At 29.7% G+C, this 72,089-nt stretch overlaps 3 protein-coding genes and 4 pseudogenes across 6 annotated transcripts; 4 read left to right on the forward strand and 3 right to left on the reverse strand.

Moving 5' to 3' along the window:
• Nucleotides 1–4,809: 4,809 nt before the first annotated feature.
• On the reverse strand, nt 4,810–11,239 carry LOC111288237 (homeobox-leucine zipper protein ANTHOCYANINLESS 2-like). Of its 2 annotated transcripts, XM_089746409.1 has the most exons (9): nt 10,837–11,239; nt 9,492–9,706; nt 9,250–9,367; nt 8,485–9,147; nt 8,034–8,135; nt 7,751–7,963; nt 6,254–6,428; nt 5,805–6,172; nt 4,810–5,660 (listed from the first exon to the last, which is right to left on the reverse strand). In XM_089746409.1, the coding sequence occupies exons 2-9, from the start codon at nt 9,698–9,700 to the stop codon at nt 5,265–5,267; spliced, it is 2,244 nt and encodes a 747-aa protein (XP_089602535.1). In that variant the 5' UTR covers nt 9,701–9,706; nt 10,837–11,239; the 3' UTR covers nt 4,810–5,264. The 2 variants fall into 2 exon arrangements, with proteins under 2 accessions (XP_089602535.1, XP_022734775.2); XM_022879040.2 differs by lacking the exon at nt 10,837–11,239 and having other exon boundaries at nt 9,492–9,838.
• Nucleotides 11,240–16,906: 5,667 nt separating this feature from the next.
• On the forward strand, nt 16,907–18,002 carry LOC111274404 (large ribosomal subunit protein eL24-like; annotated as a pseudogene).
• Nucleotides 18,003–21,820: 3,818 nt separating this feature from the next.
• Nucleotides 21,821–22,715, forward strand: LOC111274411 (large ribosomal subunit protein eL24-like; annotated as a pseudogene).
• Nucleotides 22,716–34,484: 11,769 nt separating this feature from the next.
• LOC111288244 (RHOMBOID-like protein 3) lies at nt 34,485–38,650 on the forward strand. The gene is made up of 5 exons (XM_022879053.2): nt 34,485–35,319; nt 36,893–37,056; nt 37,239–37,402; nt 37,593–37,843; nt 38,391–38,650. Exons 1-5 carry the CDS (start codon nt 35,009–35,011, stop codon nt 38,503–38,505), a joined length of 1,005 nt encoding a protein of 334 aa, XP_022734788.2. The 5' UTR covers nt 34,485–35,008; the 3' UTR covers nt 38,506–38,650.
• A 6,175-nt stretch (nt 38,651–44,825) lies between these two features.
• Nucleotides 44,826–45,709, forward strand: LOC111288255 (putative non-specific lipid-transfer protein 14; annotated as a pseudogene).
• Nucleotides 45,710–47,514: 1,805 nt separating this feature from the next.
• On the reverse strand, nt 47,515–52,815 carry LOC111281319 (protein IQ-DOMAIN 23-like). Of its 3 annotated transcripts, none has more exons than XM_022869048.2 (4): nt 52,319–52,815; nt 49,618–49,818; nt 48,869–48,946; nt 47,515–48,548 (listed from the first exon to the last, which is right to left on the reverse strand). In XM_022869048.2, exons 1-4 carry the CDS (start codon nt 52,652–52,654, stop codon nt 47,796–47,798), a joined length of 1,368 nt encoding a protein of 455 aa, XP_022724783.2. In that variant the 5' UTR covers nt 52,655–52,815; the 3' UTR covers nt 47,515–47,795. The 3 variants fall into 3 exon arrangements, with proteins under 3 accessions (XP_022724783.2, XP_022724790.2, XP_089602537.1); XM_089746411.1 differs by lacking the exon at nt 52,319–52,815 and adding an exon at nt 50,961–51,376 and having other exon boundaries at nt 47,589–48,548; XM_022869055.2 differs by lacking the exon at nt 48,869–48,946 and having other exon boundaries at nt 52,319–52,810.
• Nucleotides 52,816–57,668: 4,853 nt separating this feature from the next.
• LOC111288263 (protein MEN-8 pseudogene) lies at nt 57,669–58,928 on the reverse strand (annotated as a pseudogene).
• Nucleotides 58,929–72,089: the final 13,161 nt, after the last annotated feature.

Genomic DNA, 72,089 nt, shown 5'->3' on the forward strand with positions numbered 1-72,089 from the left:
GATTCTATATTGACCTGAAAATATGGTGATTCTGATCTGCGGTCATATGCGAATTAAGCAGAAAAGAAAACAAAAAACAAAAATAAAAATAAAAATAAAAGTAAAAATAATAATAATAATAATAATAGTAATAATAATAATAATAATAATAATAATGATGATGATGATGATGATGATAATAATAATAACATAATTTAATTAGACTAAAATGAGCTGTAATGGGCCTAGTCGGGTTTAACCAAAATGGGCCCAGCTAGGTTCAACCTAAGATGGGCCCAATTAGGCCCGGACCAGAATAAGTCCAATTGGGTTGAGATCAGAATAGGTCCAACTAAACTGAACAAGAATGGGTCCAATTGGACCCAAATCAAAACAAGTGTCCTACTAGGCTCAGACCGAAATGGACCCGATTAGGTCTGGACCAAAATGGGCTCAATTGGGTCGAGATCAGAATGGATCCAACTAAACTGAACGAAAATAGGTTCGATTAGACCCAGATCAAAACAGGTGTCCTACTAGGCTTGGATCGAAATGGGTTCGGACTAAAATGAGTGTCTACATATACTTTGAGAAGGCATCGAAGTGCATGAAAAAATGGATAGATAAGGGTCGTAGAGTATAACAATTCAAAGTTAGTGATCTTGTTCTTGTCAGACTAGTGCCTGAACAAACCAAGTTCCTGAGAAATGGTGATCACATATTAGTGCATAAATATGAAAGTCCAGTAAAGTGGGGAATGCCATATACAAAATAGACTTGCCAAAATAAATAAAAGTGCACCCAATGTTTCATGTGAGCAACTTAAAGTCTTTTCATATAGATCCCATAGATACAAGTTACGAGGGGGTCAACCAGGGCTATCATCTCCACGAAACCACTATCAGCAAGTCAAGTTGAAAAAATTTTAGCTGACAGGGTATCCAGGGTATCTCAAAAAATAGTTCATGAATACTTAGTGAAGTGGAAGGGCTTAAGACCAAAAAAAACTAGCTGGGAAAGAGAGCATGACCTCCGAGCATTCAAGTGAAAGATCAAATAATTTTATGCCAACAAGTCGACTAGGACATCAATAGAATAGGTGGAGGAGGATGTCATGAGCCAATCTTGTATAAGGCCATGGCCTAGCATAGGTTGTCATAAGCTATACATGTATAGAGCCATGACAGAGTAGAAATGCTAAAAGGGAGTGTAGATTTTATGTGCTAAGAAAAAAGTATTCTCATGTCAAACATTGTAATGGTTATTGGTAGCATGGCTATAAAATCTCATTTGACTTTTAGAGAAGGTGAGCAGTCAGCGTATTATTGGGTTGTCTCGCTAATTAAGGTATATACTAGACCACCCATCTAGGGCTGTCTTTCTGACCGATAATGGTGGGAAAACTCGATGTACTATTCTTGATATTAATAAAATATTTTTTTTATTTGAAAACCCTAAGTGTCGCATTGATATGCTTCCCCTTTGCCTCGATATGTATATATATAGTTATGTATGCTTGAGATTAATTTGTGACTTATTTGTTGCCTGTTTAGATATTGAGTTATTCTTGGCTGACTTGTGCGGAAGCGTCAATCCAAATACCATTGGTCTATTGCTTCATTGAGAGAAAGCTTAGCCTCGTGACACAAGGCATGTAACGCAAAACAAGTGTTTGAAAGTGGGACCAAAGAACTTGGCATGATAGATTGTATAAAAAAGTTGCGTAGTTTGATCCAATTACGTAAAAGTCGTTACACTTTAAAAAAATTTAGAATTTAATTTTTTATTGTAATTTAAAAATATTTAATTATTTTAGTTTAATTATTGATTTTGTTAATTTTTTGCTAATAAAAATATTGACTTGATCGTTGACTTAATTGAAATATTGTTGACTTGTTGATTTAATATATTAGATAGATGAAATCAATTATTAAATTATATAAATAATCTTTATATTCATAAAAATTTTAAAATTTAATTTTTATATTCGCATATATTTTAAAATTTAGTTTCTGTATTCATATAAAATTTTAAATTTAGTCTTTAATATGAAAAATATTTTAAATATTTTAAATTTTTTTTAATTTTTAAAAAATATTTTAGGCATTCTAATATAAAATTATTTTTTGAAATATATTAGTTTTTATTATATATAATTAATTATTAATAATTTCATATTAATAATATTATTATTATCATTTATATTAATCAATTATATTATTAATAATTGAAATTAATATATCAAAGTTAATATTCTTTTAATTAGTTTAAATATACCATATAACAAAATTTATAATAAACCAAAATATTGAATAGAGTTACATTTTTAATGAATTTGAAATAGATCATGAATGAAATAACCATTCCATCTAACAAAAAAACAAAAAAGAAATGCACCAGAGACAAGCTTTTATTCATTTGAAAGACGGATTTTGAATCCTAACAAAATGAAAGGAGAAAATGATTTATTTGATAAATCGAAACATCAATATCGATATATTCATATCATATATTGACAAATTTGTGATAATTTAAAATAGATTTATGTAAGATTTTTTTCATATGGTTACAATATACTACAATTATAACAGAAAAATGTGATAAAAATAATAACAAATTTATATTTTATAATGAATGTAATAAGAAATAGTGACAGAATTAATAATAGTATTTCATATAGGTGATAAAAAATTATAATAGATTTAGTGACAATATATGAAAATTGTAATAGAATATTGTAATAAATTTTCAATATTATGATAAAATATTATAAGAGAATATTGTAGCATTTTTTAAATTTAATATTTTTAAAAAACTGAAAATTTTCTAATAACTTCAATTTTTTTTTTTTTGTATTAAGGAGTTAAATTTTAAATTTTGTACGGGTATAGAAACTAATTTTCAAATTTTGTATGAGTACAGAAATTAAATTTCAAATTTTATATGAATATAAGAATCATTTATATAATTTAATAATTAATATCATCGAATTTAATTGTTATGTTTGCAAATCAACCTCGTATCAACAAAATAAACGTCATGTTAATAAAGTCAATAATTATGTCAATATTTTTAATGATAAAAAATTATTAAAATTATTGATTTGATTAAAATTATTAAATCAAAATAGTACGAGAATTAAATTTATATAAATTATAATACATAAATTAAATTTTAAATTTTTATAAAATATAAAAACCTCTTGTAGAATTTAACCATATAACTTTTTATATATTTCGTTCATTTAAATTATTTCACATAATTATATTATTTAAAAAATAATTATTTATTATAAAATAGTTAATTTATTAAAATAAATATTTATCATTTAACTCTAATATATAATATATAATATATAATTAATTTTATGATATAATTTAAACGAAAGGAATATATATTGAACAGTCTATTTCATATGTTTTTTTCAGATGCCTATAGCCAACATGCAAATGTAATAATTACATGGCCTCGGCTCGGTCTGGAAAAGGTTTCTTGATTGTGGGCTGGGAAGGGAACTGAGTTAAAGATACTTAACTGTTAGTTAATAAACCCTAGGACTAGGCCTTGGCCTAGTTTATATATGGGTTTATTTCGGATCTGATGCCTGTGGGGAAAGAAAGTTTTTGTTTCCCTTTCCGTCAAGTCCCAGGTGAGAAGTTTCCATCGTATTGCTAAAGCCAGTAACAAATCTGACCCTCGAGTTGATTAAACTTGTTGCTTTCATAATTTCTTTTAAAAAATTCTTAATTACAGTCAAATGGAGATGTTGTTTTTTAGTTTAAAAAAAACCAAGATATGAAAAATATTACAAATGTTGAAACTTAAATTTTAATCTATTAAATATTATTTTTTAAAATATAATTAAATAAATCAATCAAAAAAAAAAATGCAAAAAGTTTTTTATTTTTAATAAAGATAGATGAGATAATAAAAATAATAAAAGAAGGTAATTTATCTTCGTATAAGGTGAGCTTATTCAATAATGAAGCTGTTTCATTACGATGGTATTAATATCATTTGCAATTGATTTTATTATAGCATTTTAATAATTCAATCACAATAAAAAATTTTATAAAATTTATAAGTATAGATTTTATATAATATTTAATCATCTCTAAACAATTCGTAATTTGATGGGATACCCATAATGCAATAATTCTTTATTTCAAGGTGAAGGTGCCTGTGTAATCAGTGTTTCGTTTGATTACTCTAACAGGTTGGTAGGGTTTTAGACTCAATTCTATCATCATTGTACAAACACAAATTGCAATGTCTAATCCAGAGGCCAACCAGCATTATACCTGAATCAATGTGTATAGGCAAAATCATTTCACAGGAGACGTTGTTAGGAGTCTAATCAAACCAAGTAGAATCAATAAACTTTGGTTTAATCTGGAAATTTTGAGATTCCAAACTTTACTCAAATTCTATAAAAACTTAGACTTACAATTTACTTGAACCACATCAGCTAAACTCATAATTTACTAAAACCACTCGTGTTCAATGGATTTGATTAAGTGCAATAAAATTGTAAATTTAAATATTAAATATTATATTTTCTATCATTTACTTATGTTTATTCAAAATATTAAAAAAATTAAAATAAATTTAACAAAGAACCTCTCAAGTTAGGTGGTAAAATATTCAAACTTTACATAACAAGTAATTCGGATTGATTATAAATAAATCTGTCCCTACACCATCCCAGATAGAACTATAAATTAAACGAAGCATAAGATAAAGGGAGATAGAGATTATGCACCACATAAAACAATAGAGAAAAACCAACAATATACGCAGACGTTGGGACTTGGGACATGGAGAGCAAGATTCCAAGGTCAATCCAGATTAATAAGAAAAATTAAAACCAAACTGTAAACAAGTAAAAGACAGCTGGTCCAAGATTTTGATTAAATTCAGAACACAAAAATCAAGACCAGTCTTGCCATGTCTATCCTGTGTTTCTCTATAAATTGACTAATTTATAACAAAACAAGTTTGACCAACTGTGAATGAAGAGCTGAAAATCTCACAGGTCGACCAAGTCAATGACCGAACCACAATCCCCTGCTGCCCAAATCCTAAGTACGAAGCAAGTACCAAGCTGTTAAGATTCACGGCACAACAAAATTATGCGGTTCGTTCTTGACTTGAAACCCTACCATCTCAACCTCCATTTCCTTCACATTCTATATCTCATTATATCCTATACTTTTCACTTTTTTTTTTTGAAATAAAAAAAATTATAAATGAAAATTAACTATGCAACACCTTAGTTGCTCCAGCTATGTTTCTGTAAGGGCAGCTTTGATTTTCTGAATCGTGCAGGAGATGAGACTGTTAACAGTTTCAACCGACTCTTCTGTTAGCTTAGCAGTAGGAATGCTATTCACCAAAATCTGAAATCCAACTGTAAGTATGCATCCACTATTTATACTCCCATCGATGTCAGGTTTCACCGAAGGTTCATTGGAGTTGCTTTGCCCACCATGATAACTAGGTGAAATACCAGGAAAAATTGCAAATCCTGATGGTAAGAGTGCCACATATGCTGAATCACCCCCATTCATCACCACATTCATTGAGGATACATCAACAGGTGCATACACTACTAAAGCACCAGAAGGATCACACCAAGTTTCTTGTAAAATTAGCATGTTGTTCTCATTTGCATTAATGGCCTGCGAGGTAGCATGAAAAGGAACAACACAACTCAAACAAAGAAAACACATGGATAGGATAGAAAATATAAAGAAAAAATTGGATGAGAAAATCTACAAAATCTGCAGTCTAAAGTCTAATAAACCCAGGCGGTGAAAACTTACACTGCCATGAAGGAGAGAGACACAGTTGCCATGTCCCTGGCCCTTCGCAACATTGACCATCTCCTGCATTGGCCCACCATTGGACAAAATGTCCCACTGACTCCGCATCTGTTCATCCCTCAAGAAATCAAACAGCCTTTGCTGAGTTATCGACATCCAAACAGAAGTAGCAGCACTCAAGACAACCCCGTGGGGCTCACCCGGATCATTTATATTCTTCCGGGTCATCACCCTTACATCTTCACCTACGTTACCAACACTAAGCTTGTCCCATTTATGCACGCTTGAAGTACAAACTCCAGCACAGAAGTTATATGTCATGCGCTGTGCAAGCTTTAACATGCTTTTCCTCCCAGCTGGAGTTATTCCTGCCGCACAATAGCATGGATTAGAAGGGGACTCCTCCATATTTGTCAAAGATGAAAGAATGATCTAGCAGCTTAAAAAACCTGTATTATCTGCACCAGGGATGTCAGGGGACATTAGCATTGCCATGCGGTCACATTGCCTTTGGAGAGTGGCAACCCACCTTTGCGCACCAAAGCCAAAACCAGAACTGAGTAGTGGCTGCAAGAGATGGTGGACAGCACTGTCATCACATTCCGAGTGTTCAACCCACGTAACCTGCATTTAACTATTTGTAAGCATGCTCGCTCGCAAAAAACATCAAACCAACTATCATGAGTTCATCTAGAAGGCAGTTAAAATTTATGGAAAAACAAAAAACAAAAGCATAAGATCTGCAGGCTCCATTCATCTCATATTTCAAAATTGCTTAATAAAGGATTTTTTTTCAAGTCCATATATGTCATGATATTATTAGATGAAGCACAGAAAACTTTTATTCTCCTCAACTAGTTTGAAGGGAAATGTTCTCTAAATAACCATTATCAAGTTGGTGATAAAGTGAGATAGAAACCGAGCATGGATTCATGACTCCCAGTACACTCAAAACTAGGTTGGTAAATCACTCCAAAATGTCAAGTGTATTAGAAATTTTTTCTTGGTCTTTCTTTTGCAAGATATTTCTTGTTATTTTGTTAAGAAGAAATACCCATGAAACTTCAAAACACTACTGCATGAAGGAAGGCAAAAACGAGATCAGAGAAGAAGGCAAGAAATCAAGTCAAGTGTCAAGAAGCAGTACTGGTAAAAGGGGGTAGAAAACATTGACATAATTAGAAAATAGAAGCACCAAACTAGAATAGACATTTTCTATCAAATTTCATATTAAGTTAGAGTGCGACATTATTAAAATAAAGCAAACAGAGAACCACATAACACGGGGTTCTAAAGATTTCAAGATAACGACTGGGTTCAGGTCATATGACCTTGCGGACAATTAAAAATATATTAATAGAGAGAGAGAGAAAGATGGGAATAGAAACATCAAAAGATAATTTATAGAACAATGGTTGACAATTCCAAGAATTTGCCTCCATATAAAGATTACGATTGAGGTACTCTCAGGATTATATTAATATCAAACTGTCATTGTAACTTTGATTTGCTCAACTCTGCAGGTAGCAGTGGACTAATTAAGTATGACACAAGACCTTAACTTTGAAACTGAAAATTAAAATGATTTAACCAAGTAAGCATCTTCCTGAGCAAAATAATAATTAAAGCTTCATATTCTTAGGTGAAGTCCTACCATATCTTATTAGCTACCCCATCAAGGAGAAGGAAAATTTGGTAAGCTATAAAAGGACAATTAAATTCAGCAAAGCACAAGGGGGTTGAGACTAAAGTTCAAGGGCATATAATTTCACCTACATGTAGTCTCTACCAAACTCAGAAGTTGTAGTTATAAAAACAACCTCATTACATACCGATAAGAAAAACATATAAATGCAATGCAAGCTCAATGAGCATCAAAATATCAAGTACACATTTCCTTTATAAAAAAAATTGAGAACAAAATAAAAATTCAGATTAGCAATTACCCTGGAGTAGTTATTGGCCATATCTTGGATAACACAGCCAGAAGGAAGCCTCCTGCAATTCGGAAACATCTGTGAATTTGCTGCATCTTGCCTAGCATCAATAGAAACATCAACCACAGCCCACACACCGTCCAAATGCTGCTTGCAATACCGGACAAATCTCACTTGACGGACAGGAACCAGAGGTGAAAGCACTTGAAATTCAGCATCCACCTGCAAAATACGATTTTTATAAGGCCCAGCTAAGCAGGAAACAAAAAGGACAGATGGCAGAAAAAAATACCACTTGCAATGCATTGTCTCTGGTTATACCCATACCGCTGGATAGCACATCAATAGTTGCTGCTCTAGAAATCATGCAGGGAAACATTTCTGCCCAACGATTCTATTCATAAAGTAGAAGAAAAAGAACATGTCAAACAACAATTTTCGAACATTTTTATTTTTTAAGTTGCAATCAATAAAATCAGATATAGACCAGTTGCAGCAACCACAAGCACCATCTCTACCGGAAGTGAAGTTAATTAAACCAGTGCAATGTATATCACATGAAAGGTAAAGGTGGCATTCAGCAGACAAAAACATTACTACTAATTATCTGTAGAAAAATCAATTTTTTTCTCATAGGGTCTGAAAGGGAGGGCATCAAAAGGGCAAATAATCAAAATCCTAACAGCAGATAGAAAGTTCAATAGAACAACAAAAGCACTGCAACAAGTGAACGGGTGGCATACTGCATCCATTAGTGTCTCTACAAGAGCCAAGCCACGAAGGAAAACCAGGCCCGTTTCCCTAGTAGCCTCAGTTGTGTAGCCACTTGGTTTCAAGCCAATGCATGAGGAAAAAGTCCTCCTGTACTCCTCAAGATTCAAGGTTTCCATCCCACCATCCAAGCCTTTGATCCAAAGAGGATTATCCATCTGCGCCATCTTAATTAATTCATCCATAGCGGCCAAAGCAACACCTACAAAGGCTGACTTGGCATATGGCATTTCATTAGCCATAGGTTTCATTAAAGGCATCATAGCCCCATCACCAAAGTCAAATCCCATCGGCAATGTATTGCCAGCATTGTTCAAGCCACCGAATCCATTTCTTCCTATTGCAAGCTCCAAATTGGAGTTTAAACCCTGGGAAGGAATAGAGCTGGCCGAGGACAAGAGAGAACGGCCTAAGTACTTATTTGTTAAAGCACATATCCGGCTTAGTTCATCTTTTAATCGAGCATTCTCAATCCTAAGTTGATGCTGCTCATAAGATATTTCACCAGGCACTGCTGGACCACCACAACTGTTGCATAATGGGCTAGTAATGGCCTGCTTCAACAAATCATTCTCTGCTCGGAGTTTATCATTTTGTTGACTAAGAATTACATTTTCATGGCGTTCCAATCGGGTCTGGTTTAAATGACAAATTTTCATTATTAGCAATCTTGAACTCAAGTTTAGAACTCAATATTCATCAAGATTAAAGAAGAGCAAAAGAGATTATCAACTTGCCTTCATTTGGGTTCTCCTATTTTGAAACCAAAATTTTATTTGCTTGCTCGCTAAGCCTAGCCTCCTGCTAAGTTCTGTTCTTTGTTTTTCATCAGGGTGAGGACACTCCTTGAAGAAACTAGAGAACAGATGCAATAAAGACAAAGAAATCAACTTCAATAAGCAATTCAATAAAAATTTTGATGACTAAACCACAAATAAAAAAAAATTCCTTGAAAGAAAAGAAACATATGCAGCCATACGATTCAAGCTCTTGTATTTGACGTGGAGTGTGCCTGTGGTACTTCTTCTTCTTAGGCGGTCCATCAGCGGCAGCATCTTGATCATCACCGGATGCACCTTCAAAATTATCACTTCCAGACCTACTCTCATATCCATCTTCCTTCATCATCACAACTAAACCCGGATCAAAGTTTTCTCCAATCAGCCCCATCTTACCATGACCATCCATTCTTTTCTGCACCAAAAGTAAGTTCCCCTATTAAATGACCCATCTTAAAAATAATAGCAAACACACAGTCAACATCAAAACAAAAAATAATACAGTAGGTAATAAATTAATTAAAGGACAATGCACGGGAGAGAGAGAGAGAGAGAGAGGCAAAACATAGGAGAGAGAGGGAGAGATGGGGAAGGAGAGCTTTGCATAGATTTGGGAATATGCTGGGTGAGAAGAGGTGGCTCAACAATGGCACCACTTAGAACGTTGCTGTGTACAACAATATCAGCCACAACAAGTCTTGCACCCATACCACCACTGTTGCTGCTGCTACTTCTCTCGATCAAACCCCCCAAAACTCGTTAAATTAGGAAAAACAAAAACAAAAAATTTCTTCTTTATCTCACTTTATTATTTCATTTCTTTAGTTTTTCTAGGTTCTTGGAAATGGTTACCATCATTCTCATAAGGTTATACTTCAATTTCTTTTCACTTTTGTCAATAACTTTGACCTTACAAACAATACCCAGATTGAGCTAAAGTCTAAAAACCATTTTAACAATTCCATCTAAACAAAGACAATGAAAAAAAAAAAGAGCCTCCTTGTCAACGCCCATGCATGAAAGTCAGTTTAAAAAAGGAACAGGACAAGAAAGACCACTTTTTTTTTCTTATAATAATCAAAGAGTTCACACCTTTTATCTCCCTCCTAAGCCCAGCCTGGGAAAAATCCCTGAAAACGCGATAGAAAGACCGACAAATATGACAAACCGTAACTTTCCCAGCAACATGGTTGACCAACTGTTTGTCAGTACAAATTGTAAAGGACCACGAGAAAAGTTAGAACTATATATATATATATATATATAAACACTAAAAGGGAACTCAAAAAGATGGAATATAAAAGAAAAGCAGAAGCCAAAGACCAAAACACAAAAACAAAAAAGGCGAAGCCAATCTCTTTCACAATCAGACTATTCAAATGCTACATGCTGAGTATTAACTGAACCACAATGAAAGCATAAAAAGAGCCAGTTGACCTCTTTCTCTCTCTCTCTTGCAATGCAAGTAACAGGCTGTAAGATATAAATGCACAAAAACAAAACCCAAACCAGTGCGTAGATTAAAAACACAATAAAAGTTAATACCTTTTAAATTTTTTACGGTAAGCAAAGGACAGAGTTTTTGCATAGAAAAGGATAGATACCGTCTATGAGATCCTTCTCTCTTTTCTTTCGTACTGTGCTTTTTAGATTAAAATAACCGCAAAAAAAAAAAAAAGTAATGGGGGTTCGTAGCTGTGAAGTAAGGCTGACTTACAAGGAGAAAAGAAAAGGGAGAGAAAATCAATGTTCAAACAGGTTAATGTTTTATTTAATATATCCAAAGAAGAGAAAAAAACCCTAGTGAAGGCTGCTGGGATCTCTCTTGTTTTTTTCTTTTCAATGGCCTTTTGTCTTCTCCTCCCCGGTTCTCCTTCAATGCACCAATCTGCGCTCTTTTCCTTTGGGGAAAAAAGTGTATATAAATATATAAAATCATCCAAAGGGTGGGAGAGGAAAGAAAATCAAGAACTTAAATCTTAATACAGTGCACCCAAACTGGGTTCGGGATTTCCGCCCCACGTGCTCACCCTGCGGGACTTGTCCTTTCTGTATCGGTTTCAATCCTGTGTGCTTGAAATTTCATAAACCCGCCTACAACGTACAATGTCAATCCATCCCGAACTGACAAGTGTACGTGTAATGATACTGTGGCCATTGCGGAAAAAGTTTAGGGTCAATATGGTACTTTAAAATTGTGGATGTGGATACGGTCTAGATTCCCTTTATCTAATTCAGCCGTGATAGTAGGCCTCTGTTCAAACCCCTAATTCGCACGCCAGCTCTTCTCTCTCTCTTTTTTTATTTACAATATAATAACTGAATTAAGGGCTTGATTTTAAATTCTTTTCAATTCCTTATTTTCACTATAAATATCACTTCATTTCATTGTAATAAAATTTCACAATCCCAAATCTATAATTAATGGCTTCGAATGCGTTTTTAAACCTACCATATTTACTGGTATCAAATAGATTACATAATTCATGACGTGACGTGATTTAATATGATATAAATTATGTTTAATACGATTTGTGATAAAATAATTGGGTTTGTCAAAAATAATATATATGTCATATTTGATAAAAAAAATTTAAATTCATAAATTAATTTGGCATGATCCACTAAAAATTAGTGTTAACAAGTAATACGTGAGTTAGTACAATATGGCACAATACGAGACACAAGTTTAGCCGTGCCATATTGATCATTTGTTGTAAGTTCTAAACCTTTGAATGTATTCATGTTCTTTTTATATTGTAATGAAATTATACTTCTATTGATATTTCGTTAGTAATTTATAAAATAAATTTATATTAAATAAATTTATTTATTAAATATTTAAATTATTGATAAATAAATTATATTTAATTAATAATTAACAAAATAAAATTAATTAATTAAAACTTCAAGTTAAATACAAATGTAATTAATAAAGTAAATAACTAAATGATAAAAGGTATAAAATAAATGCATAAAACAAAACACATTATATAAGTTAATTATGAGATGAAGAGGATGAAAAATAAAATAATAATCTTGTATTTTATAATATCTTTGATATATTTGTGTGTGGTTTTTAAAATATTAGAATTGTAATTTCAATATTTTTATTTAGTGAATTCTATTACCTTTCTTTATAGATGTAAGCATTTTGTTAAACCATGTAAAATATGTGTTCTTTTTATTTCATTTTACTTTTATTTAATTTCTTGTATGTTATTTTTATAATAATACATGAATTTTTTAAAAAATAATTAAAATTTTAAAAAACTATTAATGAATTGTGCTCTAACTATCTAAGCACAATAAATAATGCCGTACTCAGTACGACACAACCCATGAAAGTTACAGGCCATGTATCATGCAAGGTCATACCTTTAGCTTTCATGAGTCGTGCTAACACAACACATTAAAAAATAATGCTAGATCAGTACGATGCATTAGCACATAAATTAATATTTAAATGGATTGTGCGAACCTAACATGACCCATTGACACCTATACATGTCTTCAATTAACATAAATTTTAAAGTTTTTTTTCAAAAATAATTTGTTTAAAAAAAAAAAGACAATTCAAGACCAACTTGCTCTTGAAACCCTTTTTTTGTTATTCTTTTAGCTAAAAGTGAGAAAAAAAGAATAAAATTGAACTTTTTAAGATATCAAAGGAGTTTTGTGATGGTGAATCAATGACTTTAATTGTACTAAAGTATGAAAATGTAAAACTAAAAAGTCATGGAAACAAATAATTCTAATTTGACACACTAATAATTCCATAAAAATCAATAACAACATTTTGATTTGTGAGATTGCTAAAATGGGGTTTGAAAAGTTACCCTATGATGAAAGTTAAGAGATTTGAGAGTTAGGAGCACATCATATCTCTTTTGGAATGATATTGATTGGCATATATAATAAGTATGACATTTATAAAATTAAAAAAAGTTTAATTACTAGATTTTGATTAGATGCAGTTTAATTTTTTTTTTTGAAATTTCTAATTTACCTTTATATAATCTATTTTTATATTTATTTAATTAAAAATGATATTACGCATATAAATTTCTTCGAACTCACAACTTTCAAATATTTACTCTTATTACTTACCAATTGAAACAAATGTTAGTCAATATTACACTTTAAATATTATTGAATCTCGAGTTCAGAATAAATTTAGTAAGTTTAGATAGATAAATGGATAAAGTAATAAAAAAAGTCATTAAATTTTTAATTTTATTTAGATAAGCTCTTATATTTTTATTATATCGAAATAAGCTTTTAACATATAATTTGCACCCAAATAAACCATTAATCATTAATTTATATTCAAATAAACTTTTAATTTTTAATTTGTACTTAAATAAGCCATTAATGAAATCAATCTTTTTGTTTGAAATAAGGGCTTATATAGATAAATCAAAAGATAATGATTTATTTAAGTATAATAAAAGTATAAGGCTTTTTTAAGTAAAGTAAAATAGTTAAGAGGTTTTTTTTAGTATTTTAATCTAGAAAATCTAAAAGCAATAAATAATAGTGTTAAATACAAATTTACCTCATAAACTACATCATTGTTATCACATTAGTATCTAAAGAATAAAATTATGTAATTAAATACCTAAAATTTGCTTCCATAAAATACTTTGTCCCTTTTGACTAATAGCGTTAATTAAATGATTAATGTGGCACAATTGCCCAACAAAATTATGACATGGGGAAAAATGTAATGCCATTTTTATTTTTATTTTTTCTAATTTTGTTTTTAAACTTGAAAAAAAAATCTAAAATCATTGAAACAAAAACAAATAGAATAAAAAAAAAAAAGAGAAAAATAAAGGCTAGAGTTTGGTGTTAACATCAATTTGTTGATGGAGGACATAAAGGTCTAGTTGCTTTGTGGCAAATTGATCTTAATCTACCTCGATCGGTCGATACAGACATTGGCCTTCCACCTCCACTATTTCCCTTCCATTCTCTTTATTCTCTTCATTCATTTTGTCTCCGTGACTTCCTTTTCATTTTTTTTTAAATTTCTTTTTCTTATTTTGACTTTCCCTTTTCAAAATTTTAAACAAATTTCCATTTTTTGAAAATTTCCATCATATGAAAATTTTAAAGAAAATTTTCATATTTTTTAAATTTTATGTTTTTCTTAATTTTGGAATTAAATAAAACCTTCAATTTTTTTTTTTTGTTTTTTGGTTTAAAAACTCATTTTTAATCTTTTTGTATTTTGAAATTTTTAAAAAACTCATTTCTTTTATAATTGGTTTTTCTTTTTTATCTTAATTTTTTTCTACTATGTGACAATAGATCCCACTAGGAGGTGAGGCTTACATGTTTACTTAGTTAGCATTTGCATGACGTATGAGGTTAATTATTGATATAGAAAACCATATCATCATTTTTATTAACATAAAAATGGACAAACATGGGTAAAGTGTTTGATATAATGAAATTTTAAGTATTTAATTCTGATTTTTTATTTTTTAAAATTTTAATGTAATAAGGAAGCATATCACTTATAATTTTTTTTACTATAATACTATAATTGTTCAATCAAAATAAAGATTTATGTAGGGATCCATCACTAATAAATATAAACTTCATATTAAATTTTGGTGTACCCACATAATTTTGAATTGTAATTGATTAATTATAATACAATCATTATAGTCGATGTGCTCTCATGTAATAAACGTGAAATAGTTTAGAAGATAATTGTGTATTCAATCCTAGACAATACATGACACTCTTCAGGAGGATTTTATTCTTTACCAAAACAATATTAATATTTATGAAAAACATGCAAACTAATTTAAATTACAATTCTACCACATGCGTGAAATATGAGTTTCGTTCTATCACTACACCTTTAAAATAATTACAAAAAAAAAAATGCATCATTTAAAAGACATTTGACAATCCATACATATTTGCCAATTCTTTTAGGTAGTGTTTGGTATGAGATAGTCATTTCAAAACCATGGTGATCTAGACATGGTAATTAGATCACTGTGTTTGGAAAGAATTAGCAACCTTACGTGGCAGTAATCTTAAATCATTGAGAGTGATCACATCATTGTCTTAAAAGGTGATTTAATTTCTATCCAAATAGATAAAAAAATTTTATCATTTAGGTGAAGTGATACATAAAATTAACAATAATCAATATTACCCATTTAATATATGAATTCAAATTACTTCTTCTTAAAATCGTACTAATTTTATTATTATAATTTTTTATACATTAAAACTAATATTCATTGCAATAGGTTCAAAAATAGTTTATGTATTTTAAATATTTTATATATAATATAATCTTTTTGTTTTTATTATAAATTTAGTAGATTAGTTTTATTTTTTAATTTAAATATTTTTTTACATAATTTATATTATAAAATTAGTTTACCTATTACTAAATGTATTTATTTATTTAATAATTTAATTATTTTTATATAAAATAAATAAAATATTAACAATGTTTCACAAATTGTTATTTTTAAATAATATTAAAATCATTAACTTATATAGCTATTACAATATGTATGGTTATTTTCATACTTTTAAACAAATTGTTATTTGATTTTTAATAATATCAAGCACAATAATTTTTAATTAATAAGTATTAATGATCGTTAACAAAATAAAGTGATTTCAAATCACGAGTAATAAGATCACCTTAGTAATAAGATCATCTTAGTGATTATATTACCATGATGATCTTACAAAAGATATCAAACAATACTTTAAGGTTAAAAGATATATTATACATTTTATTTGTCATTGGCATTGCAAGGTCTGTTCATATAAAGTTGGTGCCTAGCTTAGTCTAAAAATAATTGTCATTATGGAGTGCTTATGTAAGCTTACTTTAGAACTCACATATCATAATTCACAAGTCATATTAATTACAATGGAACAACATTATACTCCTTAAAAATGAATAAAGTTTAGCATTAAACCATGAAATAAGAGTGAGAATTAGTTTGCTTAGTTGTCATTTGAGTAAAGGCTAATATGTGTTTGAATTTAAAGTTTAATTTAATTGGTTAATACAGTTATATTCAAAAGATGGTTAACATCTAACAAACTTAAAATTCAAATCTCAATACTTACAATTTTTTTATTTATCCCAAGTTATAATCAGATCTCTTTTATAAAAAAAAATAAAAGCTAATACATGTTCTAGTAGAATTTTTTTTAAAAACCAAAATTAAATAAACATAACAAAGATGTCCTTGAGGGCACAATTAGTGGGTATAAACTCAAATTTTCAATTTAGGAGTTTCAAATTCAAATCTCAAAATGAAAAATGTGAAATTTATGAAGTAACAAATATTAATTTAATTGCGTAATTTAAAATCATATGTTGAAAAAATTCAAATACTGAATTTTGAGAGGCTAGTAACTAAGCCTATTAAGGACCAAATAACTTAGGGCCCATCATGTTTATAGGATGCAACTTTCATATTTGGGCTGGACATTCCTAAATTGGGCTGAACTCAATTAGTCAAGCAGCTAACAATAAATGGATCATAAATTTTAAAAGTTAGGGTCTTTCTTTTCTTCCTCGGGTAATAACAACTTTATTAGAGTTGCAGCTACCACCATGGTTCTCAAGTTCATTTCTTCTCTATTTCTTTATTGTTTGTTTCTTTTCTTATTTAAAATTATATTTTTTTAACCATTTTCTCTCACATTATTTTAATCTAATGGCTATTTGAGCATTGGTCTTAAAGCTTTAGGTTTCAGCTTCAATTACATATAATTATGTAATAATATGGGAATTTGTTTGAGTGGTTTATGAAATTGCATGAAGACTGTAGTTTAGCTTGAATGGATATATCTTTTAGAACTTATAGTAAAAGTGATTACTATTGTAATTGGTGAATTTTTGGATTGCAGGACTAAATTATGCCCTTTTAGTGAGGCAAAGATATACCTTAGTAAGGTATCAGATTTGTTCGCTCTAATTCTTAGGTAAGCTTCAATGATGTTAATAACTTGGTTTCATTGAATTGTACTTTCATTTTGGTATTTAGAGTTAATTTTTTTATTCCTTAAATGAAATAGATGAATTGTATTCATGTCATCCTTTTTGCCAACTCCAAATGCAAAAGGTACTTCAATAACCTTTTGAAGCCATCTTAGCTTACCTGGATAGCAATGTACTAAAAGTAGCACAAGAAGGTCTGGATTTATTTTCTTCCCTAACAAATCTTTTTGTTAGGAAATTAGCTCTCTTTTACTTTAGTAGATAAGAAATGACCCTGGGTATTTCTTATTTTCTAATCTTCATTAATTGCAACACCTGCAGGACATTGTCGCAGAAATAGTTAAAAAAAGGTGCCACACCATAAAAATGCCCTACTTAAGGTCCATTGTTGGTGCTACACTACAGGTAATTCAGAAGAGAAGAACTAAAAAGTTTAAAGTTCGAGACGTTACATGAAATGCTGCTGTATAACATGTTTACTCTATTATTGAAATTACATTATAATAAAATCATTTAGAAGTTTATTTTCTGAATCACATGATTTCTCTTCTACAGTGAAATTAAAGAGAAGATTAAGAAAACTAAGGATGAAAAGAAAGTTAAAAAGGCTAAGCTAATGTCCAAACAACAAAAGACTTAAAGTATGGATAATTTGCCCAAGAGTGCTATAACAAAATGCCCCATGCTTGGTGGTGATAGAAAGTGTTGAAACTTTTACCTTGCAAATTTGTCTTATTTGGGTTATAGTGTAGGGTCCAACCCCATATTATTATTATTTTAAAAGGCTCAAAGCCTTTGTTTCTTTTAATTGAAAGCCTAACTTTAAAACGAAAGTGAGGGTTGCTTTAAAGTGGTATGAAATGTGAGCTTAAGAAAAGTTTATCGCTAAGTAAGAGAAAAAAAAAAAGGAAAAGGGAGAGCTGCGTCTGATTAAGAGGTTGAACAACAATCGATTTATGGTTCGATTGAGCTGAAATTTTATCAGCACGTTCATGACTCAGTATTTTACATTCTAAATGGTTGTAAATGGGTTTAAAGCTCTCTAGAAACAAATTCAAAATGTATTTGTTGAGTTTCCTATTTGGTGAGATTTTTTCAATTATTTCTCTAATTGTTGTTTAATTCAAGTTTTAACTAGATAAGAACTTTGTATATATATTATTTAAAAGTAGAGATTTTTTTATGATCCGTGATTTTTTTCTCTATACTAAAAGATTTTTTACGTAAATCTTGATATGATTTATTTTTCTTGTGTTGTTTATTATTTATTATTGTCTGTTTACTATGAATTTATTGCGATATATTACTTTTGCATTATTGTATTTGTCACTTAAGGCTTAATGAATAGTATTAGAGTCAAGTTTATTTTTTAGACATCGATACAATAGCAACATAAGGTAGAAATAAATTTTATTTGAGATTATGGAGGGTGATATAGATTCCATGATAAAATTGATAACATTATAAGCCAATGATGAAATATCATTAATACTACAAAGATTTGTATAAGCTAGTGTTAGGTAATTCGACTAAACTAGCAAATATGAAAGATGAAAGTTAAAAAAAGCTAGGCAAAAAAACACTAGCCATAATTAAAAAAATAGGTTTATATTAGCGTATTTAATCATGTAGCATAAGAGATGATTACCTATACCATTTAGGAAAACATTAGTAGCATTATATAAAAAAAGGACATGTATGAAAAAAGTTATGCTTGTTAAAAAGGTTGCAACTTTATAGTATGATGATGGATGATCGATCATAAAGTACTTGAATGATTTTCAAGATATATTCAATTGGATGACTATTATGGAGCTTAAAATGGATGATAAAATAAAAGCATTATTTCTTTTGGGTTCATTGTCAGACAATTGGAATAGTTTAGTTATGACTATTCTTAATTCAACTCCTGACTATAATATGATGTTGGAGATGATAAAAAATAGTATACTTAATGAAGAAGTAAGGTAAAAAAAGTCAAACTCTAGGAATCAAGCTCTTGTCACAGAGAATAGGAATAAAAACATTAAACAGAGGTCTGAATTCAAAATGTTGTAATAAATTTAGACATAGATCTAAGTCTAGAGATAAATCGAAGTATTACTATTGTGGTAAACTCAATCACGATGGTAGAATGAAATTTTAAGTATTTAATTGTGAATTTTTATTTTTAAAATTTTAATGTAATAAGGAAGCATATCACTTATAATTTTTTTACTATAATGCTATAATTGTTCAATCAAAATAAAGATTCATGTAGGGGTCTATCACTAATAAATGTAAAATTCACATAAAATTTTGGTGTACCCACATAATTTTGAATTTTAATTGATTAATTATAATACGATCATTATAGTTGATGTGCTCTTATGTAATAAACGTGAAATAGTTTAGAAGATAAATGTGTATTCAATCTTAGACAATACACGACACTCTTCAGAAGGATTTTGTTTTCTACCAAAACAATATTAATATTTATGAAAAACATGCAAACTAATTTAAATTACAATTTTACCATATGCATTAAATATGAGTTTTGTTTGATCACCACACCTTTAAAATAATTACAAAAAAAAAAAGAACTGCATCATTTAAAAGACATTTGACAATTCATACATATTTTCCAATTCTTTTAGGTAGTGTTTTGTATGAGGTAGTTATTTCAAAAGCCATAAAGATCTAGACATAGTAATTAGATCACTATGTTTGGATAGAATTAACGATCTTATGTGACAGTGATCTTGAATCACTGAGAGTGATCACATCATTATCTTAAAATGTGATCTAGTTTCCATCTAAATGAATAGAAAATTTTTATCATTGAGATGAAGTGATACATAACATTAACAATAGTTAATATTACCCATTTAATATATGAATTCAAATTACTTCTTCTTAAAAATTTTATCATTGAGATGAAGTGATATATAAAATTAACAATAGTCAATATTAACCATTTTATTATTATAATTTTTTATATTTTAAAACTAATATTCATTATAATAAGTTCAAAAGTATTTTATATATTTTAAATATTTTATATATAACATAATCTTTTTGTTTTTATTATAAATTTAATAGATTAGTTTACATTTTAATTTTAATTTTTTTTACATAATTTATATTATAAAATTAGTTTACCTATTACTAAATGTATTTATTTATTTAATTATTTAATTATTTTTATTATAAAATAAATAAAATATTAACAATGTTTTACAAATTGTTATTTTTAAATATTATTAAAATAATTAACTTGTGTAGCTATTACAATATGTATGATTATTTTTGTACTTTTAAACAAAATATTATTTGATTTTTAATAATATCAAACACAATAATTTTTAATTACTAAGTATTAATAATCATTAACCAAATAAAGTAATTTCAAATCACGAATAACAAAATCATCTCAATGATTATATTACCATGATGATTTTACAAAAGATATCAAACAATACTTTTAAGGTTAAGAGATTTATTATACATTTGACTTGCCATTGCAAGTTTTGTTCATATAAAGTTGGTGCCTAGCTTAGTTTAAAAATAAATTTCATTGTTGAGTACTTATGTAAGCTTGCTTTAGAACTCACATATCACAATTCAAAAGTCATATTAATTACAATGGAACAACATTATACTCCTTAAAAGTGAATAAAAGTTTAGCATTAAACCATTAAATAGGAGTGAGAATTAGTTTGCTTAGTTGTCATTTGAGTAAAGACTAATATGTGTTTGAATTTAAAGTTTAATTTAATTGGTTAATGCAATCATCTTTAAAAGATGGTTGACATCTAACAGATTTAAAGTTCAAATCTCAATATTTACAATTTCTTTATTTATCCCAAGTTATAATTAGATCTCCTTTTATAAAAAAAAATAAAAGCTAATACATGTTCTAGTAGAATTTTTTTTAGAAACCAAAATTAAATAAACATAACAAAAATGTCCTCGAGGGCACAATTAGTGGGTAAAAACTCAAAATTTCAATTTAGGAGTTTCATATTCAAATTTCAAAATGAAAAATGTGAAATTTATGAAGTAAAAAATATTAATTTAATTGATTAATTTAAAATCATATGTTGAAAAAAATTCAAATGTTGAATTTTGCGAGGCTAGTAACTAAGCCTATTAAGGACCAAATAACTTGAGGCCCATTGTGTTTGTAGGATGTAACGTTTATATTTAGGCCAAACATTCCTAAATTAGGTTGAACTCAATTAGTCGAGAAGTCGACTATAAATGGATCATAAATTTTGAACGTTGGGGTCCTCATTTTCTTTCTTGGGCAAGAATAACTTTATTAAGGTTACGACTATCGTCATGGTTCTCAAGTTCGTTTCTTATCTATTTTTTTATTATTTGTTTCTTTTTTTATTTAAAATTATATTTTCTTAACCATTTTCTCTCACATTATTTTAATCTAATGGCTGTTTGAGCATTAGTGTTAAAGTTTCAGGCTTCAGCTTCAATTACATATAATTATAAAATAATATGGGAATTTGTTTGAGTGGTTTATGAAATTGCATGAAGAGTGTAGTTTGGCTTGAATGGATATATCTTTTAAAACTTAGAACAAATTTAATTAATGTTGTAATTGGTGAATTTTGGGATTGCAAGACTGAATTATGCCCTTTTAGTGGGGCAAAGATATACCTTAGTAAAGGTATCAGATTTGTTTGCTCTAATTCTCAGGTAAGCTTTAGTAATGTTGATCATTTGGTTTCATTGAATTATTTTTTCATTTTGGTATTTAGAGCTATTTTATTTATTATTTTAATGAAATAGATGAATTGTATTCAGGTTTTCCTATTTGCCAACTCCAAATGCAAGAGGTACTTTTACAACCGTTTAAAGCCATCTAAGCTTACCTAGACAGTAATGTACTAAAAGTAGCATAAGAAGGTCTCAATTTATTTTTTTTCTTAACAAATCTTTTTGTTAGAAAATTAGCTCTTTTCTACTTTAGCAGCTAGGAAATGACCTTGGGTATTTCTTATTTTCTAATCTTCATCAATTGCAACATTTACAAGACATTGTTGTAGAAATAGTTAAAAAAAAGTGTTACACCACAAAAATGCCCTACTTAAGGTCCATTGTTGGTGTTACACTAGAGGTAATTTAGAAAAGAAAAACTGAAAAGCTTGAAGTTCAAGATACTACATAGGAAGTTGCTTTACAGCATGTTTACTCTATTGTTGAAATTACATTGTAATAAAATCATTTAGAAGTTTATTTTTTGAATCATATGAGTTCTCTTCTATAGTGAAATTAAAGAGAAGACTAAGAAAACTAACGATGAAAGAAGGCTAAAAAGGCTAAGCTAATGTCCAAACAATAAAAGACTCAAAATATGGGTAATTTACCTAAAAGTGCTACAACAAAAGGCCCTATGCTCAGTGGTGGTAATAGAAAGTGCTAAAACTTTTACTTAGCAATTTTGTATTATTTGGGTTATAATGGGGGGGGTCCAGCCCTATACTATTATTATTTTAAAAGGCTCAAGTAAAGGTTATCACTGAGTAAGAGAAAAAAAAAAGAGAGAGCTACATCTAATCAATAGGTTGAATAAAAGTCAATATATGGTTCGATTGAGCTGAAATTTTGTCAGTACATTCATGACTCATTGTTTTACATTTTGAATGGTGGTAATTGTATTTAAAGCTCTTTAAAAACAAATTCAGAGTGTATTTATTGAGTCTCCAGTTTGGTGAGTTTTTTTAATTGTTTCTTTAATTGTTGTTTAGCTTAAGTTTTAACTAGCGAAGAACTTTATATATATTGTTTGATAGTAAAGACTTTTTTAATGGTTTGTGATTTTTTTCTCTATATTTTAAGGTTTTTGATGTAAATCTTGATGTGATTTATTCTTCTTGTGTTATTTGTTATTGATTATTGTCTGTTTATTATGGATTTATTGTGATATATTACTTTTGCTTTATTGTATTTGTCACTTCAGGCCTAATAACTAGTATCAGAGTCACATTTATTTTTTAGACATCAACACAATAGCAACATAAGGTAGAATTAAATTCTATTTGAGATTATGAAAGGTGATATCGATTCTATGATAAAATTGACAACATTAAAAGCCAATGATGAAATATCTTTTATACTGCAAAGATTTGTATGAGCTAGTGTTAGGTAATTCAGTTAAACTAGTAAATATAAAATATGAAAACTGAAAAAAGCTAGGTAGAAAAACACTAGCCACAATTAAAAAATGGGTTGATATCAGGGTATTTAATCATGTAGCGTAGGATATGATTACCCATACCATTTGAGAAAAAATTAGTAACATTACATTAAAAGATGATAGGTGTGAATAAAGTTATGCTTGTTAAAAAGCTTGCAACTTTATAGTATAGGGATAGATGATTGATCACAAAGCACTTAAGTGATTTTCAAGATATATTGAATCGGATGACTATTATGGAGCTTAAAATGGATGATGAAATGAAGGCATAATTTTTTTTAGGTCCATTATCAGACAATTGAAATACTTTAGTTATGATTGTTCTTAATTTAACTCCTAACTATAATGTGATATTAGAGATGATAAAAAATAATATGCTTAATGAAGAAGTAAGGCAAAAAGAGTCATACTCTAAGAATCAAGCTCTTGTTACAGAGAATAGGAATATAAACATCAAACAGATGTAAGAACTTGAAAGGCTATAATAAATTTAGAAATAGATTCAAGTTTAAAGATAAAGTGAAGTGCTATCATTATTGTAAACCCAATCACAAAACAAAATTTACAAATCTTAAAGCAAGATGAAAAAATGAAAAAGGCAAGAGTTTAAAAAATGACAATGTTGCAGTAGTGAATTCTGATAATAATAAAGTAACTTTGATTTGTACACATGATGACTATAATTATGTTGGTGATCCAGGCATTGAATTGATAGTTTACATAGGAACAACATATCATTATGTTCTAAAGGAGTTGTTTACAACTTACAAAGCATGAGACTTTGGTTATATAAAATTGAAAATAAAAGTGTGTCGTAAATTGTTAGGATCAATGATATTATTGTACAAACTAGAATGGGCTGCATATTGATTTTGGGGGATGTCAGACATATTTTGGATATGATAATGAACTTACTTGCGATTAATGTCTTTGATAACGAAATATATGAAAGTCAACAAAAAATAAATAGTGAAAGCTTCTTAAAAGATCTATGATAGTTGCAAGAGAAAAACTATGCTGCACAATGTACAAGATATATATATATATAATTAAATGATAACTAGATAAATGTTGTTGAAGATGATAATTCAACAAATTTGTAGCATAAAAGGTTGGTACATATGAGTAAGAAAGGGTTACAAATTTTGGTGAGGCAGTCTCTTATTTTCTTGATCAAAGGTATGTTTCTTGATTCATGTGATCATTGTTTACATGGCAAGCATTGTAAAGTTTTTTTTCATAAGTGTTTTCAAATGAAAAAATATATATTAGTTTAAGTCATTGAGTGGTAATAGGTATTGTATTACATTTATTGATGATGCTTTACATAAGATTTTAGTGTATATATCAAAAAATAAAAACTAGGTATTACAGTATTATCAAAAATTTCATGCCATGGTGAAAAAAAATGACAAGGTTACCTTTGAAGTGTATTCAGACTAATAATGGTAGAGAATACACATCTAAAGACTATGAAGAATATTGTTCAAAGTATAGGATCAAGCATAACATGACAAAACCTGAAACACCACAACATAATGGTATAGCTGAAATGATGAATTGTATTATTGTAAAAAAAGTCAAATGTATGTTAAGGATGACAAAATTACCAAAACTATTTCGAGGTGAATCAATTAACATAACTTGCTATTTGATTAACAGATTATGATTAGTTCTATTAGGCTTTAACATTTCAAAAAGAGAGTAGACAGAAAAAGATTTTTTATACTCTTATTTGAAGGTTTTCAAGTGTTAAATATTCATACATATACCAAAAGAGCAAAGGTTAAAGCTTGACAGTAAAGACACACAGCGTATGTTTGTCAAATATGGTGATAAGGAATTTGGCTGTAGGTTATGAGCTCTAGTGAAAAAAAAGATAATCAAAAGCAGAGATGTGATCTTCCATTAATAAAAAACCACAACGGACCTTGAAAAGAGTGAAAAGATTACTTGAGTTATTGTTGAGTGTAATGATTCGATATCGACAGTGATTCTAACTAAAAGAGTCACAGATGGTGAAAATGAGTAAAAGATAAGACTTAGGGATAAAAGTTAGCCAACCACATTTAGTAATGAGTCAGATGCAATTAGTTTTGAGCAATAGAAGCAGTTATCTCCAACAGAGAGTATTGAATAGAAGAAGCTACTTTTGACATCAGATAGTATAAAGTCTCAACTTAAGATATCTATCAAAAAGTACCAATCATACACCAAAAAAAGTTTAGATTTTATTTTAGTTACCAGTGAAAGGGAGCTAGAAAGCTTTCAAGATGTGTAAACTACTATAGATAGAAAGCACTAGTTAAAAGTAATGAAAAAATAGAGTCATTACAAAAAAATAGTACATATAATCTTGTTAAACTTCTGAGAGGGATAAGGCTGTTCAAAAATAAATGGGTGTTCAAGTTGAAAAATGATAATGACAAGCTGTGAGGTACAAAGCTTGATTGGTGGTAAAATATTTTTTTTCAAAAATTCAGAATCAATTTTAATGAGATCTTTTATCTTATTGTGAATATGAGTTTCATTCAAGTGGTACTAGGATTAACTACTAATTTAAATCTTGAGCTTGAGCAACTTGATGATAAAGCTGCATTCTTGCATAATGACTTGCAAGAGGAGATTTATATGGATTAGCTTGAGGGTTTTGAAGTGAAAAGGAAAGAGTATCTAGTTTGCAAATTGAAAAAAAGTTTGCATGGTTTGAAATAAACTCCATGACAGTGATATAAGAAATTTGATTCTTTTATAGTGAGTCACAACTATAAAATAACCCCAACAGATCTTTATGTATGTTAAAAAAAATATTGATGATAATTTCGTTATTCTCTTTTTATATGTTGACAATATGCTGATTATGAGACAAGATATTGGTATAGTTCGTAGGTTGAAAAATAATTATCTAAGTCTTTTAATATGAAGGATTTAGGTCTAATGAAACAAACTCTTAGTATGGTTATTATCCAAGATATGAAAGCAAAAACGTTGTGGTTGTCACAAGAAAATTATTTTGAATAGGTGCTTTGTAGATTCAACATATAGCATACTAAATTATTTAGCATTTCACTTGCCAACCATTTTAATCTGAGTAAGAAATCTTATTTGGTGACTAAGGAAGAGCAACTAGTTATTTTTAATATTCCTTATTCCTTTGTAGTCGATTCTTTGATATATCTTATTATGGATGGCAACAGGTTGGGTAAAGATGGGTTTTTGCTTGTCCCAAACCCAACTCGACTTGCATATGTTTAAACCCACAATCAACCCCAAATTAATAAAATATTAAAATTTTAATATAAAACATTATTTTTAAAAATATATAAATATAAAATTATATAAATATAAATATAAATATAAATAAATAATATATATATTGGGTGAGGTTGGGACCGGTTTGTATAAAACCTGACCTCAAGTTTTTTTCAAAAATACCTAACCCGACTTAACCCAAAATCTGATTTTAAAAAATCGACCTTATACTATCTAGTCGAATCAAAACCCATCGGATACAGGTGGAATTGTTAATCTTATATCTTATGGTTTACACATGACTTGACATTGCTCATACGGTTAGTCTAGTGAACATATTTTTTTTTCTAATTCAAGAAAAGTTTACTAGGAAGCAATAAAATAGATATTCAAATATTTCAAGGACACTTCAAAAATGTGCTTGAGTTATAGAATCGTACAACCAGTTCTAGAAAGGTTTTTTGATGCTAACATAGCACGTGATCTTGATGGTAAGAAATTTATTTTAAGGTATTGGTTCACCTTTGTAAAATGAACTGTGTCTTGGCAATCTAAGTTATAGAAGTGTATTACCTTATCATTTATAGAGGCTGAGCATATTATAGCTAGTGAAGCATGTAAAGAAATGCTTTCAATTAAATGTTTTCTTTTTGAATTAGGGTTCAATCAGAAGAGTATGTGATATTTTGTGATAGTCAAAGTGTTTTAAATTTGAGTAAAAATGTCATGTATCATGTTAGAATGAAGCACGTTGATGTTAGATATCGCTAGCTACATTTGGTGATTAAGGAGCAACAGATGTAGTTGAAGAAAGTCTATAGTGATGAGAATATAATAGATATCTTAACTAAGGCATTTTTTAAGAAAAAGCTTAAGCTTTGCAGTAACTTGGCCAAAGTGGATTTGTTGGCAAAAGTAAGTTTTAAATGAGACTACTATGATGATTGATCTTATCCTAATGGGGATAGAAAGGGAGATTGTTATAGTGTGGGGTCTAACCACATAAAGCTTTTATTTTTTTAACCAAGATCCTAACTTTAAAACAAAAGTGAGGGTTGATTTAAAATGACGTGAAAAGGGTGAGCCACCAAAGAGAAAAAAAAAGGTCATCACTAAGTAAGAGAAAAAAAAAAGCTACCAATTTGATCAAAAGGTTGAACGGAGGTTAATCTATAGTCCAATTTAGTTAAAATTTTGTCAGCACATTCATGACTTAGTGTTCTACATTCTAAATGGTGGAGATAAAGTTTGAAGCTCTCTAGAAACAAATCTAAAGTGTATTTGTTGAGTCACCTATATGGTGAAATTTCTCTAATTGTTTCTCTAATTATTGTTTAGTTTTAATTTTAACTAGAAGAGAACCTTATATATTTATTATTTGATAGTGAAGATATTTTTTTGTAGTTCGTGATTTTTTTTCTCTACATTGGAGGATTTTTTATATAAATTTTGGTGTGTTTTATTTATCCTACATTATTGATTATTGATTATTATCTGTTTGCTATGTGTTTATTATGATATATTGTTTTCGTGTTATTGTATTTGTCATTTCAGGCTCAACAAGTTGATATTGAATTGGCTGCCATGGATACTTTATCAGCTCGCACTAAACAAATTTATTCTTTCATGGTTTATGGTTGTGGTTTCAAATAGAGAAATGAAAGAGATTTTGGATGGTCAAATTATGCCAGAAGTTTTTGTATTCTATCAAAATTTGAAATTTAATCTTTCTTTTATAATTCATATAAATATAATTTTTATATTATTTTGATTTAATGATTTTAGTTTAATCATTAACATCAATAAATTTTTATCATTAAAATTGTTAATGTGTTACTTGATCTGATAATGCTCAATTGACTTTACTTAAATGTATATTTAATGTGATGTTGACATGGATTAAATGATATGTCATGTAATTTGACTTTTAAATCATGTCATATTTAATTTTTTATTTTTTCAAAAAATTTTAATAACCAAAATGTAATTCCTTAAAGAGTAATAACTGAAGAAAAAACAACATTGAAATTGAAAAAAAAAAAACATGAAAACAACACCCAAATCCAAATGCTTATCACTAAATTGTAATGACACTTTAGGTTAATTGGCTTCTTTGAAACTCAATTACGAATTTTCATTTTCTAATATTTCATAGCTTATGAAAAGTGGTTCTCAACGAAATTCTTACAAGGTTTTCAAGTACTTTCATTTCCTTTTTATTTCTTTATTTTTGTGGCCTTTTTATTTTTAACTTTTAAGCTAGATTCATAACTTTTTCTATTTCTTCCATTTTCCTTTTGTCATTATGTCAACCCTATCACCATCTACATTAATCAAAGTATAGATCCCAGTTCTTCAAGTTTTATTCTTGAAGGATCTATTGACCAGCATCATCAGCATCAGAGGTTACAACAGTAGTTGGCACAACCACCACCATGAGCAATAGTATTGAGATTAGCTCCCTATTGACAAATAATTCCAAAAATTACAGTGCTCATTTTATCATTGTTTTCATTTTTTTGTTTCTGAAAAATAATTTAAAAATATTTCATTTTTTCCTTTTATTTTCTTATGTTAATATTGGTGGTGATACTAGGCTGTAATAAAATTGAATTTTGAAACTCTGGGTATGTTTTTGAAATGCAATTCAATGGGACTGCAATTGTGGCAAGCATAAGAAAAAAAATGCAAAAAGAAAAAAAAAGCTAGGAATTTTGGGAGTTTCGAGTTCTTAAGGTTTTAGAAAATATTTTTTTTCAAATCCTAATCATAGATAGGTAAAAGAAGGCTCGAACAAAGATTGGTGGCAATTAGACGTGGCAGTGATGGTAAATCTAAGTTTTCAGGATTTAGGTTTATTTTTAGGGAAAAAAGTTTTTTTTTTTTTTTAGAAATTTAAGCGGATATATTTTTAAAAGAAAATTAAATGGGTGTTTGGTTTACAGAATTTTAGATTTTGAGAAGGAAAACGATTTAAGGAGAAGGAAAACGATTTAAGGAGAAAGTGATATTGAAGAGGAATGTGTAATTCATGGGTTTTATTGGCTCAGAGAATGTAAGATTTTTATATTTGGTTCATAGGAATGTAAAATCACCTAATAAAGTCTTTTATTATATTATCTTTGATAACATGTGAATAACGTGTGACATTCATAATACTAATTGTCCTTATGCAAACAAAACAAAAAGATCAACCTAAAAAAAGTCATCTTTTCAATAAAAAAAATTACATTTTTTTATCTAAGAAACGTTGTTTTTATTGAATTTTAAAAATTTATTTTTCATGCTTTCAACAAAAACTACGTTTTTATCTTAGAAAATTCATCTTTTCAACGTAGACTATGTTTTTATATTTAAAATGTCAGGTGTTCGGTTTGCAAAATTTTAAATTTCATGAAGGAAAGTGATTTGAGGAGAAAGTGATATTGAAGAGGAATGTGTAATTCGTGGGTTTTATTGGCTTAGAGAATGTAAGATTTTTATATTTGGTTCACATGAATGTAAGATCACCTAATAAAGTCTTTTACTATATTGTCTTTGATAACATGTGATATTCATAATACCAATTGTCTTTATGCAAAGAAAACAAAAGGATCAACCTTAGAAAAGTTGTCTATTCAATAAAAAAAATTACGTATTTTATCTAAGAAATGTCATTTTTATTGAATTTTAAAAAATTTATTTTTCATGCTTTCAACAAAAACTGCATTTTTATCTTAAAAAATTCATCTTTTCAATGAAGACTATGTTTTTATCTTTAAAATATCGAGTGTTTGGTTTACAAAATTTTAGATTTCGGGATGGAAAGTGATTTAAAGAGAAAGTTATATTGAAGAAGAATGTGTAATTCCTGGATTTTATTGGCTTAGAGAATATAAGATTTTTATATTTGGTTCACAGGAATATAAGATCACCTAATAAAGTCTTTTATTATATTGTCTTTGATAACATGTAAATAACACGTGACATTCATAATACTGATTATCCTTACGTAAAGAAAACAAAAGGATCAACCTTAGAAAAGTCATAATTTCAATAAAAAAAATTACGTTTTTTATCTAAAAAATGTCATTTTTATTTAATTTTAAAAAAATTATTTTTCATGTTTTCAATAAAATTGCATTTTTAACAAAGATCACATTTTTTATTTTAAAAACATCATTTTTGTTGAATTATGAAAAATAATTTTTTCTTATTTTCAACAAAACTATTTTTCTAAAGTAAACAATATTGTTTATATAATCTAAAAGCATAATCAAGTAAGGGCAAATCATAAATAAAATGTTACTTTTCTTCCAAAATTTTAAAAAACCTCGAGGGGAAGAGAGATTTTTATTCCTCTTCTTTTTCACTTCTTGACACCAATAAAAATTATAAAAAATTTTAGTAATCGCATTTTTTTGAGCTAAACTAAAAAATTAAATTACAAAAAAAATATTTTAGGAAGAAAAATTATTTTTTCTCAAACTAAATGCCCTCTAAAAAGGTTTCCGGATAAATTTTGATGATATTTCCATGCTGGTGACCTTCAATTGGAGGCGCTTGTGCTATGATCTTATAAGAATCTGTGTTTGATAATGTCAGAATATGAATTTAAATTTTTTTAACAATTGCTTTTTTTATTAAAAAATTTAATTATTAAGTTTTTTTTTACAAATAAAAGGTTAAATTTGATGTGAATTAACAAGTTAAATCACTTAACATGTCATTAATTTACGTCAGTATAATATTAAATATAAACCAACTAAAATGACAAGGAATCATTCAATATTTTTAATGATAAAATTTAAATAGTATTAATGATTGGATTACTGTTATTAAATTAAAACAATATAAAAACTACTTTTATATGAATTATAATAAAAAAATTAAATCTCACATTTTGATAAATTACAGAAACTGCTCACATAAATTGACCAATTGTGGATCCATTTGGATCTTACGTATATTCTTGATTTCCTTTAATGTCCGGAGCAAAGGTTCAGTTACCAACATGTGACATTGTTTAGAAAGCTGAAAAAAAATTTTCATTTCCGTGCATGCGTTTGTGTGGTCCTGAACTCAAGGAATGACGCGAAGCTTTTTAGTTACCTTGTTATATTTGTTACTTCCGCCTGTAAGTTGATGCAGAAGTTGGGTTAGTTTGGAAGAAAATTTTGCATTACTGACTAAGGAACCTTCAAAATCGGGTTCCTTTTTCCCTGAACATCCGCGGAGCCACCTATTGAAGAAATTCTGACTGGTTCATTACTCGAGGCCTGACAAAGATGTTAGATCTTGATGGTTTTTCTCGTGAACAGTTCTTCAAATGCGCATGTACCCTCTTTCTGCTTAACTGCTGAAGGCAGCTTCGTTGTACCCTAACAGTTGATGAAAATGACAATGCTCGAGCTTGAGGAAAATGACCTTATTTCATACATGAAAATTTTTTTCTTTTGGTAGGCCATTCAAATACAAAGTAATGATCAATATGTTTCATTATGATAAATTTATTAATAAATGATTGATTATTTGATTAAAGTTTATTTTATTTAATGAAAAAGTTTTTGATTCAAATTTTATCAATAATTATTTGTTGAGATTATTTTAAATATATGAGCTGTAATTATTTATTTTAAATTATCAGATACGATATATTTTATTTTGATATAAAATTAAATAATTTATTTATCTTAAATTTTTTTTTATAAAAAAAAATTATGATAAATTTAATCTTTCATTTGGTTTTTTAAAGTTCTAAATTAAGTGTTCCTACTCTTCTTTTTTTGATATGGCGAAGGGTTAGGGCGAAGGCAAGCCAAACCAATATGACGTTCCTGAAGGAGCAATAATGTGATGAATCGTGGTTGCCACATGGCAAAACCTAGCGCAAGTCAACTAATCTACCGACAACTCTATGCCAAAGTGCAAGGAAAAAACTACTACAGGCACCAAACAGGAATAATGGTTCAACAAGAGTACACGTGCACCAACGGTGTAAAACGATGGTCACAAAGCCCCACCATGCTGTCGTCATGAATAATAATCTTACAAATCCTATGAGTACAAGCTTTGCCGTTGTAAGCGTCCATTTATTTTAGAAGAGGTGAAATAATATTATACTTACTTTTTTATTAAAAAAAACTTTTATCACATATATATTATATATACTAATAAAAAAATAATTAAGCACATTAAATATATTAATAAAACCAAGTACATAAATTGTATAGTAAAATATTACTACCATAGCATTAAAAATTTTATGAATAACAATTTTAAATTAATGGTAAAATTATTAAATGTAGTCTTTCAATGATTTGTAGAAATTTTCTTAATTTTTTTATAATTTAAAATTAAAATAAAAGAATATAGATAAATCAATCATTAAATAATATTTTTTTATAAAAACAAGAAAAAAAAATAATTTTAAAATAATGAAGTGGAAATTTTAAGATTAGAAGTTTTGATTTTTTTTTCCTATTTTAAAAAAATGTTAGAATCTGTTTTTTTTTTTTTTTTTTTTTTTTTTTTAAAGAAAAGGTTTTAGGATAGCATTAGATAGAAATCTAGAAATTAAAATCATATGAAAATGAGAATTGAAATAAGCTAGAAAAAAATAAAAAACAAATAATTATTACTTTGTTGGAAATTAAAGTCTTGTTGAGAAACCTAAAAAATTAATTTGATTTTTATTAAGTTTGCAAAGTTATGATTTAAATTTTGTGATAATTTTTTTATTTTAAAAGATTTTTAATGTATTTTTTAATTAATTGGTATAATAAATAGATAAGTAGTAATATGATTTTAATCTCTTCTTAATGGTAATAATACATAAAATTAAATTATAAAATCATAAAAATAATAATTTTAATTTACAGGATCAATATATCGTAGTACTAAAAATTTTAAACTTTAAGAGAGATCAATGTATCATCAAACTCTGATAACACAACCCCGCTCCACATATATGTTTGAGGCGTTTAATAAGGACCAAGGCCTCTCAAGCTTCGACAAATAACCACCTCTGGCTATTGTTGCCACTTTATTCGTGATTCCTTCCTTGCAAGAAAGTTTTGATACTGCGAACCCACGTCGTATTGACTGACGGTTTTGAGTAGGTACAACTGACCAAGTAGCTAGCTAGGTGGTGCATTTCACGATCCATTTTTCTCATGATTGAGGCCAATGTAAACAGTTCTGTGGTTGGCGGCTTCAGGTTAACTGACCAGCTCTTTGAAATGTGACTACTCAATCGGATGAAGCAATGATCTGCAACATCATGGCGATGATTTTTTCCATTGTGACAATTCAAACACAAAGTTAAACCACCGTTAACATCAAATAATATTCCTTCTTAAAAATTACATAATAACTGCTCTCAAGTTGTTGGCAGTCTTAAACTAAACAGCTGTTAGCTTGGTTGGTGGTCAGTTTCTGTGACCTAGTTTTATATTATTGAAAGTAATTTTTGTATTTAAAAGTGTGTTTAAGATAAAAATTGTTATACTATATATATATATCTATATATTTTTTAATATTTTTATTTTTTAATATTTTTTAAATATTTTAATTACTTGTAATATTTTTTTCACAATAATATTAGACACTTAATTTTAAATCTTAATTTTTTAGTATACTTATTTAAATGCACTTTCTTTGGACCTGAACATTTTCCAAAACTATTCATGGTTTCAAACAACTGAATGATCCTAATCCTAATCGCATCCATTTCTCTCATTTTTCCCCTTTTCTTTTTTGATTGACTAAAATTGTCTTTCTGTCCCTTCGATAAACTTTGTTGAAACAGCAGAACCGGGGGGGGGGGGGGGGGGGGGCGGCGCAGAGGCGCTAACTTTCCGATGACAGGCAAAGCTAATGCGCGAAAGTAGAGCCCACATCCCGTCCCATGTTGCCACTCCTCCAAACTCCGAAAACCAATCACCTTTCTTCTCGTAAATGACCAAACTTTACGCTTCTTACATGGCAATCAGTTATGGGTCGGTCTTAGGTACCCGATTTCCCTGCAAACTGCGGCTGTTACAAACCCGAAAACAAAAAATAAAAAGGTCCGGTTAATGACTTTCTAGGATGATTAAAATATTACTTTAAATTATATAAGAAGAAGAAATCTCCATAGCTCTCATTAAACCCCTCACCAACGCCATCAAAATCCAATCTTTTCAAGGAACAGATAATCAGGCAAAAGTTCCAGGATATATGGAAGAAGCGCAAAAGCCAAAAGGACAGGTATTTTCTTTTTTTTAGGTTTGGGGAAGAGAGTTAAAATGCCACGGGACGATATAGAGAGCAGGGGAGGAGAGGTGAAGAGAAATAGCAATACCAATACTGATTCCAGCAGCGGTTACACATCTTCATCAAATTACCTGATAGAGGATACAGAGACGCAATGGACATCGTGGTTGGTGCCTATGTTCGTGGTGGCTAATGTTGCTGTTTTTATTGTTGTTATGTATGTCAACAATTGTCCGAACCACAGGCATACAAGGCTTGTAGGCAAGTGTGTGGCGCGGTTTCTTGGTCGGTTTTCTTTTGAGCCTTTGAGAGAGAATCCTCTCTTTGGTCCCTCTTCTTCTACGTAAATAACTTATTCCCTTTATTACTTTTGTTTCATGTTCTTTCGTGGTTAGCCTGTTCTCTTCTTTTGTTGCTATTTTGTTTTTGTTGGATTTAATTTTTGGAACATGTGTTTCTAGGTGCGTTTAAATTCTGAATTTGGGTGATCTTTGGTGGGCTTTTGGAACATATCTTAGCCTATTTCTTAACCATGCTTTCTCTTTGATCATTTTTTCTATCGAGGTTGGCAAGGCATTAAAATGGGTTGTTGGTTGAACTTGGCTGAAATTCCTTCCTTCTTCCAATTCATAATATTTCTATCGAATTTCAGTGTTGCTTTTCTTTTGGTTTTAATAAGTTGTGGAATTTATTTTTCTTATTGATTTACCTGGATTTAAGATACTAGGTCTCTGTTTTCAATGGATTGTGGATTGATCAGTTTCTGGAATTAGAATTTCTCGGATCTGAATTCTAGTGTAAGGCTCTCATAAGATGAAAATATATATGCCCGTTTGATTTTCAGCTCTCCACAACTAATTTTTGCTCTGTTTTTGCTGGCAATATAAAATTCTAATTGGCATAAGAGTACTTGGAATTTCTTATTGTGTTTGACTATTGTATGAGGAAAATGCTTCCAGGTAAAGTTTGGTGAATCTACTTTCTCATGCCAAATGCTTATACGCATCTGCTTCTTGTTTATATGTCGCTATTCTTATTTTTTCCTGGACACTGTTAATTGGGATCATTATGGTTTTGATATGAAAACCTTGTTTATTCATGTTATAATAGATTTTGATGTAAAAATTTTGTTGGATTAGTTGAAACGCTTCTTTTTATTAATCTCGAATCTAAACTGTCACCTAGGGACTGTTATTGATCAAGTTTCTTTTTGAAATTGATGTTCATGGTACTTGTGAATATCAAGGGTTATATGCTTTTAGGTTCTTTTGGAGATCGAATCTGATTTCTGCTGGTGAAAGGTCACTGGCAAGTTTGATGTTTCCTCATTTCTTTCTTCTGCAAGTCCCCTTTTGATCTGTCTCTTACTTTACTCAAACCAACTTGCCAACAAGAATACTACTAATGGTTTATCATTTTAAATATAAAGTTAAGCATTATATGCACACCTATGCTGCATCTAAACACGAATTCCTTCCAGAATTCACTCATATATGGCTTTGAGTTTCTTCCTGAAGGAAACAGGTCTTCGTAGGAGGCTAAATTACATTGTGATTGGTGGGAAATAGAAATAGGACTGAAGGGTGTTAGTGGAAAATGCGGAAAAGAATATGTTCACTTGCTTGGCAGAGGAAAAGTGAGAAGAAAGAATGAGAGAAAAAAAAAGGATATTTTCTGCCTAAGCCTATAAGTTCAAATCTTTCCAACTTGGTGTCTGGTAGGGGAAAGGTTGAAAATAGATGATTTATCGAAATGTAAGGAGGCGTACATGGTTTTGCAAATAACAAAATCACAAGGGTATAAAATTTAATTTTCTTTTCGTGATATTGACGGCAACCAGCAACTCATTGTCGGAGATTTCTATAGCTTGGATTTTTTTTTTTCTTTAAAATGAAGATATGTTCTTACTTTGGCAGATTGAAGAAGTTGGGAGCTCTTGAGTGGACCAAAGTTGTGCTTAACCATCAAGGATGGAGGCTTATTACCTGCATCTGGCTGCATGCTGGTGTTATTCATATTCTGGCAAACATGCTGAGCCTCATCTTCATTGGCATACGCCTTGAACAACAGTTTGGTTTTGGTATGTTTCTCCTGTTTAAAATTTATCTTAATGCTTGTTCATACTCTTTATGTAACACCTGAACTGAATCTCAGTGTTGATTTTAGCAACTTGCTACTTTTTATCCCCTTAAACTGTCTGTAAATTAGAATTTGATATTGCAATGATCTGATATTTGTTGTTACATATTTACGATGTGGCAGTGCGGATTGGAATTATTTATCTCTTGTCAGGATTTGGTGGAAGTGTGCTATCCTCTCTATTTGTTCGGAACAACATCTCTGTTGGTGCCTCTGGTGCTCTTTTTGGACTTCTTGGTGCAATGCTTTCTGAACTTATTATAAACTGGACCATATACACAAACAAGGTGAACAATATTAACTGTTCTGCTTTCGTGATCCTAGAATCTTTAGAATATATTATTACAATGTTAACCATCGTAATATGTTAGTATATTACCAGGCTATGTTTCATACATTGTGCTCATCAATGCCCCGGTGTTAATGGTCTTATTAATGACCCTTGTCTTGCTTACTCCCCTTCTTAATATTCCACAGGCTGCAGCTCTGCTCACTCTTCTGGTCATCATTGCCATTAACCTTGCAATAGGAATTTTGCCACATGTTGATAATTTTGCACATATTGGTGGATTTTTAACTGGATTCCTCCTTGGGTTTGTTCTTCTACCTCGTCCTCACATTAGGTGGTTACAGCATTCGAATCTTCCAGCTGGTACTCGTTTGAAATCCAAGTACAAGCCTTACCAATATGTCCTGTGGTTGGTTTCCGTGGTGCTGTTGATTGTAGGGTAAGTTACCATTCATGCTTCAAATAATTGATTGTTGTCATTCTTAGTTCATATGGTTTTAAGATGATCATAATTTGAATGGCAACTTTTATCAGCAAAATCATGGCTATTATGAATATTTGGTAATGGAATTATTTTCTTAAATTTGGAAACGATTTGCTAGGTCATGGATTCATTTTCTTGCTGTGAAAAAGGCAAACAAAATGGAGATATTTTACCCTTTTTTTTATTTACTGTTGATTTTCCTTGTCACCTTTCCTTTATACCGATGATGTATATTAAGGTAGTGGGGCATGTATTTATTGTTCCATATTGATGATAACTAGAGATAACATAGAAGACAGTCTTTCATTTATGTTCCCTATCGATGGTTACTTGTTTCCATGGCTCAAGATGGTTATCTTTATTTGATAGTTAAGGTCAGGAAGAAACTGGAAAATTCTTGTACCATTTATATAGAAGTCATTTCAAATTCCACGTTTCTGCAATAGCCAACTGTAATTGTCAAAAACCGACTCAATTGCTTTCTATTCTTGCTAAAATGCAGATTCACTGTTGCATTGGTAATGCTCTTCAGGGGAGAAAATGGAAATGACCATTGTCATTGGTGTCACTACTTGAGCTGTGTCCCCACCTCTAGATGGGATTGCAATGAAGACTAGCACTGAATAAGGTTCATCCTGTTTGGATATTCCTTTTTTTACATGTAATTTGTAAATGCGTAGTTCTAGCTTAGGAGTGTGAGTGCTGTGTTTTCTGTCATGGCTTTCTTTAAACATCAAAAGACTGCTATTATTATTGCTTTTACATCTCTTTACACAATTACATGTGGATATGATGAAGCCTTCCTAACAACTAAAGGAAAGAAAAAAAAAAAAAGGCCAAAAAATCTCCTTCCCAGCATGTCATGCCAAAAACTTAGGGGTGTGCAATCGGTTAATTTGGTTAATTCGGTCTGAAAAAATCAATAACCGAATTAACCGATTTTATTTTATCAATAACCGAACCGACCAACAAAATTTTAACTAACCGATTTAACCGAACCAATCAAAAATCGGTTTGATTCGGTTAATTCGGTTAAATAACCGAATTTTTCATCATTTTTTCTCTTATTTTGAATAATTATTTAGCTACAAATTTAATATAATAAAACTCAAATTAATATACCATTCAAATTAAATCACTAAAGAATTTAATAATTTCTACAATATTTTACAAGAAAAAAGACAAATAAATACTTATTTAAACTTATTTAATCAAAATAAATTAAATAATAAGTTTTAAAAAGTATTACTTTAACATATATCAAATAACCAACAAAGCCATCAATACATAATAATTGTCATTTCAACACATAAACAAGTTTTCAAGGATCAACAAGCCAACTTAAAAAAGCAAATCAAGCAAATATGCATCTCATAACTTTGGTGCAAAACATAAAAGACATTTTAAGTTGACAAATTGAGTTAACAACTCATACAAAACACAAAGCAAGACAAGAACACTCCGAGTTGACAAATGGATATAAAAGTTCATAAAAAAACATAAAACAAGCTAATTAAAAGACATTCCAAGTTCTAACAGCATTCTTCATACGTGAACCCCAAAACTTTGGTGCACATCCTTCATTTTTTCCTAAAATGTTAAAGAGATTAAAACCTTAATTAGTTGTCAATGAATACAATAAATATTTTTTAAATGTAAATATTCATAAAAATTAATAATGAAATTACCTCAAAAGGTCCATGCACCTTTGTTTTAATCAATTACTGGATCTAAGGCAATTTTTGACAAATCTAAAAATATATAAACAAAAAATAACAAAAGTAAGCTTTAAACAAATAAAAAAATAAAAAATAATAATCCTTAAAAAATAAATGATAGTATAAATAAAATATTACCTAAATCCATTTTGTCAAGCTGTATCAAATCATCTTCAGGTTGAAATGAATCAAGATTAGAAGATCTACGTAACCAATCTTGAGCACAAATAAAGGCTTGCACAATTTTAGGAGTTAAAGAGCTCCTATATGCATCAAGCACACGACCACCAGTGCTAAAAGCAGATTCAGAAGCAACTGTGGATATAGGAATTGCTAACACATCACGAGCTAGATGGGAAAGGATAGGAAACCTATGGCTATTAAGTTTCCACCAAATTAAAACATCAAAGTCATCACTATCATCATCATCAGGCTCCTCACTCAAATATTTAGCCAATTCTGATTTATGTTCATCTTTGCCATGTTCAATCCTATACCTCTTGTACTTGGACTTAAAGCTTTCCTTTTTTTTTGTCGTTCCATTTCCACTTTCATCATCGGTGGGCTATGACATTTGGCTCACTTGACTACTTTCACCAACTTACTCAGACTGAGGTTCTAACATTCTTTTGTATTCATTAAATAAGTCTTCTATTGCTTGTTGTACTTTTTTAATCATCAATGAAGCTTCATCAGAAGAATACATTTTCATGAAGCAATATTCAACAAAAGGAAACTTTTTTGAAGGATCAAGAAGAGAAGCAATATAAACCAACATATTCATTTTCTCTATATTTCCTCAATACTTATCATATTTATCCTTCATTCTCTTTGCCATTGCATTCAACTCAACATCAGGATTTAATTGCCATTCTCGCAAAGTGGAATAAACATCACATATATCATCAAGAAAAGTATTAGATGTGACATAAGAAGTACCTGAAACTTTCACGGTGAGATCATAAAATTGTTGCAAGAAAAGGCAAAACTTTCTAACAATTGCCCAATCATTTTGATCGGGTACCCCATCTCCAATCAAAAGCTCACTTCTATAATAAGGATCAACATCATCAAATGCATCAAATGCCCTTTCAAACTTTTAAGCTGCATCCAACATCAAATAAGTAGAATTCCATCTAGTACTAACATCCAAACACAATAAACTTTTACTTTGAATATGTTCATTCACAATACACTCTTTAAACTTAGCTAACCTGGAAGGTGATTGTCTCACATATCTTATTGCCCCTCTAACACGAGCAATTGTTTCATTCATTTCCTTCAATCCATCACAAGCAATAAGATTAACAATATGTGCAATGCATCTCAAATGAAGATATTTGCCTCCCAAAATACTAGTTCCAGCATTGTTAAATTTTTTCCTCAAATATGCAATTGCAACATCATTAGAACTAGCATTATCAACTGTAACAGTAAAAATCTTATCAATCCCCCAATCACGCAAACATTTTTCAACCGCCTTACCAATAGCTTCACCTTTGTGACTAGAAATGGGATAAAAATTTAATATCTTTTTGTTTAATTTTTAATCTTTGTCTATGAAGTGAGCCGTAAGACACATATAATTGACCCTTTGTAATGAGGTCCATGTATCAGTGGTAAGAGATACTCTTGTAAAAGAGGATTTCATGAATTGCTTCAAATGAGTCTTTTCATCAATATAAAGCTGATAGCAATCCCTAGCAACTGTCCATCGTGATGGTACACGAAATCTAGGACATGCAACTGACATGCAATGCCTAAATCCTTCCGACTCCACAAATCTAAATGGCAACTCATTCAGAATGATCATTTTAGTTATAACTTTTCTAACAGCATCTTGATTAAATTTCCAAGTGCCTAAAGATTCCACTCCTCCTGACGGCAACACCAATTCTGTTTGAGTACCATCATCCCCACTAACACGAGGAACCTTTTTACAAGAATTCATGTGATTCTTTAAAGCGGTGGTTCCATTTTTTTTAGGATCAACAAAAAATTCTCTGTCACAATAATTACACCTAGCTTTACGATTACCTTCCTCATTAACAAATTTAGTAAAGTGGTCCCATACCTCTGACCATGGCTTAGATGCTCGTCTCATCACTTTGGAATTTGCAGTTGCACTTTTTGTTACCTCATCATATGCAGGAAGTTGAGAGGCCAATTGTGTTTGATTAGTTGTAGAATCCAAAATTATATCATTCACTTCATTTGACATCTTAAAAAAAAAAAAAAAAGCAAGTGATCAAATTATATCCAAACAATAAAAAATAATTAATTAAATTATATTAAAATAATAAATAAAAATAAAATTATATTCAAATAATAAAAAAATAATAAAGTAATATTCACACAATTATTGAACACATTGGATATTCAAATAATGAAATAGTTTGTTAATCAAACTATATATTAGTTGCTTATTTTATCAACAAACAATGTAAGTGTCTAGCATAGTTTAGGCTAATTTATTTTAACTTTTAATTTAAGTATCTAGCATAATTTAGATTAATTAGTTGCTAGATCTAGTAAGAAAGTTAAAACTTAAAAGTGCTAGATCTCTGACAATAGATTTCTTTAAATTCTTTATTCCCAAATAGTTGTGTTTTAAATTTATTTCTCTATGTATACATCCAGTATTTACACACTCTACTTCAAGGTGTAAATCACTTAAACTATTTCTGTCTTTCGTTTGTGAGTTATGGACCATTCTTGAATCGTCTTAGTCCACATCATTACCATGTTGCCATACCATCAGTCATCCCTAAATTACCAAAAGAAAGCAACAAAATCTGCATTTATTAAAGCTGCATCTCATTTCATAACCAAATGATCTCATCAATCCTTTGATTTCATTTCTTCTCATTCATTCCAAGTGTGTTCTTCACACTTTCCACAGCACCCTGAGCCATGCCCTTCATTTGCTCTCCAGTCTGCAACAGTACAAATTCCTATTTCATTAGTTTCCTAACCAAAGCTCAAAATAACGTAAACTTTATCAATTGTCTATTTAATGTACCCTAAAATGAGGTATTATTATTATTGAAAAGCAAAAGAATTGATGAAAGGGAATGACAGATAAAGAAAAAACCTGCTGAAGGAAACCAGTAGTCTGCTGCAGGAAACCAGTAATCTGCTGCAAGAAACCAGTAGACGTAGGAAACCAACAGTCTGCTGCAGGAAACCAGCAGTCTGCTGCAGGAAACTAGTAGTCTGCTGTTGTCTTTGCTGTTGCTGAGCAGACTCTTGAGCTGATTGAGTAGCATTTGTTGCCTGGTTTCTAGCTGCATTTGCAGTATCCTTATAATTACAGAGCTTGAATTCTGCTTGGGGAATAGACTTAACTAAATTAACAGATAAAATTTATCAATCTGAGAAAGGTGCGCTTCACCACGCATTAATTAGTTTCCCCAGTCGGCCTCTATGCTAGAAAATAGCATTTTCTTTTACTTTTTCTTGAGTCCACTGTCCATATCGTCTTAGTCCGAATAGTTGTTGCTTTCTTTTGGTAATTTAGCAAAGCAAGTCGAAACTGACAGAAACTGTTATTAAAAATCTTGCTCCCTTCATTTTTATAAGTTAAAGTGCTTTCCTCGACTAAAAAGAGTATTTTCACAGCTTGCTACAGATACTGTAAATCCAACGTGGGGCATAGAAGGTTTTGACTTTTGATCCTTTTGTTCCAAAACCTAGTCAATCAACTGGAGGAGTAAACAAGCCACTAAAAGTTCTAGACCTATTCCTTCCAGGCTAGAGATAGTGTCCATCTATCGAATCACTCTAAACAAGTAAACAACAAAAGCTACTGAAAAATACCAGCAAAAAAAACATTACCGTGAGCACACCTTGGGCTGAGGTTTGGCTGTTTGGGTTATGCTTTAGCTTAAAACATATAGGAAAAATACAACTCTAAACATAAACATCACGCTAAAAGAAAAAATAAAGGTTATTAAGATTTAAGAACTTACGATGGCGTCTTGGGCAGATTGATCTTTACAACTGTGGATCTTGTGTAGCAAATTAGAGGGAGCAAGAGATTATGAGGCAAGTAGCCAAGCAATAGAGTAAGAGGGAGGCAAAGATGCAGGAGATTGAAGGAGAGCAAACTGCAAAGGGCAGAACACAGTAAGCTGCAACAGAGGAAGAACAAAGAGCAGAAAGGGGAAACGGTTGGGTGGACTAGACGAGTTATAAAAAAGGTAAGTTAAATTTAGGTTTTTTTAAAGAGAATTTACATATTTACCCTTAGTTATTATAAGATCGGTTAATTCGGTTATCAATTTTAAAAACCGATAACAGATCGATTTAACTAATTTAACCGATCTTAAAACCGATTACAACCGAAAACTGATTAAACCGAATTGAAATGACCATATTTCATAATTTCGATCGGTTAAATCGGTTAGAACCGATATATGCTCACCCCTACAAAAACTGACATTGGCAAAGAGACTATCTGCATAATATTTCTGCGTCAATCTATATATTATATACTTGATGCTTTAAGCACCTATGGTTGGTTATGTTCATTCAAGCCGGAAAAAGAAAAAATGCGACCATTCAAGTTTACCTGTGTCTGACATCAGGGGAAAATAACAAACAAAAAGTTCTTCCTAAAAATTACAATGCGCACACACGAACTGGAGGCCTTCAACGTGTAAGACTGACGCGACAACTAACTACGCCTCCACCTCATCCTCTTCTCTTGGCCCCAAGGTGTACCATTTTTAAAATGGTTAATGTTACAAATAACATAAAATTTTAATATAATATTTAAAATTTAAATATATTTAATATGATATTTAATTATAAATTTATTAATTAATATAATATTTATTTTATATGTGATTAATTTCGAATAATAATATGTAATAAATAATATTTTAAGTATTATATTAATTTTAAAAATTTTTTAAATTAAATTACTAATTTTTAAATATGTTCAAGACTTCGCAACGTTTGCCTTTTAAAAAATCAGCGGTTTAGTACAGCGGAGTTTCTGATCTAGATTTTTGGGGTAAGCACAGGGCAGTCAACCTTAGCTTTACCAGGGCAGGCTAATATTGGGCCATCTCGTTTAAATTAAGAGACCCTACCGGCCAGTGTAGGCAATCGCATGGGCACTTGCGCAAATACTCATTCAACCTTCGTGAACCTCACACGTTTTTCATTGCATGCCCATTGCACACCAAACCAAATTAAATCAACGATATAAATTTTACATGGTTTTTCCAGAAGCTAAGCTCATCCGGCAGGCTAGTAGATACAGTCAAAACTGATACAAAATACTTGAAATGGGGGGTGACAGAATAATGATAGGAGTGTTGATGTTGCTTTCATGGGCCACCTCAACAGTTGCAGCCGTGGACTGTACCACTGTGACAGGGCTAATCTCAGCCTGCTCCACCTTCATTACCTATGGTTCACCCGACCCCACCCGGGTTTACCATGTTGTGATGCTGTGACGAACCTGAACTTGATTGTTGACTCCACCGATAATAGGAGATCCGTTTGTGGGTGCTTAATGGGGCTCATTACCACTTACAATCCTAATTCCACCGCTATTGCTACTTTGCCTGGCTTTTGTGGAGTCACCCTGGGCTTCACCATTGATCCTAATACCGATTGCAACTTGTATATCTTTCAATCTCTCCGTCAAAAATGGTTTTGAGTCATTGTTTGGTGAGCATGCCTTAATTTAACGTGTTTAGTTACTACTATTTGACCTGGTTTGTTGTTATATATGCAGTATTCCATGAATGGGAATTTAATTACAGGGATTGAAAGGTGGCTCCATCAAGAGACATACAGAAGAATCAATCAAATAAGAAGCCGTCTTCAGCTACGGAGAGATGGATTATATACTTCTCCACAAGCAATAAAAGAAATGACATACTTTCTTGTTGCTACATCTTAAAATTAATATAGTTTCTGCTCATGTTGTGCAATCGAAGGGTTAATTTGACGTTGGGCGGACCAAATAACCCACTTGATTATAAGCATTACACAATCTCGTAAATTTTCGAAAAGTAGAAAGCTACATTGCAGTCATTGCTTTTTGATTTGAACTTGATTGAGACGAACCACATGTATGTCATTGTTCATTTTTTAACCTTGATTTGAAGCCCATTGCCACTGATCACCTGTCCTTTTCACCCTCACTAATTGTGCGACAGCCTAAAATCAAAGACCGCAATGATTATAAGAACACTAGGTCCAGATGTAATTGTACTTTCAATGAGATGAAGTTAAATTTTAATTATTATTAATTAAATTTAAATATTAATTTTAATAAAATTTATTTAATATTAATTTTTTTATTAAAATAATTATTTTTAATTACAATTATAATAATTTTTATTATTATTTTTTCAAACTCAGCATCTTTCTAAATTAACCCTAAGCTACTATCTGTTTCATGCTCGGGGCCCATTTGATTGCCCGTTTTCCGTTCAGTGTCAGTGCGGTGCAATTCGAGTAAATCACACCGCAAGCTAAGCATTGGATGAGTGGTTGAAAATTTTCAACTGGATCGTACCTTCCGTTTGGTGCTCAATCGTGACTGATGTTAAGAAGGCCAGTGGAGAATTTTTACCTGCAATCAAGGATAAGCGGAAAACTTTTACCTGCAATCAAGGATAAAAATTCTCAAATACCCTCATTGTATATATTTTAATTAAATTCAACATTTTTCAATTTATTTAATTTAAAAACTTTAAACTAAAAGGCCTAATAAAGACTTGGGGAAATCTCAAATATTTTAAATTGGTTCCAATCCTCATTTATTTTTTTTAATTAATTAATTTTTTTGTTCTTATTATTTTTTGCTTTTTTTTTTTTATCAATGTTCATAAAAAGTTTTTAATATTTTTATAACTTGTGTAATAAACTAAATTATTCAAAAAATAAATCATATAACATTATTATTTTTATTAATAATTTTTAATTATTTATTAACTTCAAAATTACCAAATATATAATAAATTTTAATTTGATAATATAGTGTTCAATAATTTTCAATTATTTATTAACTTTTCAAGTATATATTATAGATTTTATTATATACATTACTCTAATGCGTTTATTGTTTTTTTTTTACTACAATTGGCTTCACCACTACTATTATTATTTTATTTAAATACATATTTTATCACTTATTTTAATTTTATTATTATAATATTTAATTTCACTAATCTCTTATCCACTATTTATTTTAATTTTATTGAAATCAATCTTACTGCTTTTACAATAAACCCTCCAAAAGTGGTACCAAAAAATGCAAAAATTACTTGCAGTTGCAGTTACTCCACCTCTAATGTGCTAGAACCGTTAACGTCAAGGGCGACCATTTTCATGCGCACTTGGAAATAGCGAGCGGCCAAATTTTGGATATAAAAGCAAATTATTAACAAGAAGAAAAAAATATATCGGAGGACGATCATGTCATAATATCACATTCAAAGTTGTGGGCGAGTTGACCTTTGTCCGATTGCATTATCTGCATGGGTCTAGAGATTGATTTCATGTCATCATTGAAAATTTTCACTCTGTGATCTGCAACTGATTTTAGAAAATCGTTCTCACAACTGTATGATTCATTGTCTGAGTTTGTCAGTTCTGGGAAACCAAGTTTCATTTGTTTTGCTTTGGATATATAATAAAAGAACGTTGACTGTTTACAATCAATATGACCATGTTATGTAGCTGCTTCAGACAAATGATGAAACGAGGCCATTGAGAGAAGAGAAGATGAATGGATTTAACCTCCGCGAATGCACAGTGGGAAACATACACAACAACTCGAACCGAAACTCTTTAGTTTTCTTTTGCTATTATTTTCAAGATAATTTTGAGTTGAAAGTTGAAACTGATCCTTAAACAGTTAAAAGACAAGCGAGCTAGCAATTGTAGGAAAGCAAAGCTGGTACATAACTATGTTGCACAAATACAATCTAATTTATGGACTGAGAACTGAGAACTGAGAACTGAAAACCTTAACATGATAGAGAAAATGACAGTCACAATAATCTTTTCTGGAAGCTGTGTCCATTTTCGATATCATTAAATTTGATCATGCAGGACCAAAGTTTGTAACATCAGAGTAAATTAATAACAACCCTAGCGCTGCTGTCACACACCAAGAAATGAAAATAGGAGGGGTAGAGGGCGGGGAGGGCTGAGCGAGATCATTCCCTTTGGTTGGCACTATCAAGCCTGTTCAAGCGATCAGATGCTGGATTAGTCTTGTACCTAAAGTGAACACATTGAGCTAAATCTCTTTCTGAATTAGTCCCCGAATCCCATAACCCCTGGAAAGTTCTTCTGGTTGAACCACATTTGTCAAACTCCAGCCTCTGCCTCGGGGCACTCTGGGACCGATACTTAGCCTGGGATGATTCTGTGTTAGCCATGTAATTTGGGTGACCAGAATATCCGCTGGAATAGTCCCATGAGCACTCACTCCTTGTGGGTGTGAAAGGACTTCTCCTAGCACTACTTCCAGTTCTCAATGATACAGAAAGCAGTTGAGGGCTGTTTTCAGCAGTCCTTAAAGCTGCTTCATCTTTCCCTCCAGGACATTTCAGAGAGCTTAATGATAAAACTTCTGCTGCAGAAAGATTTGGAATGGGATTTGAAGCTTTTCCTGACATTTTTCTTGGGGAGTTGTATGCCATAAAGCTCTGGTTGTAATGCAAAGCTGAACCATGCTGAGATGCGGTGAAGTTCCTGTTACTTTGTTGGGAGTTCAAGCAAGGTTTCCAAGTATCTATTTCAAGGATTTTGTCACTCTTCTCATCATCAACATGTGAATGTCTAAGCGGAGCATCTCTATGGTTGTTCCTTAAACTTTCCTCCATCCAACGGTCTAACCAATTTGAACTCATCCATGTTTTCTCTAGATCGATGATGTCCCTCAGGTTTGAATTTGAACTACATCTCTGCATGAAAGGAAGCAAAATTCAGGACTGAATTGAAGATCCGATTTTATACCCAGTGCATTTAAATTTGTTAAGATTCAGTGCTTAACTGATTTCAGAACACTACCTATGACTTTCAACTCATGTTTAAAATTAATCATATCCTAACATCAAGAAGTTCAGGAATGAAAATTTTCCTACTTCAAAAGGCTGTGCAGAAAGGTTTCATCTGGGATAAGCTAAAAGAAAACCATTTGTTGATTTGAACATAAGTTTTGCTAAAAAATAGAGGTGCGTGTTAAAATGGGAATGTAGGTGCCAAACTGCCAATTAAGTGATACCTTCAGGATTGAGGACCCATCAAATTTAGTACTATAAACCTGATGTTGGCATTCATCTTTTACAGAACTTGCATGGACCTGCAGGTTTATGTAGGAAAAATGAGGAAATGATCAGAGCGAACATATAGATAAGTTATTCTCAATAAGCTCTCATAGATCACCTATTTCTCCCTACTGTATGTTATACAGCAGTAAAACATGTGTCAAAGTTTGGTAACTTTTCTTTCTATTCAAATTATAGATTCAGCCCAGCACATTTAATTTTGTCTAGACCAGAACTGTAGTCCATTTGAACCACATCCTTCAGATCACAGTTATAGATTAATAGCAACCGAACTCCACCCAAGGTTCTTTAAGTTATAAGAGCACAAGAGAGGATTGAATTGAACCTTATGCTTGAACTCAGGCTTGTGGTCAATGACATATCATGTACATAAAAGTCGTCAAGTTTTTTTATAAAGAAGCAATTTGGAAGCAAAAATGATTTCTCGATGTTTTAAGCAGACAAGGAGAGTTCCCTCATATGCTTATTAAGCTGTGTCTTTTAAACAGTGCCCTTATTCAATGTGCTAAAGTAAAAACAAAATCCTCCATAAAGATACCAGAACTTTAAGTTAAGGTAAAGCAAGTGGTCCCTCGGTCTTTCAATACATTAGTGCATCCGGAATGATGTGAGCTCATGGCAAGCATATCAAATGCCATATTTTTAGCCTAACACAAAACATTGACAAGATTAGAGGTCTGCTTACAGCATTTCGTGAATGGTACATCTTGCCGGCAGAATCAAAAGATTTTGTCACGTAAGCACGATTTGCATGGGCTTGAGCTTGCAGCCTGACCAATGTCTGCATGCGTCTAAACATGTCTGCTGTTTTTTTTCTCACAATGTGGCCTCTCACTAGAGCTTGAAGCTTCACCAATGCTTTCAATGCCCTCAGTGCCCTCCGTGCCTGGACCAAGTGCCAGCAAAAGTCAAAGAATCAAGTATCATTTTCATTAGACTAACCAAAACCATCCAAATCAATCCAATTGACTGAATGATAAAACTTGTAAGAACTTTGCAGAAGAAAGCATAAAGCAAAAGGCCAGACTGGCATTTCTTTAGTCCTTTCAGAAGTTTAAAGTCTCCAATGATGCATTAGCCCAAAGATTAAAAAATGATTTGCACCAGATTGAAAATGAATTCAAAAGGCGAGAGGCCTATGGATGAAATCATTATCTAACATACATGCCAAATAAATAGAGGGAAGTTACATAAAAGAAAGCTTAACCTCTCCCACCTAGAGATAATACTAATCGATACTACTACTAATTTAACCATGACTTTGCAGCTTTACAAACGGTTACCCAATTGTTTAATGAATAGTCATCTCAACAAGTAACTTTGTCCAGTAATGGTTGCTAACGTGCTCACCTCCTCTCTTTTAAGAATTAAAAGCACCCTCCAGAAACATGGAACACTGGAGGGCGGGCAAATTCAATGGACAGATAAATCATGTTTTTCTTGCAAAATGTAGGTAACATGGCAAATCCGAGAATGTATATGGTTCAAACAAGAATAAAAGCTTGGAACTTGAGACAAAAGAAAGCTGTATACAATCTAACAACTTCTCCAAAACTACTTTAACTTTTAGGAGAGAATTAATAATCAATCATAAAGTTGATGTTCGAAAAACCTTCCAGTTGGAACAATTATTTCAATAATGGTAGACTATGAAGATGATCTAATCAGCTCACTAAAAGAATAAAGTAGGCCCAAGTGCCCAACAGCTTGGCCGTAACATGAAATTTTTGCAGAATGATACCCTACTAAAATGAGGTAAAACTTGCATGTTACTTGTGAGAGATGCTCCAAAAAGCAATAAACCAATTTTGACAAAAATTTCTACAGAACAATATTTGGGTAAAACAATGTTGTCTAACAAGTAGTATTTCGCAGCTTAAAAAACTGTTTTTTTTTCTCTGTTCTAGTATTGAGTTTTAAATGATTGTCTTTTAAACAGTAGGAGACAACCAAGGCAAGACAGAATGAAGAAAGAGGAATGTGAATTTGGTCAAACAAGTCGTACAAATTTCACATGCTACAAGTTACCCTGGTCAAATCCACCCTCTCTTCATGTCCCATCTCTTGACGAATGCATTCTTTTCCTTCCAAAACGATTAAAAAGAAAAACCATTTTCTGATTTTTCTTACTATTTTGAAATTTGAAATAAAAATTTGCATGTCTTCCAGGTGGTGATTAAGAAGAAGAAACTTAGCCATTGAGGCACTGGTGCCCGGCCATTCAGCCACCGCATAGGCCCGGCCGTACCGATAAAACTAGAAGCACGAGCGTGGAACGTGAGCTTTGGTTTCGTCGAAAAAATGACGTCACTGAGAATCAACATGAAGTGGAACACACGTGTTGGAAACTTCCACGTACGACATAAGAATTTGAAGTGAATGGACTTTTTATTAGTAAAAGAAACAAATGGGCGAAAATAACAAACAACGCTTGGACTTCTATATTTATTTAAATAAATTTTATTTTTATTGCATCTAAATAAATTTTTAATTTTTAATTTATATTTAAATAATATTTTAATTTTTAATTTGTATATGAATAAAATTTTAATTTATATTTAAATAAATTTTTAATAAAATTAATTTTTTAATTCAAGTAAAAATTTATTTTCATATTTGTATCTATAATAAGTGAATTTATTTAAGTACAATTAAAATATATAAATTTATTTTTTAAAAATAATAATTACAGAGCCTTTTTAGTATTTAAAAAACATTCACAAAAAGACAGAGAAGATGGTTAGAGCCTAGAGGATAACAGGGAATCAATTCCCCTGTTAAAGCCTGATGGCGAAACGACCAGCTTTCAGTGTCAGCGCACCTTACTGGCCCTTTGCAACACTCTTTGTTTTAGTTCTTGTTTCTTTCGTTCTTCTTCTTCTTCTTCTTGAACCATTAGCAATTAAAGCTTCAATAAAACTATGAAAGAAACACTCTTTGTTCAGATTTAACAAAACAAAAACTGCAACTCCACAGACGCTTTTGCCCAAATGGATGTCCTAACACACTCTCAGTGCAGCCTTCTAGCTTTTGTTGGCTCTAATTAAAAAACTAATTTTCAAACAAAATAGAGAGCCTTTCGAACTACTTGGTTTTACTCTTTTTGGAATTTGAAGGGTGAGAGAGAGCTTAAAAGAATAACAACCACAGCTCTGTTTCCAATTGAATCCTGAGTAACAATGAAAGAGTTTTATTTTCCTTTCCCATTTGCATTGATAACTTGTATGAGCGGAAAGAAAGCGGGGAAAAGTCTAAAACCATTGACCAACGTAGAAAAGTGTAAACCATCAACAGTAGATAATTAACAGCCCCAATTCAGACAACGTAATCCCAAGGGGTATTCATGGAACAATAAAAATTTTAAAACGAAGTTAGTAAATACTAACCAAATAACCTCGAAAAGCGGACTGTATCTTAACAGCCGCCATCTGCTCTGCGAGCTGTCGGTTGCTCCCACCACGCCCACTCGTCAGCCTAACCACCTCAGCCGCCGCATGCGCTGCCACGAGAGCAGCCTCAGCTACAGCAGCAGTGGCCGCTGCCACTGCTATGGCGTGTTTGCTGGCATCCAATGTATCTTCGCATGGACCAGAAAGAGAGTCAAGATGAGAACTTGAAGACGCGGGATTAGAAGATCCGGCAAAGCTCCAAGGCCTTCTGTCTTTATCGTGGTGGGGTTGGGAGGGCTTTTTGAAGCCAAAGATTCGCCGGAAAAAGCCCATGGTTCATTGCCCGTAAACCACACGTCCACTTGAAGGCATGGTTGATGAGAAAATAAAAACTTTTTGGGTGTGAAAGGAGAGAACAGAAAGGAAAGAGTATAGGAAACGAGTGAGAAGTAGCAGGGAGAGACTTGAATTTTGTAGCCAACGATCCACAACTCACCGCATTCAAACCATACGCGTCTCTAAGATATATGTAAAACACGCGCGTCGTTTCCTTCTCTTTTCTCTAACAATCACAATACCACCTCAACTTGAGCTTCGTGGTTTTTTTTTTTTTTTTTGGTTGTTTTTATTTGAGTAATTAAGAAAAAAATGTGAATTAAATTTTAAATACAAATTTTCGTAAAAATTATTAAAAGTCTACAAATAAAAATTTCAAACATATATAATTAATAGTTATAATGATTTAAATTAAAAAAATTTTAACATACGACCAATGTAAAAATTTTTCAAGCAACTACTTAAATAAATATAACAAATATATAAATTAAAATTTAAAAGAAATTAGAGATAAAATTACAAAAATGTTTTAAACTAATACATTTTTTTAGCACAAAGCAAAAGCAGTTTTGTTTATTATCATTAATTCCTTTTGGCAAACATTAACCATATTTGAATTCAAAGTTTAGAAGAAAGCAACGTAAGGACAAGAGAAGAAAAAAAAGTAATTCTACAGATTCCAAATTAGATGATAAACGTCGCTATAATTGCATTGTTGTTGAAAATGTGTTATGACATTTGACACATAACTTAAAAAAAAAAAAAAAAGTTAGATGAAGAATTTACCCATCATTGGCGGGAAAAAAAAACTTAAATAAATAGAGGGTAACTTAAAAATTTAGATGGTCCAATTAAATTTGATTAGTTATTCAAAAGTTTTATTCGAGGATTAATTTGATTCAGTTCGTTCAAGTTTCAAAGAGTTAAATTTTTTTTAAAATATATTAAAATATTATAAAATATAAAAATTTAATATTTTAAAATATTTTAAAATTAAATAAAAAAAATTATTTTTAATAAAATAAATTTTCAAACCAGACCAAATGTAAGCTACAAAATTTTTATCTAAAATTCAATCTGATTTAAGCCTAACCTGCGAGCAGGATGAATAACCTGATCTACGGTAAGGTGTAAATTAATTTAAAGCAAGCTTTATTATCATGTAATTGATTAGCATAATGATAAGCAAAAGCCAAAACGAGGTTAGCAAAAGGCTAAATGCGAGAGTTAGGGTGTTAGGTGGTTGGCGATTAAGTCCTATCCATTTTAATGTGAAAACACAACGTTCTTGGAGAATTACCCAACGAACACGGAGCCTCCTTGAAATTCTAACACTACTTAGTTTTTCTTGTGTTCTTACAAACCATGCTTTTGACTATAGTTGAGTTTTTCTTTCAATCTTGTCTTAATACTTTATTGATCGTTGTCAAAGTTATAGTATTACTAGATGTAAATCCGCATCTTGATACGTAAATATTTAAATTATCTTTTTATTATAACAAAATATTTTTAATAAAAAATAAAATACAAAACAAAGAAAAAGAAATCATAAAAAATAATAAATTAAAAAAAACAAAAATAAAAAAAGAGCTCATAAAGAATGTCATATGAAAATTTTCATTGAATTTACAATATTAATTTATTAAATTAAAATGTTAAATAATAAATTTATTAATATAATACATATATAAATATAAAATTAAATTAATAATAAAATGCATATTTTTATATATACCCCAAAAAAGTCAAAACACCTCTAATAACATTTTCTTTTCTTAAAAATTGATCTAATAAAAAAAAAAAAAGAATCACCCCATATCGGATCTAAACCCATAGGATATAAATTATTTTGTTATCCTTATTCGTCGATATCTTTTATTGCAAAATTTATATAATTAAAAAAGTCAAAAAATAAAAGAGAAAAAAAAATAAATTGGGGTGTCGCGTGTATAACTTCATTGAGTTTCTTAACAATTTGTCTAAATTTTAAAAAATTAAAATAAGAAAAGAGTTGAAAAAAAAGAGAAAAAAGGGAAATAAACATAAAATGTCCTATCGACACCTTAAATGAAAGTCAAATAAAGGTAAAAATGAGTAAATTTTATATAATTGATGGATTCATGGATCACATCTTAATTTTATATATAAATAAAATATTTTTATTAAATTAAGATAATAAATAATAATTTTATTAATATAATAATATATATAAATATAAATAGAATAAATAATTTTAAATATACTCGAGGTAAGATAAAAGACCTAAAATGCATTTTCAGCTCATTGCAATTTTTAAAAAGAAAAACCTTGACTTGATCCTGCATTTTTTAAAAATCGAATATATTAAATCGTATCATATAAAAAATTATGAGATATGAGTTATTTTGTCATTCCTACATTTATTGACTTTTTTTTTTTACAAAATTTATCTAATTTTAAAACATCATTTTAAAAAACAAAAGACAATGGTGAAAAAAAGAAAAGAAAGCAAAACCAAATGAAGATGGCAAGTGGATTTAATAAATTAAACTATCAAATAATAATTTTATTAATTTAATATATATAAATATAAAATTAAATATATAATAAAAACATATATTTATATATACTAGGATAGGATGGAACACTCTAAACTTGTATCCAATTTAATTTTAATTTTTTTTAAAAAAAACTTCAATCAGATCTCAAATTTAAAAGAATGCACCTATTAGATTCGAATAAATTGAAATCGATCAAATACGAGTTTTTTGTCATACATATCTTTATTGATATTTTTCTTAAAAAATTTATTTACTAGTTTTTTTTGGTACACAAATTATCTAATTGAAAAAAAAAAAGGTGTAAGGAAAAAACGAAATAGGATGTCATGTGTACACAATCATTTTTTTTAAAGAATCTATTTGAAAAAAGAAATGAAGAAAAAACTAAAAAAAAAGAAAAAATTGAAAAGCCAAAGAGAAAAAAATTAGGTCGACATGTGATATCAACAGTAATGAGATTTTATTGAAAATTTTATACCATGAATTTTAAATAAAAAAGACTAAAAATATTTAAAATAAAAAAATGGATGTGACATTAACACCTTGGTTAATTTTTTTTCAATTTATTAAATTAAAAAAGTAAAATAACAAAAAAATATATTTTAAATAATAATATTAGATGGACTCCATATTAAAAAAATTTTAAAAATTTTATGAATATTGATTAAATATTTATAAAAGAATAAAAATAAAAAAGAAATTGAAAAAAAATTGACTTGACATGTGACACACTTTTAATATCAATGGGTCTCACAAAAAATTAAAATCTAAAAAATTATTCATTAAATATAAAAAAAAGAAGAAAGAAAAAGTAAAAAAAATGTGGCATAATTTTAGTATAAAGTGGCTCACACACAAAAATAAAATCTAAAAAAGTATTTATTAAATATTTTACAAAAAAAAAGGTAAATAAGCAAAAAAAATTAGTTTAAGTAGTTTCCACAAAAAATCTTTAAAGATTGTATAATTTTAAAAAGTTTTATTAAATATTAAAAAAAAAGTAAAAAATAAAAAAAAAGGGCTTGACCACTGACACAATGCAAATCCGTACATTTGCAAGGTTTAATAATAATATCAAATAGACCCTATATTCAAGAAATTTTAAAATCTTTTAAAAATGTTTATTAAATATTTAAAAAAAGAAAATAAAAAAATAAAAAATAATCTAAAGACTTGACATGTAACATATTTTTGATATAAAATGAATCTCATAAAAAATTAAAATTAAAAAAATTATTTTTTAAATATATAAAAATAGAAGAAAGGAAAAAAAAAAAAACACTATGTATCTTTGATATAAAGTAGATTTCACATAAAAAATCTAAAAAAAATATTTATTAAATATTGTAAAAAAACTAAAAAGTAAAAACGGTAAAAAAAGAAAAAGTAAAAAAAGTTTGGTGTAAGTAAATCTCATATAAAAAATCTTTAAAATATATATTTTTATAAAAATTATTAAATATTAAAAAAACAACAAAATAAAAAAAAGGATGATATGTACAACTGCAAAATTATACTCTCTGTTTCAAATTATTTAAGTGTTATCGAACTTTTACAAAATTTTAAAAAAATATTTAGATTTTAATGTATTTAATATTAAAATTTAAATTTTTTTATAAAATTTTATTTTTATGATTTTTAATGTTAAAAATTAAAAAATCATAAAAAATAATTTTAAAATATAAAAAAATAAAATTTTAAATATTAAAACTTTTTTTTTAAGACATCCAATAAAAAGATTATAAAATGAAAAAAAGACGGAGAGTACATACTATACTATAATTTCTTTCGGTCAAATTATATAATTTGAAAAAATGTAATCATTTCCTTCTTCAAATCCTAGATTTATGGACGAAAAATGAAATTGTGATTGATTTTAATGAAACCTGTCGCATGCATGTATGTCCTGTAAATTTAAATACACCTAGAAATTTCAGAAATTTGGCTATCTGATAATTTCAGCTCAATTAAAAGGAAGAAGATAGAGGATTTTCATAAGCATGGACCTCAGCAACCTCCAAACGGTTTTGGGGCTTTTAGCCCTTTATTTCATGCATTGGTCATAACTCGTAAAGCATCCATCAGACTGACCCATTATTTCATGTATTGGAGACTATATTTTGGATGATTACAGTATAATTATGCTATTATTAATTACTAATTAAAAATCGTAAATTTATGTTTGTTATAAAATTAAGAAGAATTATTTATGAATATCGGTATTTTAGTATTGAAGAATTGTTTATCACCACACTTTCACAATGAATATTACTTGTACTATTTTATTTTACTATAAAACAACAAATAGAAAAATGTTTAATATTTCTATTATTGAAAGATAGTTAATTTCATACTTCATGACAAATTAAAACTTGCATATTTTCCATGAAACACATTGTAATTGTATGCATTGTTTTAAATTTACATATATAGGGCATGTTGTAGAGAGGAAAAAGGGGAGTGAAGCTCAGACCTATGAAGAAATTGAAAATTTTTTTTTTTTTTTGTAGTACTTGTGCAACAGTTTTAATTTTGGCAGGCTTAGGCAGAATTGATGTTAATGGGAATCAAAGAAATGATAGCATGGGCAAACCATCTAAAACTTTCTTATTCCAATAAGAGTTTTATAGATTTCTGTTCTAAAAATATACCCAGAGATACGGTGCTTTGGATGTATTCAAATTTCATAGCTTTTGTGGAAATTTTAAGGGATAAAAGGCTAGAGATGTTTCGTATGGGCTGGTTTGATATCAACATTTAAACAATCTGTGATTGCATCAGTTAGCTCTTAGTCTGTCTTGGATTTTTATGACAGGTTGACAGTGCTTTGGGGAGATTAACCGAAATCCAGAGACACATGGGGTTTCGTCTGATGGTTTGAGTTCATACTCTGCCGTAATGTGTTCTTTTTTAGGCTTTCTTTTGCAGGTTTTTCTTTCTTCTTTAGATAAATGGAAGGATTCACTTTTTAACAAAAAAAAAAGAAAAAGGAAGAAACTTGCTGCTCTCAGTTTTCCTCAAAGAGAAAGATATTTTTATTTCTCAATACTGATTAAGTTCTCTTTGATCTCCATTGCATTGCTCGGTCACAGATAGGGAAACACATTAAAAATAAAAAAGGACAATATGATTAAATTCCGGCCTTATTTTCTACCCACTTGCACCACTCTGGCATCACCTTCATGCACTAATTTGCATATCTGCACATAGAATGAGGAAATGTTACCTAAATATAAGCTAAATTGGACAACAAAAAATACAACAAAAAACAACAAAAAAAAAAGAGAAAAAAAAAAAAAACACATAACTTACTATCAGTTACCACAATTGAGAGGAGGGAGATTGCATTGAGAAGGGAGTCGAGAAGCAATTGTGAGAGTGCTGCAGAGGCAGTCATGCTGCACAGATTGGAGTGCACCACAACACTCAGAACTAGGATTGGTCTCAGTAGCACCAGGCACCACAAAGGGTGCGCACACATTCAGGTTGGTGAGCACATTTGCGCAGCTCTGCGCCTTTGCCGTCTGGGTCTGCACTGCGGCTACAGCCAACAACAGGAGTAGTGCTGCAGCTGCAGCTTTGGAACTGAGATGCACCAGTGACTTGAGAACTGCCATGACTAAATTTATCCTGTCTAAATCTTGGTTAATTTCTTTCTCAGTTTTGTGTCTTATTCATCGGGATTTTAGACTGTTTATAGTTAGGTTTTGGATGTTTAGAGTGTTCCATTGCGTGAGTTACCTATCTCAAGTTTCTAGCACATCATAATTTTGTTGTGCTAGGATAGTTCAAGGATTACATTTCTTGATCGTCTGTGTATAACTAACTGCACTCTACAATGTTGACAATATTTGTCGTTTTCTTATTTTAAATTATTTTTAATTTAACAATTATAAAAATTAATATTATAAATCAATTAATAATTAGTTAACTTCTAATTCTATTCATATAATAATATTTACTTTAAAACAAAGCTGTAGTCTTAATAGTTTTGATTATTTAATTTTTATTAATAGTTTAATTGTGATTATTATCCAATTTTATATATGTAATTTATATGTTGATGGTGAATTTTATTTTTCATTATTCGAAAATATTGTATAATTGATAATTAAGAATTATTTCTTTTACAAGCTATAAAATTTTGAAGAAAATAAAAAATGAGCAGTGCTAGGGTTTTTTTATTTAATTTTTTTTTTGGTCGCGGTTTAAATCACTTGAATAATATAGGATCTAGGCCCTACAATTCATAACAAATCATCTTGCATAAGCCTAAACAAAGCTTCAAGACGATTATACAAATTCATCAACTCAAAGCTACCACTATGTGTCATACTTACAAGAAAATCTGTACAAAATATGTGTGGACAACATGACAATGACAATTTCTTGCCAATAGCCTTGGCAAATAAATAGTTCCTAATAAAAATAATCTTTTGGTTAAAAGTTCATGGATTACTTTATGAGCTGCCATGAGAGAATCAAAATTCAAGATTAAAAAAAAAAAAACCAACAACTATAATCCCATGCAACTTGCAAAAAATTAAGAATTGCATACACATTTTCGCCTTGAGAATACTACCCCAACCAAAATTTCTAGTGAAACCGAAAAGCCATTAGCCATTACTATCCTTATAGAGCCAACAATAGCCAAATTCCCTGAATTAATTGGAGCTGAAGCATCAACATTAAGCATCACAAAACCTTTACGGTGGAGTCTGCCAAGCAATATGTTTAATTTGGCAGGATGCAACAACTCTAACCAAAATCCTATATGTCATATATTCATGAATGCTGGCAACAATGGCAAAAATAACATTGGTGGGCCATTAAAAACCATTCTGAAATACACACCTAGCTATTTCGAAGTCTCCAAATGTGTCATACCACAAACCAAAACAAATTGATCACTGTATATTACCTTCCCTTAAAATGTGCTACCTATAAAATTATAAAGATGTCAAACACGCAAGGTCAGGGAATTAAAATGTTCAATATGAGAACCATTTAACCACCTATTCCAAATAAATTGGGGTTCCTTACAGTCACGCATAAATACAAATTATTTTTCGAAACAAAATCACAATTCATGCACATGAAGTTAATCAAGAGTTCCCTTCTGAAACAATTTTCTAAATCTTCCCGTGCGTTTCTTGTTAAATTTTTCAGTGTGTTACTATTAATTGGGAATTTTATAACTTAATAAAATAGGTTGGTAAATTTAATCCTAATACAAGACAAGCACGAGAGCCCATCAATCTCATTTTTTTTTCCAAAAACTCCTTCCTAAATTGGCACCCACCACCTGCTTGACAAAATTCCTTAAAGAGCCGCACCAACTTTCCACTACTCATAGTAGCCTTATACTTGCATGCCCTAGCTCTTACATACACAAGCATTTCCCAAGCCTTCTATTTTGCTGTTAAGAGCTGAATTTAAGAGGGCTGACTTTGGTCTGATTACTTGTCATGTCAAATATGTATCCAGGGGTTGTTCTTGTATAAACATATGTTAATCTGGATATGGTATCTAAAAGGGAAACATAGAGAGTTTTCAGGTAGCATTCTAAAAGCCAGAAAGATCACCAACATCATCAATCCAATGCAAATTTTTAAGGTGAAGGTATTTCAGCACTATTTCATTTTTCTAACTTCCTTGATCTATGGTATACTGCTCATTTTTTGGGAATTGTTCAAATGGTACGGTGACATTGTCAATGTTTACATTCCTGCTAAAAGAAATGTTCGAGGTCAAAGATATTGGTTTGTCAGTTTTAGGAATGTTAAGGATATTGAGTATTTACTTGAAGTTTTGAATGGTATCTGGATTAGTACTTATAAGCTTAGGTTTTTCTAAGCTAAAGGAATATCCGATTTTATAGATCAAGTTCAACATGCAAGGACTGCTAAGATTAGATAACCTAGTAGTAGGCTTGAGGCCTTTTTTAACAAATCTTATGTAGAGATGGTCAAAGATATGTGGCAAGAAAATGTAAATGACTCTAGCAGCCATAAAAGTAGTTTATCGAAACCTAGAATATTGATGATTCTTGCAAGGTAGGGGAAAAGGTTACTAAGAGTTTGGTTTCTGTTTCTTATGGTGTTGCGTATAATCATATTTAAGTGTATTTAGACAAAGGGTTTTTAGTTATCAAAATTAATCTAGATTCAATACTAAAAACTTATGTCTCAGAGAATTCAAAAGGGAGTACGCAGAACAGTGAAAAGGAGTTGTCACATGAGAATTATTTAGTAGAGGTGGCTAACCATGTATAGGCCAAGGAGTTAGGGGATGACTAGTACAAGTTTGCCCTTCGATTGATGATAAGCAATCTCTTAGTGGTGCGGGGTCTTCAGATTTTCCTAATATTGATCCAATGCAAAAAAATACAGAGAGCCTTGATCTTGTGATGAATAGTGAATGAGAATTTATCATTTGTAAATCTATCGAAAGAAGTTATGATGATTGTAAAGTGATTTAAACTTCTTATGAAATAACGGAAGAGCCTAACAACATTGATGGTTGTCTAGAAATGGTTGAATGTGGTAATGGTGAGGGGGTAATTAAGGCAAGAGATTATTAGAAGATTGGTTAAGCTCAAATCCAATGAATTGAGTTGAGAAAGTTGAGAAGGCAAAAGATGAAAAATCTATCTAAAATGATGAAGGTGAATTAAAAAAGGAAGATGAGAAGTATGGTGTTAATTATGAAGACATTACGGACCATCTTGATTACTCATGAAAGAAGAATCTAAAAGGTCACAAAATTAAGAAAAAAATAGAAAAACTACAAATAGAGTAGGAAGAAGGTTTTAAAGATTCCATTGTGTATTCATGATCTTTTTGTGATAATTGAAAAAGATAATAGCATCTCAGATAATGATATTTGACGGGTGAATTCATTGTATAGAGCAGAGACTATCAAAACTTGGGAGCTTGGGAAATGGCTTGCGTTTTCATTGAATGGTGATAAAGAAATTATTATTGACAAGCTAATGGAAATGGAACGGAAGGATCTTGATGATAATGCTAGCAGTTAGTATTCGATAGTTGTCGCATGGTGGTTTTATATTTTATGATAGGGTGGTCGATTCTATCATCGATTGGTCGGTACTTGCTTTCTATCTCTGAATCCATAAGCTTATCCTTTTTCTTGGTTTTTATGATTAGCTTTTTATTTTTTCCTTCAAAACTCAAGTATGGTAGGCATTTTCATAGTTGATCACATTCTGGATTTTTGTTTTATATCTTGATCGTTCTTAACTATTCTAGAGAGCTGGTAAGATGTTTTTCTTCGATTTACATTTAGGCATTCTTTGATACTTAAATGGTTTGTATTGGTTATTTGGATCTTGTCTTTGCTAGTCTAGATTAGCTTTGTAACCTTATGGTTACTTTAATAAATTTTGGCTAAGCACAAAAAAAAAATAAAAAATGAAAGCCCATATAATTAATTATGATCATTTATGTATGAGCTTTGCATATCTTATTGGGTCAATGTGGTTTGACAGCTGTGTAAGCCTTTCACATAGTAAATTTTTGATGATGGGGTTTATAGGGTTTTAATAAAAATTGGCTAAAGTTTTCTCTTCACTTCTAAATAATGATATCTACCCATTAAAAGTCGCTTGTAAGAAAAAAGCAAAAAAAAAAAAAAACCTAGTCTTTTCAATAATTGATGTTGCTTTCACTTATCATTTATGATTGCCCAATCATGTATGCAATATGATCAAATTTGGTATTCTAATATTCACATATAATTCTGGAAATTTAAAGTTATGCTTACATGTGGTATTAGAGCCTAATTATGAGATATTAGGACCCAAAATTATATTTTTAAATTTTAATTTCACTTGAAATTAAGTTTTGGGGTAAAATCTTGTGTTTGACACAATCCTACTTTGCAATTTTCTTTTCTTAAAATTGACTTAGGGCTTTTATTTTTCTTTGTTAGAAGATTGAAAACAATGTATGGAATATTTCTTAATTCATCCTATAGAGAGAGAAATCAAAATTTGAAGATTTAGGTTCAAGATTTAAACCTAATTCAAGATTTAATTACAACCTTGATATTTTATGTATTTTAATTCAAATTCGTCCTTCAATATTGTTACCCATGTATTATAAGGATGAGTCAATGTGTTAGATTCTATAAAATATAAGTTTACGTGGTTAGATATTAAGAAAATTGAAGTGGGTAGTACACATTTTTCTTAAACCAAAAATATTTTTTGCAGTTCATGAAGATTCATGCGTTTTCAATGTGTTTTTTTGCATGATTTTTGTAGATACATGTGTTAATTGAAGTTTAGTACATTTAATTGCATTAAAACACAAAGAAAAAGAATCAAAACTGAAAAAATAAATCAAGAAACAAAAGCTAGTTTGGCATGAGTATTGAACTTGAAAATGTTTTGCTTAATTTATCTTGATTTAAGCTATTTTCATACAATTTAAAGCATGGCTTTTGTAAATTCATGTGTTAATTAATGTTTAAAGGATTTAATTGCATCAAAAATCAAAGAAATGCATGAAAAATTGAAGAAAAAAATTGAAATAGACTTGAATAGGTTAGAAACAGCCTCAATTGGGTTGGATCGACCTGGCTAAATGTTGAAGAAGCTTAACCCTGACGTTAGGAGGAAGCCCACTTGCAATTAATGGCATGTGTAGCTAGTGTGACTTACCCTAATAGCCATTTTTGCCCTAGTTGCTTCTATCCTACTCGAAATTTTAATTATGATTTTATATTAGTTTTTTTAGAATTTTTTGATTGCATCAAATATTTATTATTTTATATTCATGCATAATTAAGTAATTATTAAATATTATGCACATGTTTTCTGATAAATTATTTCATGATAAAATATTTTGACATATTGGGAGTCTATTAGAGGTATGTACTATCTCCACATGTTTTATAAATTTTACGTACTATCAACTTGAAGTTACATGCATAATTGAATAAATTAAGTAAAATGTATTTTATTGATTTTTGGACTTTTGTTTAAATGCAGTAGTGATTGTTAAGGCAATTTGGGTTTGAACTCTATGATGTTATGGTACAGCCAATACCAAATTGATAATTTATTTTATAATTTCATATGATTGTTATATAATATTGAATTATCATTTATTTGAAATAATTGAAGTTTAAAATTGTTGTCTTGATTAATTTTTCTGTGATAGTTTTAGAGTTATGTATCATCATTAATTTGTGAAATTTATGTTGTGATAGATAATACATAAAAATAATTTATGAATTTATTATTAATTTATTCATAAATTTCAAGACACTTGGATTTTGAATGCAAAATTAGTTGTTGATCCAAAATGACACATTTAGTTTAAGTATCTTATAAGGAATGATCCTATTTATAATGAACAATCAAGATACACATTAATTGTTAGTGTCTCATATGAAGCGATCAACTCTTTAATGACCTAAAGAGATACATTATGGTCAAGTATCTCACAAGGAGTGATCAAAATGTATGCACTTAGCTAAGTATGCAAAACTATAGTTATATGTAATCTAAGTTTCTTGGTGTGAGAATATACAATTGGTTAATGTAGGAGTTTGGTTGTCAAAGTGGCTTACTCATTAAAATTTGTAAGATTTTCTCATGCATAAGAATAAGAGTATTTTCAAATTGCCTTATACAATCATTTGCCTAAATGGGGTTATTGTGTTTGGTAATTTGAAATGGATATAAGTATCATGGTTGAGAGTATATTGGTCTAGAAGGTCTAATGTTGCTCATATGTGAAAAAGTTGCATTTTTTTTGTCTTGAATACTATAGGTGATTTTAGTGATAAATATTAAGTAGCTTTAATTAAAAATGATAAAAGGTGATTTATAGCTTAATTAAGTGATAGGTGTTTTCTTAGACATAATCGTTAAGTTTTGAACTTTTTTATTGATTATTGTTTGATTGTTAAAATGTTGCATTTTGTAAATATAAAATATTTTCTAGTAATATGAATCCATGAAAATAATTGTCACATGCATAATTTGTAAGTTTATTATATTGTTTTGTTACAATATATAATTGTTTGAAAACTAACTTTATGAGTGATTATGCTCATGTAAAATATGATATGTGCAATTAAGTTTGATTATTTTGAAAGCATGTGTTATGTGTGATAAATATATTTAGCATGCTTACAATGTTTTAGTTTTATATATCACATAATTATAGTTTACAATTTTAGGCATTAAGTTTAAAACCTAATAAAGTGCATAATGTGATATATATTTTAGAAACTCATATTTTTCATGGACATATAAAATAATATTATTGGCTATAATGATTTATAAAAAAACATCTAGATTTTACACTAGTATAATGAAACAATGGGAGAATTTTGTTGTTAAAGTTATGCAATTATGTTATGGGAAATAACATGTGTAAATAATTGTAAAGTGAATTTGTTTAAGATATATCGTAAGAGTAGCTTTTAAAATCTTTTGCTTTTACAAAATAATTACTAAATCAAATATGCTCTTATAAGATATTAATTATTTTTTAATTATGATATTTTAAGAGAGTAGTGAGTAAAATTTTATTTCTTAGTAAGTATTTAGAGCATGCTTTTAGTATCATAAAACTAAGTAAATATTATCATAAAAATCTTGGGTAATAAAAAAATGAGTTGTGAAAGTAAATGGATATGAGTAAAAGTTCAGCTTGTAAAAGTAAGCAAAAATTAGTTTTGCAAAATTTAAGATTTTAATTAAATTGTATTGTTGTTAAAGCTTTTTAAATTAACTTGCCTTAATGTTTATATCACAACTCATGCTAAGTGATTTTGCAAATATTATGTCCCTCACATGAACATTATCATGTAAATGACATTGATTTATACCATAATTATTATCTGTATATGATTACCTGGAAAAATTATATATTATTGACATTAATCAATGCTATTATGTTGAGACTTATGGTATTAAAATTATGTAATTTATTGAATCTCATGTAAATATAAAGCACCTACATTGGTAGATGATCTTTTTGGTTGTTCAATTTTTTATTTTAAAATTTCTTATAGTCATACTTGAAAGATTGAAATGCAATAACAAAATATTATTAATTGTTAAGACAATTTACTTGGTAGTGTGGCGTGTTAAGTGTTTATATTGATTGAAGAATGATCATAGAGCATGATTTGAAAATTTTTAAGGGGCATAAAATGATAATAGACATTCTAAAATTTAATTTTTAATGATTCATAAAGGTACATTTAGATTAGTATCTAGCTTGGAAAGATCACATGTTTAAATAGACATAAGAAAATCAGTAGAAATATAATGATTATGTAGGTTCTTATGTTGTTTGGATTATCTCTAAGTTACTACACGTGATTACATACCTTGAAAAGGTGATTATATGTTTTTAATTTAGAAATAATTGTGAACCATTTTTGTGAAGTGAAAAGATACATAGACCTATGGAATTTATTTACCAAAAGGGGATGTACTTTCAAAAGTATTTGTATTTTTTATTGAGGTATGATCACACAAAATTATGATATTTTCTTTAAAAGAATGTCTAAGACTCCAAGATTAAAATTGTCATAAGGCACCTTGGTTGTTATTGATAAGACTAGTAAATATGTTAGACTAATTAAAGTCTTATTTGTTTGGATTATGATTGGTTTTTATTCTTGATTTCAATATAATTGGATAATTATCATCATAAGTTAATATTTGCCATTAGAGATAAGTTCTTGGATCTTTTGTACAATATACTAAATGTATAAATTTTAGTCACTTTAATTTATCAGATTTAAGGATATACATTTGTTTTATAGTGTTTTATGATAGCCAAGAATGTTAGCTTCAATACAAGAAAGTTTTAGATCTTTTATGATATCTTAATTTATCTTAAGTAAAATTGAAAGTTGTTGAAATATAATTTTATTTTGACAAATATTCATTTTACTTGTTTAACTCTCAATTAAGATATTGGTTTGATTATCTTAGCTAATATTATCAAACCTAGCAATTATCGATATTCAAAGGCATACTTGTTGTTATTTGTTGACAGTGTGTTTTAAAGAAAATTTAATATTTATTTTGAGGAACTCACACGTGAGGGGGAGACTATTGTTTTATATTTATCATATGTGCGAGAGTTTTGAGGAATGAAGTTTTGTGCAAATAAGTAAACTATTTGTTTTGTTTTTATTGGTTCAATTCATTCCTTGATAATTTTTCTCAAATTTTGTTGGTTTACTTTGAAAGAGAACAAGAATTTTATACTTCTCTTGTAGACATTCCATTTTCTTTAGGGTTGAATTTTATAGGATTTGGCTTGATTTTTGTTAAATTAAAAAAAAAAGAAAAGAAAAAAAGAGTTTGATTCAGTTTGAAGACAAAGTATTTCAATTGAAAAAGGGAATTGGTTTGAGAGGTGAATTTAGATTAAAAATCCAAAAGTGAATTTGATTAGGAGATTATAACATGGAAAATCGATTTCCTATTGTAATTGAAATTATAGGCCTATAAAATGACCAAATTAGGATCCATCAAAAACTATTAAGAAAAAAGCGAAAAAAAAAAAAAAAAGTCATCAAGAAAGTTAGTAGGAAAGATAGAAAAATCGTGAAAAAATAGGTAGTATTGTTTAGATTGTAGGAAAAGTTGTTGTTTAGACTATAGGTCAATTAAGAATTAAGAGAGTTTAGATTTGTGAAAACAAAAGAAAAAAAAAATGGTTCAATTTTACTTTTTTTTTTGTTTTTGGGTTTTTTTGGAAAAATTTGGGAATTTTTTGGGTTGTTTGAATTTTCTTATCAATTTCTCGGTGAACCTTGAAGTTTTTAATCAATTTTTCAGTGGGTTGAATTTTCTGGTTAAAGTTTCTAGCCAAGATTGAAGTTCCCATCACCATTTTTTGAAAATTTTCATCGTGATTTGGATTTGCTTGAAGTTCTTAATCGGTATTCAAACTAGTCTAGAGAGAAGTTAGAGGAAAGTTTTTTAGAGAAAGAAGGTTAAGCAGAAAAAGTGAAGGAATTTTTTTTTTTTTTTTTGGTTTTTAAACCTTCCCTAAATGACACCATTTTGGCTTAAAAGAATTTTGAAGACCCACACTTGACTCGTTTGCAACCCACGTGTGGACCCAAGGTAAGGTCTGACCCATTTGCGTGATTTTCCTTTTTTATTTTCTTTGTATTTTTTGTTTTGATTTTTTTCTTTTTTCTTTTAGTCATTTAGTTATTTATTTCTTTATTATTTAATTATTGTAATATTTATATATTTTTTAGTTAATTCGTTAAATAAAATAAAATTAGGGATAAATAAAATTTCATCCAAAGATTGAATTTTAATAAAGTTATGGGTGTGTAATTTTCTTAAAAATTTCTAGGTAAGGGGACTTTTTCTAAATTCGATCAAAGCGTTTGAGGATTTAGAAATTGATTTTGATATAAGAAATTTTATTTATTTCTAATTTGAAAAATTAAAATTGGGAGCAAATTGTGATGATTTATGATTGATTAGATTGTAATTATGATTATTGTATTTTATTACATTTTATTGATTTATATATTTCATTATTGTATTTTATGAATTTGACAATGTATTTTACTATGTATATTTTTTTATAAAATATTTAATAAATTTGATGACAGAGCCTATTCAAAGAAACAAGCATGTTATTTGAATACTTTTGATATGAGGAATATTTTTAAGGGATCGACCAAAGAGTTGGAGAAAACCTAAAAATATGTCCAATATTTAAATATTTAAATTAACAAAAACAATTAGGAATAATTTAGGACTATGTTAATTAAGGCTAAAGATAATTTAAGATTAATTGGTACCAATTTATGGATATTGTTGGAGTGCTATAGCCTTATGTGTAACCAAAATTTCGAACTTAGTTCTATTTAAAGGACTAGAGCCCATTCTTTTTAGGAATCCTTAGTCAAGCTTAGGAACTCTTTAGAAGGGATAGATTCACTTAGGTAGCTAATCATATCTAGATAAAAAAGATTGATGGTGACTTAATATTTTATGTTTAATGAGTTAGTTTTAGAACTACACATGTTATAACAATTTGACGACTCCACTAAGGACTTAGAGAGTCAAGCCAATTTTTAATTTTAGATGTTTTAAGCTTTATTTTGATGGTCTTAATTTAATTATTTTTGTTATTTTTCATGTTTACTAATTTGTTTGTTCTTTTTGTTTCATTTATTTTTTAAGCAAGAAAGTTTGTTTAATTATTTTTATGTTCCTAGACATACACTGCACATGCATTTCAAGCATTAAGCTCTTTACCCAAGCTTTGTCTTGTTTTAGAAGGGAATAAGTACCTATACTCTCGTGAGATGATAACCTCCATGTAAGCTAGCGAAAACTCTCACTCAAATTGAACCCTTTCCATTTAAAGCATGTTATAGGTAAATATTGGGATGTTTTACTAGTTTGTAATAGAAGATGATGTAGGAAACAAATTGAGAGCCTTTAGATTATCAAAATATCCTAATCCTGCATATAGAATAACTTAAGAGGCCTCTCATCGGATAGAGCCATGCCTACCCATTTGTTTAGAAAAACCTAAATTAGGACACAAAAAGGAATATCCTAACCTTTATTTTTGTTGCAGTTATTTCATTTGATTCTTTTTTAACATGCATTTGCATCATTCGAATATGTCATAACGAGTGATTGCCACATAACAATTTCTTAACAAAGAGTTCTCACTTATATCCATGGCCCATTTAAAGCAATTTAAGTTTATTATTCCATTGAATGAGTCTCTGGCCAATTTGAAGTTCAGATTAAAGGAATCTCAATGCAAGAAAGGTAATTGCCTGCCAGCTAATTACATTTCTACTATCCTAAAAAGAGTTCACCTTGATCTTAAACAAAATGATCTGACTAACTTTACTAATATTTGGAAGCTATGGGATTGTATAAAGAAAGAAGCTTTCTACAATAAATATGGTGATTTAGTGTTACTTCTGCAAGTAGCTATAGATCAATAACTTATTAAAGCTCGATGCGGTTTTGGATCCTTTTTATAGATGCTTCATATTCAATGAAGTCGACATGATACCAACAATTGAGGAGTATTCAGCTTTGCTTTGTTTTGATTACTAAAATTCTAACAAGGGTATTAGAAGAATAAGAAAAATGGGTATCCTAAGAAGCTCGCTCATATGATTAGGGAAGATGTGCAAACCATTGATAGGTATGAAAATAGAAGAAGGTAAATGCATCCCTTGGAGTGTTTTACTAGATTTTATTTACAATTACTCTGATGATGAAAGGCCATGAAATTGATGGCCTTAGCTATTTATGGGTTAGTGATATTCCCAAGGGCTATTGGATATATTCATGACTTCTTTGAACAAGTTGAATACTATGTTGATCCATCTTCTATAATATTGGCAAAGACATTGAGATCCTTGAATTATTGTTGATGAAGTGGGAAAGAATGCTTCACTAGATGTGCATAAGTATTGGTTATTTGGGCCAGAAGTCACTTAGAGAGCAATGAGGGCAAATTTTGTAAACCATACTTAGCTTTCAATATTTTTGTTAAGGGATTTTATGAGAACACTTGGCCTGAACAGAAATCTAAGGAAGAATGGTATTCATTTATGTGAAAGCTCACAAGTCAAGATGTAGTATAGAAAGCAGCATATATGCCTTATGGGTCAGTACTATATGGTTGTGAGGATAAGCTTTAGGTTCCCCTTTTAGGTTTTTGGGAAGTGATTAGTTATTCTCTTATCATGGTGTAAAGGTAGTTTGGTTATGAACAATTTATTCCAACAACATTTGGGCTTAATGCATTAGGATTTTCATATACTGGGACTAGTGTTTCAATGAAAATAGCCAAAATTGTTCAAGCGTGGAACAAACCAATAAGGGAAAAATAGGAAAACACACATAGGACTTCCCTAAAATATGCTGTGCAGTATATTAGGTGAGGAAAAGACATTATGGTTCTTTGAGAATGAGATCTAAGTTCTCCACCCTATGTTGTGCCACCAGATCTGTTGATAGAAATGGAAGTTTCCAAATGAAAGCCTCAATTAGAAAAGGATGATTTAGAGCGTCAAACTAAAAAGCTTAAAAAGAGACAAAGGTGTCACAAAATGATTTGAAAAAGCAAGATGAAAGATTCAAAAGCTTGGTTGAGATCATGACATGTGGAAGGAAAATTTTAAAGATTTGATGAGATGTCTTCCTTTGTAATCTTTGACCTTGGATGTTTCAAAAAGAAAATGGAAAGTTGCAGTTAGAGCTACAAAAATGGAAAGATGAGCATCTTAAGATCAAGGAACATAATGACTCACTCTTAGATACTATTGCAACCTTGAAAGATTAGTTATAAACTTCACAAAAGGCTATGGTAGAACTTACTAAAGAGTTTGAGCAACATAAAATGTATGCTAGATTTAGAGATAGGGGTGAACAATAGAGGGAAGCATATATAAAGAAGCAAGGGCACTTGAAGCACTTGTTCATTCAAATAAGTAAAATCTGTCTACATGGCAACAAAAATGAAAGAAAGGGTCAAGGATTTGAAGATAGTTGTACAACCAATTAAAATGAATGGACAACTTCTATTGAACTTCTTGAAAGATATACAAGATCAACTTCAACAAATCAAGAAGTTTCTTTGGAAGCTCAAACCTTGGAATTTCTTTATGTAACTAGGAATTTTATGAAGGTTTTTTATGTTTTAATCAATGTAAGTAGACTAGGAAAATTTGTTGATTAGTTAAGAAGTTTTCCTATGCTTTTATCAATGTAAGTAGGTTAGGGAACTTTGTTGTTAAGTCATTTTTATGGATATTATATTAGAATAATAATTGAGAGTGTTATATGGCAATTACTCAAATTCATGCATTCATACATTCAT

This window comes from Durio zibethinus, chromosome 17, assembly GCF_047325235.1.
Source record: "Durio zibethinus cultivar Kanyao isolate XHJ-2024 chromosome 17, ASM4732523v1, whole genome shotgun sequence".
In the NCBI taxonomy this organism is placed as follows: domain Eukaryota; kingdom Viridiplantae; phylum Streptophyta; class Magnoliopsida; order Malvales; family Malvaceae; genus Durio; species Durio zibethinus.

Excerpts from the sequence above, each read along its gene's own strand:
- LOC111288244 (XM_022879053.2), top strand. The coding sequence starts at position 35,009 with ATGCCACGGGACGATATAGAGAGCAGGGGAGGAGAGGTGAAGAGAAAT. Across the intron at positions 35,320-36,892 it reads TTTGGTCCCTCTTCTTCTAC|ATTGAAGAAGTTGGGAGCTC; the intron begins GTAAATAACTTA and ends TTACTTTGGCAG. Across the intron at positions 37,403-37,592 it reads GGACCATATACACAAACAAG|GCTGCAGCTCTGCTCACTCT; the intron begins GTGAACAATATT and ends AATATTCCACAG.
- LOC111281319 (XM_022869048.2), bottom strand. The coding sequence starts at position 52,654 with ATGGGCTTTTTCCGGCGAATCTTTGGCTTCAAAAAGCCCTCCCAACCC. Across the intron at positions 49,819-52,318 it reads CCGCTTTTCGAGGTTATTTG|GCACGGAGGGCACTGAGGGC; the intron begins GTTAGTATTTAC and ends CACTTGGTCCAG. Across the intron at positions 48,947-49,617 it reads TGTACCATTCACGAAATGCT|GTCCATGCAAGTTCTGTAAA; the intron begins GTAAGCAGACCT and ends ATAAACCTGCAG.
- LOC111288237 (XM_089746409.1), bottom strand. The coding sequence starts at position 9,700 with ATGGATGGTCATGGTAAGATGGGGCTGATTGGAGAAAACTTTGATCCG. Across the intron at positions 8,136-8,484 it reads TAGAGACACTAATGGATGCA|AATCGTTGGGCAGAAATGTT; the intron begins GTATGCCACCCG and ends CTTTATGAATAG. Across the intron at positions 7,964-8,033 it reads GAGACAATGCATTGCAAGTG|GTGGATGCTGAATTTCAAGT; the intron begins GTATTTTTTTCT and ends CGTATTTTGCAG.